General features: G+C 38.7%; 3 protein-coding genes across 3 annotated transcripts in view; 2 read left to right on the top strand and 1 right to left on the bottom strand.

Moving 5' to 3' along the window:
• Positions 1-11621, bottom strand: part of LOC132178155 (cleavage and polyadenylation specificity factor subunit 3-II) — a gene marked incomplete in the record, with an annotated part of 33451 nt that extends 21830 nt beyond the window's left edge. Inside the window, 8 exon segments of the mRNA XM_059590610.1 lie at positions 2283-2348; positions 3744-3807; positions 4674-4810; positions 7827-7900; positions 10618-10735; positions 11011-11083; positions 11198-11375; positions 11466-11621. Coding sequence (XP_059446593.1) covers positions 2283-2348; positions 3744-3807; positions 4674-4810; positions 7827-7900; positions 10618-10735; positions 11011-11083; positions 11198-11375; positions 11466-11490 — 735 coding nt within the window.
• A 12893-nt stretch (positions 11622-24514) lies between these two features.
• LOC132177663 (peptidyl-prolyl cis-trans isomerase CYP59-like) lies at positions 24515-61113 on the top strand. Its single transcript, XM_059590084.1, has 14 exons — positions 24515-25306; positions 25521-25625; positions 25886-26003; positions 26179-26229; positions 32064-32155; positions 32274-32373; positions 32925-33047; positions 33176-33253; positions 33416-33462; positions 33555-33610; positions 35473-35513; positions 55661-55766; positions 59957-60092; positions 60165-61113. Exons 1-14 carry the CDS (start codon positions 25209-25211, stop codon positions 60859-60861), a joined length of 1848 nt encoding a protein of 615 aa, XP_059446067.1. The 5' UTR covers positions 24515-25208; the 3' UTR covers positions 60862-61113.
• Positions 61114-65735: 4622 nt separating this feature from the next.
• Positions 65736-70012, top strand: LOC132177602 (farnesylcysteine lyase). The gene is made up of 5 exons (XM_059589989.1): positions 65736-66295; positions 66667-66840; positions 68459-68818; positions 68921-69096; positions 69616-70012. Exons 1-5 carry the CDS (start codon positions 65798-65800, stop codon positions 69878-69880), a joined length of 1473 nt encoding a protein of 490 aa, XP_059445972.1. The 5' UTR covers positions 65736-65797; the 3' UTR covers positions 69881-70012.
• The last annotated feature ends 2077 nt before the right edge of the window (positions 70013-72089 follow it).

Raw genomic sequence — 72089 nt, 5'->3', positions numbered from 1 at the left:
TTAGAATATTAAACATTTGTAAGAGGTAACTTGGTTACTTGGCATAACAAAAAACAAATTGTGTTTGCTAGATGGAGTGCAAAAGTTGAATTCAAAGCTATGGGCCATAGAATATGTGAAATACTATGGCTTTTTTTTTTTTTTTTTTTTTTTTTTTTGATAAGTAATATTATATATCAAAAAAAGCGCTATGCGCCTCTACGTACACAAGAAAGTATACATAGGAAGCCCAATTTAAACCCAAGACAAAACCCAAGAAGACCCGACCCAAAAAAACCCAACTAGTAACCACGGCCACACGGCAAACCAAAGAAAGAACCCAAAGACTAAATCTCACAATAGCCCACCTAGAAAAACATATATCTCATATAAGTCTAGCATGGACGAACCAAGCAAACGAAAAACACCTAGAAAAACATACTCTAACAATCCCCTTCAAGCTGAAACAGCTTGGAGCACACAATACAAAGATTGATAAAAATAACAAGCAAATTCGCTAAAAGCTTCAACCTCAGTCAAAAACTCATTGAAACTGCAACAAGCGGTCGGACCTCGCCGGGAAACAAGGACCGGTCGAAACCCACAACCCTGCAAAATACCTAGAGTAGATTGGATCTCACCGCAAAACACCAAGGCCAGTAGAATCTCATTAGAAAACAACAACCACCGGTCAGAAACCACTGCAAAACACCAAGGCCGATCGAATCTTGATAACAAACGACGATCACGTTTCCCATGATCAACCAACAACCTGGTTAAGGCACAGCACGAATGGAGCTAGGGATAGCCTTATCCCGGATAGGGGAAAAACTGCACCTGCAACCAAACAAGATTCGTCTTCTCCAACCAAATCACCAGGAACCTGCCAGAGACTACCAAAACTTGCCAGAAACACTTCAAAACACCACATAATCACCAGAGAACTCAAAAAACACCATTAAACGCCACAAATACGCCGGAAACTTGACAATACCACAACAGCCGCCGACAACCACAAAAACCACTATTAGTAGCCATACTTCGCAAGTAAGAAACATAGAAACCTTCGACTAACAAGAGAACTACCGAGAGGAACACCCCTAAAGCACCAAAACCATCACATAACACCAAAACAAACAAAGCCAGTATTTTCTGCCAGAGATTTTTTTTTTTTTTTCTCTGAGTCTCCAAGAACAACTCTAAAGCTTCATCAAGGCACTGCCCATGCGGGCATTGTGCCACACAGACAGTGCTGCCACCAAAGGGAGACTCACCAACAGCAGGACATGAGGTTCAACAAAAAAAAGAGCGAAAAAACAAATACTGCAATCAAAGGGCCAAGGATCTAGACCCTAAGGCTCTAATACCATGTTGTCATTTGCATGAACGATTTAGACATAAAAAGGTGGAGGCACATTACTCTTTTCTTTGTTACATAGCCTACCACACATCTTATTATATAGGGTTAGAGAAATATCACAATAACCAAAATACCCCCAAACCCTAATGACTCACAAACCCTAATAACTCTTCTAACAGTGATAACAAACCAAGTGCATTGAGATTGACAAACATTTTATTGAGGAGAAACTATGTGCAAGCTTAATTTGTACACCATATATAAAGATGAGAACAACTAGCAGATATTTAGACAAAGGAGGTTTCAAGTAGCATCTTTCACCCACGCCTTAACTTGAAGGGAAGTGTTAGGAAACACAATTAATTTCCTTTTACTCTCTGATTGTGTTCGCATTATTATTGTAGTTTGCAAATTAATCAATTTTCATAATAAATTGCACTCCTATTCTATTTAAACATGTAGATGTCGTATGGCTCATTAACCTAGAAAGAAAGCAGTTTCTTCTTTCTTCCCTTCTTTCTTTCTTCTCTTTTTTTTTTCTTGTCAACTCAACTCAATGCCACTAAGCATGTATTATTCCTTACTTTCCATATCTTCTACACCAGCCATGGGGGAACTACATTCCAAAGAAAACTACTTTTGTGCTCTCAAACAATCCTTTCCAACTAAAGTACACTTCAACATTTCCTATTGAACCCCAAAAGTAGTAAAGCAAAGGACCATAACTCTCTAGCGACCGAGTGATGAAGTAACAAATGATCTGATTCACCACTACACTTAAAATGGAGCACCAGTCCAACATAAATACATTCCTTGTAAGACATTTAACGCTTCATAGTTAGGTACAATTTCATCTAAAAATTTAAACCATATAATTAAACTCTAAGCTCAGAGAGATCATGTTCAAAAAAAGTGAAATTAATAGCTATACTGATGAGAAAACCTGAGCTCTTCCAAGTGCAAATGTCGGAATCAGCACCTTCCCTCCGCCCGCAACACAATTATGAACCTATATCCATTAGTTAAGAAAAAAAAATTAAAAAAAAAAAAAGGGGGGGAAGGGAGAACCAATGTAGGGCGCAAAGCCACAAACACAAGACTTTAAACTATAAGACGAAAAAAATGAACTCATGCAATATTATTAATCTAAAAGAGTGTTCACCTGAATTCAATAGTATAATTAGGTCAATAATATAAGAAACTAATAAAACATGAGCAGACCCATAGTACCATTGGTTAATTATGGGTTATCCCCTACCCATGCTCTTTCAATATTTAATGTGAAATATACTAGAAAGAACTTGGCAATTTATCAATCTCTACTCCTTTGGATCCCTTTTTTAATTAAAAAAAAAAATTGTTTACATAAAGTAGTAACATTTTTTTTTTTTTGATAAGTAAATTACATAAAGTAGTAACATATTATTGAACAATAATGGAGGGAAAAGAATGACAGATGTTTTGGGGATTGTGAATGGATTTTGGAGGAAATTAAGTCATTTTTCTTCAAAACTTTGTATCTTTGAACAGCTGCTTATCTCTTTTAACAATTAGTTATAGTGATTTTCTTGTTCTTTTTGCTCCTTCTAGTTAGGTGCTTCTTCATGTATACTTCCTGTGTATTTAGAAACGCCTTTGCCCTTTTAATGGCATTTGCCAATTACTCATATATATATATATATATATATATATATATATATATATATTATTGAACAATAATCAGTAAATACTCATCCATTGGTTCCGACCATTGTTTCTAAACCTTAAAAATTATCAATTGAATAAATCTAAGATTCTCAGTTAAATTCAGCATATCAAAGATGAGGAAATAGCTTACAAGATGAAAAGGTTGACACTAATTAATATGATTGATATTTTCAAACAAGTTTTGCCTAATTTGGAAAGCCACAAGTACCATACTATATGAGACTTTTTTATTATATACGTCAAAAATCACACTGAAAAATTGATTCTTCAATAAGAACTTTCATATCTTAGAAATGATATTTTGACTGCCTTGATTGTTTTCAACGTGTTAAAACTAAAAGTACTTAGCTGAAGGTACAAATAGAAACCTTTCAACAGCAAGAAGCTGGAAGAGTAAGTGCCATGACTTGTATTTCCCAAAATATTTAAAAATTGGAAAAATGGGACAAGAATTTTTTTTGATAAGTAATGATGATATAAAAAGCGCAAAGGGGCGTAACCCACATACACGGGAAGTATAAACAGAGAGCGCCTAGGAGGGAGAGAAATGAAAAAGAAAATCAGAGAAACTAATCACTAAAGGAGCTAGCCAAGCGGCCGTCCAAGAGTAAAGAGTAAAATGGGACAAGAATTGAAACAATAAAATCAGTAAAAACGCAAAACTTTATGACATCTGATGGAGCGATTATTTACATACAGCTTTAAGAAATTCTCTCTCCCTACTGTATTTTGAGTCACGTATAGTTGTTGCATATGTGGACCTGTAACAAGAATATTATCAAAAAGAGAACATAGTAGTTTGTCCAAATGAAACCTATCATTTAAGCAGGAGTATGCAATAACATCTAAGTAAGACAAGAGCTTCTTTTAGTACTTGGTTGTAATTTTTTCACCTAGAATAGCTAATAGGACTTCCCACAACGTAACCCTTTGGGTTGCCAACTGTAATTCCTGGGAGCCTATCCCCATCTCTTGTATCCCTACATGGGTGTTACCTGAAGAGAAGAGAAATGGTATGGTCCCCCAGTAGTCTTCTCACTAATAAAATTCAGATATTCTCAGCCAAAAAAAAAAAGACACGACCTATAGTGTTTTGACGTTTGATTATATACCAATGAGTAAATGGAACAACATAAGCAAACATGTTGATGTTTATAAAAATAAAAAGATACACTAATGTTGAATTCAAATATGTTCTTCTTCAGCTCATAGTGTGCCGATTTTGTTATGATTGTTCTAAATTTTATAATGACAGGAAAATTCCTGACAACACCACACGGTCCACACCTATTTAAACACACACAGATGAAGAGAGAGAGAGAGAGAGAGGTAAGAAACATCAGTTTCTAAACAAGTATACGATGGCCTAAGGAGAACCACTCCTACCTGTATGTCTGCTTTGATTTTGCTTAGCTCAAAGCATATGGGAGGGCCATTATTAAATTATGGAATGAGAGAGCTATAAGTTATTGGATAATGTAATGAGGATGACAACACCTAAGAGGCCAAAATCTATCACAAACCATTATTTGACTATCAATTCAGAAGTATAAATACAACACACATGTTATTCCTACCAAAACAAATACATTATCACATTAGCCATTTACACAAACATGTTCCATACTCTGTTATAAGAAGGTCCAGCTGTAGTCGATCAATTTGAGCGGCTCCAAGATGCCTATCCGGTGTCATATTATAGTCTCCTGTGTACACTATACCCATATCTCCCACCTTTGCATAAAACATTGCTGCTCCAAGAACCTTCGGCACATAATAAACAGTTATAGCTCAATTAACATGGGATGTAAAATGATTGAAAAAACAGACTACATTCTTGAAGTTATTTTGAGAAAACATTGAAAGCTACTTGCTGATGGAAATGACTACATTAAAGATCTTCTGATGGAAACCATGTCAGACTGGCACTTAAAAATTGTGTAAAGCACCCTTGTTAGACACACAGGTATGTGTCACCCCAATTAATACAATCTCTAGGGTTTTGTCTGAAAATTACTGTTCCTCTGCCATTTCAAGTAGGCAAGAGAGGCAAACGGTCAAGCTTTGAATCTGCACGCAACAGCAATCCTCTTTTCTTGGAACAACGTCCAGAGTATCTTGGTCCAGTGGAGATGGGCTTTGATTTCTATAGGGGCAGGGGGGCGAGCTCAACTGAAGCATGCTGCACTTGAAGCTACAATCTGGCTTCAAATGTGTAGATCTCTGATCAAAATATTTTCTCAGGAAAATCAACTGAAGTCTGCCAGAGTTTACATTTAACACAATCACCTCAAGCATAATTCTGGAAATGAGGTACTGTTATAGCATAGAGGCAGCAAACAAATGAAGCCAGCTGCTATTTTTCAGAAACCACAACTGAGCGTTTCTCTTGTAATCTATGGTGACCATATAGGTAAAATTAAAAAAATGTAAGTTAAAATATTTATAGGGAAGATTTTGGGATGGTGATGCTATGTCGGATATAAAGTTGCTTGATCCAAGATAATTACTAACTTATTTTAATATAATTAAGTGGTTAGTTGAAGGGGCTCAGGTGGAACCATCGATGACCTAGATATGCAACTTACAATGGACGAGGAAATTTTATCTGATGACCCTCACAATAGAAAACTCAACTGTATTTGTGCCTGAGAACCTGCTGAGTAACTCCTTATCCACCATCATGCACAACTGATTTTTTCAGTTGGTGCTACCTGTTAGTGCAGTGCACCTATAAGTTAGAGCTGCCTATTATTTAATTCCATCTCAGCCATCCAATGGCAGAGATATCTTTGGTTCAAATTAGATCTTATGAGATTATCATCTATAAACCAAAATCCACGATATGACTGTTACAATCAGAATGAGTGCCTTTGCAATCATATGGTAAGATCCTCCAAACGAATAAGATGATTGGTATGAGACATGAAGTTGGTAGCCTCTATTACTGCGACTTTATTTGGATCCATATGAGTGTCAACAAGATGAGCACCTAGCAATCCTGTCTCCTCGAGGATATCAAGTACATACTTCCTCTAAGACAAATTGATGCCTAGCTTAGATCTTGCAACTTCAATTCCCAAGAAGTACCAAATTTTACCAAGATCTTTGGTGTTATAGTGTTGCTGTAAGAATTGTTTCAATCTGGTGATGCCTCCAGAATCATCTCCAGTAATCACAATGTCATCCACATAAACAAATAGTACGTATCCAGCATCAATGTGTAAGTGGAAAACTAAATGATCCATCTGACAACAGTGGAGACCAAAATCCATGACAACGTCATAACATCAGAAAACTTCCCAAACCACACTCTTGGTGACTGCTTGAGACCATATAATGCTTTCTCCAACTTGTAGACACTGCTTGATACTCCCCCTTAGCAACAAACCTAGGTGGTTGCTCCATATAAACCTCATCAAGTAGGTCACCATGGGGAAATGCATTCTTGACATCCAACTAATATAAAGGCCAGTCAAGATTGGCCGTAAGTGACTGGCCTCCTCTTATGACTGGCCATAAGAGATCTTGGCCACAAGGGAGAATGTCTCATCATAGTCAATACCATAAATCTGGGTATAGCCCTTTGCAACCAACCAAGCCTTGAGGCGATCAACAGAACCGTCAGAATGGAACTTAACAGTATACACCCATTTCCAATCAACAATATGTTTCCTAGGTGGCAACAAGATCCCAAGTCCCCATTCTGATGTAAAGCAGCCATCTCCACCTCCATGGCCTACCTCCAACCCGAGTTAGAGAGTGCATTCTGAATTGTTTTAAGGATGGAAACACTTCAAAGTGTGGAGATGAAATAGGAAAGAGAAGGAGACAATGATTGATAAGAAACAAACCTAAAAATACTAAAGCCCCTCTTTGCCATTAGATCTTATCCTTTTTGAACCCCAACCAACCTACAAATACTAAAGCCCTTCTTCATCATCCCTAGGCCTAAAACCTCAGGTTTCAAAGCTCAGAGCCCATCATATAAGCATCCATAAGTAGGTTTCTTGATATGTCCTTCGTCTTTTTCTCTACTTTGCGCAGAATAAAGACACGGACTTGAGCACAAAATCAGTCTCAATTTACTAATCAACATTAATCCATCAGGACCTCTAATCTAAGCAGAAAGAAGATTTGGGCTTGAGACCACACTAAGGCACAAATTTACTCAAAAACCCAAATGACACCAAAAAAGAAAGTGACCAAGGGTCAAATACATTTGAGTTCCACCTGCTCTTTCTTTTTTTTCTTTTTTTTTTTCTTTTTGATAGGTAATACACAACTCACACACCCAGAATTCAACCCGTGACAATACTATCCACCCTAGCTCCTGGATGTAAAACCTCTAAGAATTCCGAAGCTGCTTGCTTTGGCATCTAGAATGTTGTGTGTGTTTTGCACTATATGTGTAAACTCGAATAAAACTAAGCCTTAATTCCAACATTTTTCCTTAATGTGTTAGATCCAGAGAGAGAACGGCCACAAAATTTAGCACCCAAATACCAATTAAGTCCTAAATGGGAAAGTGAGCTTGCATATAAACAGGTACGTTTAATCAATAGCGTTTGATGTGAAATTAAGGAGGTAAGTTCATAACTAGAAGAGAGCACAGGAGCATAACAATGACAATCTACGACAAGATAAGCAATACTAGAAAGACAATAAGAAATTTGTACAAGTTTGGATAAACTTGAAAGAGAAGCATAATAAGTCCATGTGCATGGAAACATTGCGGTCAACAGAGAATGTAATCATAGTTGAAGTTCAGAAGCTTTACATGTCCTGCATAGTACGCACGAATCTGAAGATCTTTATCAACCTGAACAGTTTGCTTCAAATCCACTGCTATAACTGCAATGAGGAATCAAATCAAAACAACAAAGTCAAAGACAAAATACGAGAAAAGTAGCAGATGCTGAATTTGGAGAGCACGCAATATGACCAAAAAAGAAGTATTTTTGTTTAAATGTCTAAATAGCCAAAAGTGGAGCATTAGAAGTAGGGCTGAGCATCAAGCTGGTCCAAACCAACTGACCCAACGATACTCGATCCAAACCAACTAGGTTCAGTCAGTTTTCCGACTCCCACAGTCAGTCAGTCGACAGGGAGGGGGAATTACCGACATGGTTGGGTTGGGTGTTGGGTTTTGGGTATTGGGAAACCCAACCTTACCAACTATAATATATATATATTTTATTTTTATATTTATAAATATACTTTTTTTTGTTAGCAACCCTTAGGGTTTCATAAGTTTAGGTTTGCCTTTTAGTCTTTCTCTCTTCATCTCTCACACAAATGGCACAGGTGCAAACACCTCACATCTCCTCTGTCTCCCTCAAATCATCAACCAATTCTAGGGTTTCAAAGCCTCAGTCCTCTTTCTCTCTCTCGCCCTCAAATCATCAACCGATTGGCCAAGTACTTTCTCCATTGTTTCCATCTTCAATTCTTCATAATCAAGTCGGTTAGACCACCGAAAGGGGCTGATTATCAATCAAAGCAGGTCTTGTACTCAGCCTAATTCTTTTTCTTCTTTTTTTTGTAAGTCTTGTACTTAGCCTAATTCTATGTAGAGAAAATTTGTTTTACCCTAATATTGACATGGTATCATAGCCACAAGATAGTATTTTATATTGTTTATTCCCTTTTTTTTTTTCTTTCTCAATTCTTTATACTTTTTCTCAGTTTTGGCTTTTTCTTTCCCTGACCATCATCAGGTTTTAGCCTGTACATGACGAACAGTGTCGGGCTTCATCATGCCAACTCTATTGATGAAGGGTTGCTGAATTGTTGTGGTTGTGCCCTTGATCGATGCGATTGAACCTTAAGTCATCGGCATGACTTGCGGTTGTGTGGTAGGCAATAGATCTGATTAAAAAAGACTGAATATGTTGCCATAGAATCATCAATTGTAAGAAACTAATACCTGGATAAGAACTTCAACAAAGATACTTGGGACAAATGGGATTCATGTTCTCTATCAAAGCAAACTACAAGATAACTCCCCATCAGGCCATGTCAGTGATCTAGATAGATCATAGACATCCAACCAGGCCTACCCAATTTCAATACAAAGTTATTCAATTGGCCTATATCTAAACTAAACAAAAATGACTGTCTCATACGCACATCACACCCCAAAAGAAAAAGTGCATATACCTTTTTTCATGCATTCCACAATATGCTCTGAGGTAAAATTGTTCCTCTTCACCTCTTTGCTCAACCATTATTATTTTTTTAAGAATAATAATAATATTATTGAAAGAAAAGGGCAAAGCCTTCATACACGAAGAGTATACAAAAGAGCCGAATACCCTAAAGACTACGACAATCTAAAAACAAATCAAATCTACCAAATTCTGAGTCAAAATTAGGAACATTTACAATGACCCAATCCAAAAGAGATCTTAGAAAGGAGAATTTTTAAAAAAGCACATTGGACTCACTATCATCAAAAAGGTGTCGATTCCTTTCTCTCCAAATGCTCCACATTAAGAGAGCATAAATAACTTTCCAAATTGCCTCTTTATGTGTCCCCTTCTCTTGAAATTTCCAATAATGAAGTAGCTTTGGGATGTTACTAGGCATCACCCAATAAACTCTAAATATGCTAAGAACCAAGTGCCAAAGATCAGTAGTATACTCGCAATGAATGAGAAGGTGATTAATTGTTTCCTCATTCATCTTGCATAGGCAACACCAGCTAGCTAGAGAGAAACCCTGCCTTCAAAGGTTATCCAAGAATCTCCACATTTCATGTGCGCAATTGGTGTGGTTAATGCTAGCAAAAGCCAACACCTTCAACCTTGAGAACATAAATTTCCCATGAATGCCCAGGCTAACTAATAAATAATTTAGGGTTCTTTGACCATTAGCATAAAAAAAAAAAAAGAGCCAAAGAATACTTTATCGTAGCATCTCTTTCTGATTGATCCTTTCTTTGAAGATATGGAAGCAGCCCATAGAGATGGGAGAACCAATGGAGGGTAAATGAGATAGTGCCCGACAATGAAAGTAAATACCTTTTCTTTTTCTCTATTTCATTCTTCTTCTTCTTTTATTTTTTTGGAGGGGAGTTGAGTTAGAAATATAATGGTAGTAACTATCTCAGCCACCTAGCAAATGTGTATAAATGCATATATATCCAGCTCTAGAACAGACACTATGGTATACAAATTGAACTAAGGTCGTTGGCCGAGGCACAGGGGACGGGGGGATTTTAATGTGTCCCGAAAAAAGCAAAATTGAAAAGAAAGTTCTTAAAATAGCAGTGTGAAAGACTGAATATGTTGGCATAGGATCATCAATTGTAAGAAACTAATATCTGGATAAGAGCTTCAACAAAGATACTTGGGACAAATGGGAATCATTCATGGTTCTCTATCAAAGCAAATCAGGTCATGTCAGTGATCTAGATAGATCATAGCCATCCAACCAGGCCTACCCAATTTCAATACAAAATTCTTGAATTGGCCTTCATCGAAACTAAACAAAAATGACTGGCACACACAGGAAACTACATCACATCCCAAAAGAAAAACTTGGGAAAAAAGAAAAAACGCATGTACCTTTTTTCATGCATTCCACAATATGCTCCGAGGTAAATTGTTCCTCTTCACCTCTTCGCTCAACCATAACTTTTCGATAATCCTCCAACATAGCAGGAGCTAATGCCTTTGTTGGATACTGCAGTACAATTAAGTTTCAACGTGAATATCCAATTCGAGTGACAATCATGAATTTCAAAACTCCACATGTGAAACATTTGATAAGTCATCTGAGACGTCAATGTACCTCTGTCACCCCAACTCAATCATTTAGTTATTAAAAAAACCAAGTGACCAGTCAGAAAACTAGGGGCACAGGAAGGGAAGGAATATATGATATACGATATTTAAAACAGGAGGAATTCAGTATCAAAATACTTCCTAAACATTTCATCAAACATGTGAAAGACTCACCGTCATGTATATCGGCCCCCGATACCCACAGACTTCCGTGAAGTAAGGAAGAGCACCAATGTGGTCCAAATGGCTAAACCGATTGCAAAATCAATGAAAATCGAGTAAACCAAGCCAGAAACTTCAATCAAGCTGAATAAATGAACAATGAAATGAGAATGACAAGGGGGTGGGTGGAAGCACACACAAGTGGGTGATGACAATGCAAGTGAGGGCGGTGTCGAAATCGCCGGACCGGGAGAGGCGAGAGAAATCTGGGTGGCGGCGGTGGTCGTGATAGGCCATGTCCATCCCGCAGTCGAACATTATCCGCTTCCCGTTCATCGACACTACCACGCAGCTCTTCCCGACCTCTTGCCCAGCGCCTGAAACAGGAACCGCAAACAAAAAGTTGGGTTTAAGAATGTTATTAGAGATCGTGAGAATAGTGAAGGAAAGGGGGGAAGCGGGAATACCGAGGACGAGACACTCGATCGCCATGGTGGGATTTTCTCTCTCTGGAAGAACAAGAAAGAACCCTAGCAACCCTCTTTGGCGCGCTTTTTGAAATATGGTTCTTGGTTTGGCTGGTGGGCTTTACGGCTTATGTGGGATGGATCCGGCTTCTGCAGTAAAAATAACCAATGGCTCAAGATTTTTTTTTAACCAAACGACTGCGTTTTATTCTCGTTTAAACTTCTGAAGCAAACGTTTGCTGCAGCTCTGACTTATCGCCGTTAGTTTTTGCACAGAAAGAAGATAAGTAACGAAAGAGAGGATGGAACCTCAGGATTTTGTGTAGAAATTGGCGTATCACCCATTGAACCACAAACGCTAGTTTATCATAATTCATAACGTGTCTGTGTGATTTTCTCCATTTCACTTGAATTGGAGAGGAGCTAAGATGTCATAAAAATAATCTAAGGCCTGGGCCACGTAATAAGCAGCTAGTTAATGAAAAAAAAAAAAAAAAAAACTAGGGCCGGCAATTTTAATCCACAACACGCGATTTTAGGGTTAAGATTTAGGTTAAACAAGTTTGGATCGTAAATAAGTCACTCGTTTATGACACGTTTAATAAACGTGTCGGGTCAGTTCGCGGGTTGACAAGTTTGACTCATATATATATATTATTTCAAATTTGCAAGATTGCTGGATTTAGGCTATAAAAATTAAAATGACTTTAAACGTGTTCACGAGTCGGGTCGTGTCGGGTTGGAACATATTAACATCTAAATTAAACGTATTCACAGGTTCTGTCATGTCAACTCGACACGCCACGTTTATCTAAACGAGTTACACATGTCGTGTTCGGGTTTAGGTGTTCGACACATTTAGTTAAACATGCCGTATTTAGGTTTGGCATAAACGGGTTCGTGTTATAAACAAATTGACACAAACCTAACACATGCCGGCCCTAAAAAAAAAAATATATACTAGAATCTAATAAAAACTCTATATTTTGCTCATAAAAGTCCATGTGGCAAGATGTCACATCATCTTCTTTTTGTTTTATTCTTTTTTCTCCACAAAAAATATAATGTGGCATCTTGCCACATGGACTTTTATGGCCAAAATGTGAAGTTTTTATTAAATTATAGCACTTAAATAAAAATTTAAAAAAAAAAAAAAAAAAACCCCTTCAAAAAACCGGAGTCGTTCCTCTCTCGATCACACCCCCAAAAGAGAGAATACCCCTTTCAACTCTCCAGAACTCTCCCATTAATCGCCCCTTTCAACGAGCTAACACTGCTCCAACTCTATAGCTGGCATTCAGAGAAGACAAGAATCAAAGAACCAATTTTTCTGTTCTTTATTCTGGCAGCTGATTCTTTGTTGTTTTTCTTTCTTTCACGATTTTGTCCCTTTCACGAAAATCACACACTAGTTGCATGTCTCAGAAAGAAATGAGAGTTTCTCTCAAATGTTTTCTCCTTCCTCCGTTAGTGATCATTGGATCCTCCAATCGGCAGCCACCAAGTGTGTATGGGGGGGGGGGGGTGGCAGCGCGCCACCCCCATGGACCCACTTGCAGCCAGCTCTTCTAAATCAGAACTGCCGGACGACCGGAGAGAGAGAGAGAAAGAGAATGTTTTCTCCTTCCTCCGTTAGTGATCATTGGATCCTCCAATCGGCAGCCACCAAGTGTGGGGGTGCGCCGCCACCCACATGGGCCCACTTGGGGTGGCTGCAAACCGGCAGCCAGCCCTTCTAAATCAGAACTACCGGACTACCGGAGAGAGAGAGAGAGATAGACTGAGAGAGAGGGAGAGAGATACCGGGCGGCAACGCGGTGGGGTTCAGCGGGCGGAGGCGACGCGGCGGGATTCAGCGGGCGGAGACGTCTGGCACGGCTGGCGGCGGCGGAGGGCGGTGGTTGTGTTGGTAGGGTTTTTTTTTTTTTTTTTAAGAATAAGAATGATGGGTTAAATCTTGTGTTTTGTTGGCATGTATTTATTATGTTCCAAACTGCGTGGCGACCTCTGTATGGTGAGCATAAAAATCCTTAAAAATCCTTGTTTTGTGCAATGACCCATTGAAGTTATTCTCATCTAAAATATTAGGGAAAAATCTACGTACCGGTAGGCAGAATTGTTCATAACTTTTTTCATTTAAAAAAATAAAAATCATTTGAAAAAATAAAAATTTTTGGTTTAAAAAAATTTAAAAATTTTCGTGTTTGAAAAAAATAAAATAAAAAGTCCTTTCTTATAAAAAAAATCATTTTTTTTTAAATTAAAATTTTCATTTTTTTCAAAAAAAAATTATATATTTTTTTAATTTATATTTTTGTCTTATTGATAAATATAAGAGCATTTTTATCTTTTTGCTATTTTTGGAAGATAATGACAATATTTTGATAATTTGAGAGATATTGTTACAACTAAAAATTTAGAGAAAATATTATCAATTAAACAGTAGTTTGATAGTTTGATGGGTAATTGCACTTTACCTAAAATATTAATACCAGTAGGCAGTAGAGCTTTTCAAAGAGAAAATATAACTTATTTTCAATAAAAGAAAGAAAATAAAATAAAATAAAAGGGATAAAAAAAAAATAACAATTAAAAAAAAAAAAAGTTTACAGATCGATCAACACCCAGGTGAGTTAGTCGACCAGAACAACGGCTGGACAAATAAAATCAGAAAGCGAATAGAAAGGAGAAGAGAAAAGAAAGCCAAACAAAAAGAAAGGGAACCAAAATGTTGTCGAACTAGAGGAGAGGTGCCCCAGGCAGCACCTTGTGCTTGGCTTCCAACACTTCTTCTCCATCCTGTGTGGCGCTTACGTCGCCACCGTATCCTCCGCCGCATCCATTCTCTTTTCCTCCTCCCTCCGCCGTCGCCACCTGTGCTTGGTTTTGCTTAGACTCCGTTAAACCTAACCTCCTTTATTTATTTTTATTTTTTTTGTAACTAGCTACGTATCACATTGCCCTTTTTAAGACTTATATTATTTTTTAAATCAAATGGAGAGATCCGATTCCCATCTGCCCTTGCACGAACTAACGGCCATAAGTCACTGTTGAAACATAAAAGAGCAAGAGGAGAGGAGTGGTTCTTTTTTTAAAAAACAAAAACAAAAAATTAAAATTTAGAAAATAAAACTATTTTTTTTCTCTATTTAAATACACTCTACAATAATTTTATGGCTAAATATATCTAAAGTCATTGAGTCAACACGCTAAATTTTTTTATCTCTAAGTTGTTTTTTTTTTTTTTTTTTACAATTTACTCCATGCGTCAATCAAAATGTCAAGAAAATTTCTACCGTCAAATTTTTTTAACTGCCGTTATATTGGTTGAAACGCACCGTTTTGCTACGTCACCATAATAATTTTTTATTAATTTAATTTAAAAAATTAAAAAAAAAAATTAAATCATCCCTAAACCCTAGGGGTGGCTTGGGTGGTTAGGAGTGGCCTGTGGGCCATCCAAAACAACCCCTAGGTTGGCTCCGAGCCAATCCTAACAACCGCGAGCCACCCCTAGGTGGTTTGGGGTGGCAGGATTTTTTTTATTTTTAAAAAATAATTTTTTTTTAATTTTTTAATTAAATTAATAAAAAATTATTATGCTAATGTGGTAAAATGATGCTTTTTAAATTGGAATTTCGATTGGGAAGTAAATTTCGATGTGATTTGACTCAAAAAGTCTTTAAATATATTTACCCTAATTTTTTTTTATATTATTAAAATATTATTTCTTTATATAATACAATTTTCCTATCTGTCCTCATGTTTTTTTTTATATAAAACTAGCCTGCAAGTCTGCAACCTGTGCGATCCACAGGTTGGTTTTAAAAATTTCAGAAATGAAAAATATATATATACCCTAATTTTTTTTTATATTATTAAAATATTATTTCTTTATATAATACAATTTTCCTATCTGTCCTCATGTTTTTTTTTTTATATATAAAACTAGCCTGCAAGTTTGCAACCTGTGCATTAAAAATTTCAGAAATGAAAAAAAATATATATATATATATATTAAGTAGGAAGCATGGGAAAAAAGTCTTCTATAATTGAAGAAAAAAACAATATAAATGCTCCATGAAAGAAAAAAAAAAAAAACGAAACATAATAATTAAATAAGGAAAATATAGCAAACTGATATTACATAGAGTTTCAGCAAAAACCTTTTATGGTAATTGAGTTATAGCTTCAACACCTACTGTTTTGCTATATTTATATGTAATTTGTACCAAAAACTATAAAAAAAATACTTGATGAAAAAGAAATAGATAAGTCTTCATAAATACATGTACATTTGTGAAATAAATAAAAAAATTTTAAAAAAAAATGTTTAATAAAGTTTAATCATGATATTTTCAATCGGCTGGAACCACGCCTAATGAAGCGGGTAATTAATTCAAATCTCCTCCCTCTCTTGTGCGTACATGTCAAAAAAAAAAAAAAAAAAAAAAAAAAAAACAGCATGAAGGAACATAATGGTAGAATACCAAAAAAAAATCACCATAAAACACATAGTTATTAGTTATCATTAAAGGATAATACGGATTAAAGTGAAACATGCAAATTGCAACTTTAAGTTGGATTCCATTATATAATTTTATATATATAATTTTGTTTTTTTTTTTCAATCCACCATAATTTTTCTCCACCCCCTTGCATGAACACAATAGCAATGGAGATTAAAGTTGAGATAGTCAAGAGAGAAACCCATGTCGAAACTGTAGAAAGATCCCAAATGAGTATTTAAAATTTTTTTTTTTTTAAAAAAAAAAGGGAATAGAATGATCAGTTTACGAAAATGGAAATGGTTTTGACGAACTTTTAACTCTTCAAGACCCTTTTTCATAGTGAGCCTCTTAAAAACATTAATGTAAATGACATTTTTAAAGACAAACGTTTCAGTTTTCACCAAAAATGAGAAAAGAAGTCTGGAAATTTCTCTTTAATCCAAAGCGCCATCTTTGCATTCAGAGTTTTATGTGTTTGAACAATATGAGTATTCTAACAACCAAGCGGACGAACATAGAGCTGGAATACAAAGGCACTCCTAAAAGCACTGTAAGTGGCAGTTTGAAAGGCATAATTGAAGCAACATATACCATATAGAAACATAGTAAACACAATATAAACTAAATTTTAAAAATATATATAATAAACTTACTCGGTGTAGATAGAGGGAAGTTTCAGAGGATAGTGAATTATATGAAGACTGAAATAATTGGAAAGAACAGCGGAATAGAGGAAGAAAGGAAGATCGTTATAAAACTGGAACTGTTTGTTGTAGAATGAGATATTTTCACTTTGTGGGTAAAAGAAAATGTACAAAAGTTATCTGTTTTTTACACTTGATGGTAGTTGAGCGTGAGGAGAGAGAGAGAGAGAGCAGTTTGATAAAAAAGTGCGAAAGATACTAATAAAGCCTAATGAAGCGATGTAATAACATGTGTTTTGATTTACAAACTTAAACGCACAATTTTATTTAGGATAAAAATATCTTAAATCCCTGAATCAACCTGTTAAAATTAAAAACTCTCTAAGTTTTTTTATCAACAATTTACTCTCGGAGTCAATCGAAATACTAATAAACTCTTTACCGTTAAATATTTTTAACAACCGTTAGACACCTTATTAAAATATTAATTTAATTTTAAAATTTAAATCTAAAAAAAAAAATTGAAGAGGTGACCAGGAGTGGCTTGTGAGCCACCCAAATCCCCCATGGGATGGCCGCAATTTCTAATTTCTATCATCATCGGAAAAATTTAAAAAAAAAAATGAAAAGTTTGTTATCTTTTAATCTCTATCATCATCTCCTTATTTTCCTTTTTCTTTTTGATGGGTTTGAGTTAACTACTTATTAGTGAAAAACGAAAAAGAAGAGTAGAACAGGGAGAAAATTGTGACGTTGTGGGTTGTGAAAAGAGGGCAAGATAGATGTGTTTTTTCCTTCTTGCGCTCTTGTTCCCTTAGTTCCCTCTCAAAACTTTGCTTTTCGGCTTCCAATTTGATTTCTCCCTTTGTATTTCTGTTTTTCAGGTCCCTTAACTCTGTTTGGATATACTGGGATTCTGATAAAGTTCCAGATATGCTAGTGTTTTCCATTAATCCATCATCCAGACAAATGGCTTCAATCCACGATTCAGGCTTTTCCCTTACGCCCTGGTCAGCCAAAACTCAGTCAACCTGCCGCCATTGCTGCTGTGCATAGCAGAGAATGACTTGGTGATAGACAGAGATGGAGTATTACGAAGCCATGAAGAAGGCTAACAAGGAAGTGGAGCTGTTGATTAGCCATGGAATGGGACATAGCTTCTATCTTAACAAAATTGCCGTAGATATGGACCCAAATACGGCTGCCCAAACGGATAATGTTATTGCAGGATAAAAGAATTCATCAAAAAGCACTAAATTAATGATTACTTGCATTTAATTACTAAGCAATTTTCTATTATCCCTGCAATAAGAAAATTTGTCCCTGCAATTTTCTATTATCCCTGAAAATCTGCCCAAACGGCCACCCCTACCACCCATGGGGTGGCCATGGGTGGCTGGGGTGTCCACCCCATAGGGGTTGGGGTGGTTGGCTACCCCTTCAATTTTTTTTAAAAAAAAAATTTTAAAATTAAATCAATAAAAAATTAATATTTTAATAAAGTATTTAACTGCTGTTAAAAAAAATTGACGGTAGAGAGTTTATTGGTATTTCGATTGACCCAGGGAGTAAATTGTCGAAAAAAAAAAACTAGAGAGTTTTTAATTTTGACGGATTGACTCAGGAACTTATGATATATTTACCCTTTCATTTAAAATAAACACTACTTGTCAGCAAAATAGAATACCACATGTCACAATATTAGTCTCTCCTTATGAAAACTCTCCTATTATATATACTAGCTTAGAACCCGTGCTATGTGCCGGATTATTCATTATAATTTGATTTTGAAACTTAAAACACATATCCAATGTATTTTTTATTATAGGTCAAAAAAATTGTGTAAAAAAATATATCATGCCTATTTCAATGGAAAAAAAAAATACAAAAGGTTATTCAAGAGTATATTGTTGAACATAGTGACACAATTACACATAAGTTTGCATGAATATATAAATCACATAAAAATATACTATCATAAGAACCATATATAATTTTAGTTTTAATCCATATAAATTAAAACATATTAAAAAATTTTCATATGTGTAATTTAAAACCAGTTGGAATGAGTTAAAACATAAGACCCTTAAATCATAAGACTCATAAAACATATTAAAATATTTATTCTCATATGAGTAGTTTTATTTCTTTCATAAAAGAAAGAGATAAAAAATCGTTGAAGGAATATTGGAACACAAAAAAAAAATAATGAACAACAAAGTCAATTAAATTTACAAAAGAACAATAAGAAATTTGAATGAAAATAATATATAAATTAGAACATAAAATAAGAAATGAGTAACCCTAAACCCTATAACAATATATTGAGAATGGTAGCAAAATTGAGAGCAACCCTAAACCCAATAGGTTTTTGTGTAATACCTATTATATTTCAATACAAATAAAACTCATAAAATTCTGGACATTTAAAAAATAATACAAAGCAAAATAACAAATCTTTTTTTTTTTTTATGGATACAAAAATAACAAAATCTTTCACTGATCAATATTTAATGCAATCAAATAAATCATTTCAATCTTCCTTTAATCTAAAAAATAAATTAAAACAACCTAAATTCATCCCCATATGTGTAGTTTAAAATGAAAAGCATAAAAAAAAAAAAATTTTAAAAAAAAGGCAAGAAAACATGAATTTTGATTATCAAAGCATTAATATAAAATTAGCATAAAATTTTAATATTTTTGGTGTAATACCTATTATATTTTAATACAAATAAAACTCATAATTTTGAACCTTCAAAAAAACAAATGAAAAAAAAAAAAAATGAAAAGCATTGTAAGCACTCTCAGATATTAAAAACATGGACACGTGTCGCAATTCTAAGCACTCTCAGATATTTAAAAAAATGAATACATGTCGCAATTCTAAGCACTCTCTACGTCAAAACTCAAAAAAAATTGTGATTTAGGGTGAGAGAGATAAATGTGAGTTAATAAAAACAAAGGTCAAAATGAATTAATTAAGGAAAAATCGTACACTTAATTCATTAAAAAAAAAATAGAAAAATGAAAAACCCCTTTTAATATTTGCACGGTTCAATTATTAATAATTATGAGTAAAAAAATTTAAAATTTAAAGAAAATATTGTTGGTGCGAAAAAAAAATGGTTATAATTTCATTTATATTATTTGTTTCCTTATTTGATTTGGACATTAATAATACTTAATTTATTGAATAATTTATGTATGGAAAACTCTTGAAATATAATCAACACAATTAATTACGCTAATTAATGACCAGAGGTAAAAATAAAAAAAAACGGTTCAGATACTAAAAACATGGACACATGTCGCAATTTTAAGTACTCTTAGATATTAAAAAAATGAACACGTGTTGCAATTCTAAACACTCTCTACGTCAAAACTCAAAAAAAAATCGTGATTTAGGGTGAGAGAGATAAACGTGAGTTAATGAAAATAAAGGTCAAAAGGAATTAATTAAGGAAAAATCGTACACATAATTCATTAAAAAAAATAGAAAAAGGAAAAACCCCTTTTAATATTTGCACGGTTCAATTATTAATAATTATGACTAAAAAAATTTAAAATTTAAAGAAAATATTGTTGGTGTGAAAAAAAATGGTTATAATTTCATTTATATTATTTGATTTGGACATTAATAATACTTAATTTATTGAATAATTTATGTATGTAAAACTCTTGAAATATAATCAACACAATTAATTATACTAATTAATGACCAGAGGTAAAAATAAAAAAACGGTTCAGATATTAAAAACATGGACACATGTCGCAATTCTAAGCACTCTTAGATATTAAAAAAATGAACATCTGTTGCAATTCTAAGCACTCTCTATTTAAACTCTCAGATATTAAAAAAAATGAACACCTGTTGCAATTCTAAGCACTCTCTATGTCAAAACTCGGCTTTTATTATATATATATAAGTCAAAAAGTCTTTAAAAGATTATCAACAACAAATTTTTTAAGGGTATAGTAAAATCACAGTTTAACGTATCAGTGCGAATTCGCTCTCAAGGTTCCTCCGTCGGCTGATGGAAATTCCGATTTCGCAGAAACTGATGGGGATAATGGGAAGGTGCAGCCTTTGAGGTGGCACTACCCATTGTCCGTCAAGGCCATTAGGGAGAAACCGGGATTTGGCTGGACGGAGGTTATACCAGGATCGACTTATTGATTTTATTTACATTTGTTTTTCCAATTAGTTTTCTCTCTAGGACCTTGCAATTTCCTGGGTAGAAGGAACGGTTTTCCACGCCAGTATAGGAGGTGGAAGGAGTACGAATGATGAATCAAGAACAGCAAATGGCAGAGGATTTGTCTCGAATGTGGGCAAGTTTGTCTCTTTAAGAAGTGGAGAATTCGGAGTTGGAGATCCAGAATCATGTATGGGAGGTAGGTGCTCAAAGGGGGAGGACGTGCGTGGTAGGAAAATTGATTGCAGACCACTTAGTGAGCAAAGAACTCATATGCTCCACACTAATGAGAGGATGGAAGCCATCGGGGACACCATCTTTTAAGGTGCTGGGGGATAATCTTTTCCTGGTGGAATTTGTCAATGACAGGGACAAAAAACGAGTATTGGAGGGGAGACCATGGGTCTTTGAAAGAAACCTATTTGCTGTGGAGGATTATGATGGTGTAACATCTCCAGCAAATTATAGTTTTGACAAAGCATCCTTCTGGGTTAGAATGTTAAACCTTCCCTTAGCCTATATGAGTGTGGCAGTGGGCCAACAAATTGGCTGAGTCAACAAATTGGTTCATCACTGAGTCAGGTGGAGGAGGTGGACGTGGATGAGGGAGGCATGGGTTGGGGTGCATTCTTACGAGTCAAGGTTACCATTGATCTCCACAAACCCTTGGCGAGAGGGAGAATGCTGAAAATCAATGGATCGTCAACATTGGTAGGTTTTCAATACAAAAGACTGCCAAAGTTTTGTAGTCGCTGTGGAGTACTTAAACATGGATCGACTGGTTGTTTAGCAAACACTAGCTCACGGAAGCAAAATGCTACTATTGAATACAAGGCCTGGCTTCTCGCACCATCGCCGAAGAGAGTTTTTTGAGGCAGATTTGGTCATAGGGCGGATCAATGTGAGCAACAAAGGCGAGAACATACCAGGGAGTATGGGGGATCGGGATATAGCAAATGGAGCTCCCCCAAACGGCCGCGCCCTGCATCGGAGGGGTAGGAATGGGGTGGAACTACTACTGATGCAGCGGAAGATGGGATGGGATCCCCTTTGGCAAGCGAATCTAGGAGCACTAAATGCTTTCCTATTGAAACATTACCCGTTAATCAGGATTTCGGCAAGAATAATGAGGATTTTGGCAAGAATAATGGGGAATTGCATCCAGGTGGGAATCGAGGAATTAATATCCCTGAGGAAACTGCAAGGAATATGGACACTGATATGGTGGAATTAGAAGGGAAAGATACATCACAGAAAAGAGAAAAATCCGGAAAGAATATTGTAGGTATTAACTCTGGTAATAAATTCCAGAGCTCCCAAAATACGAAGGTGACAGCTAGCGGCTATAGCATGGAAGACATACAAGCGGCAATGCATGGGACTGAAATTGGCATGCAAGGTAGTGAGGAGGCACGCAGCATTGAGAGCCACGTAAGGGCATCGGGCCCACAGGGAGTTGGGTTTGTTCTCACGCTCGCAGAGGTGGAACATTGTATCAAGAACACCTATACGGATCCTAGTGTTAGGAGAAGAGCCAGCGACCCTTCGTGGACATGGGAAACAAAGGAGGGGGGTGGAGTGAAATTTCAAGGAGAATCTGATGGTGGCAATGGGAAAAGGAAAGTGAGAGAGTTCTCGGGAGGAGGGAAGGAGTTGGCACAAAAAGGTCGAACAGTGGGGGGAAGAACTAGCAAGCCTAGTGGAGGGGCATCAAAAGACAACAAATATGGTTCGGGATTGGCGGTGGCTGTGCAACAGGCTCGCCAACCGCAATGAGTGTATTGAGTTTGAACTGCAGGGGGCTTGGGAACCTTTGGACAGTTTTGGAGCTTCGCTGTTTGGTGAAGGAAAAGAAACCCACGATAGTTTTCTTAATGGAAACTAAATTACGAACGGACCGCTTGGAAAGGGTAAGAATTCGGTTGGGCTTTGATTATATGTTTGCGGTAGACTGTGTAGAAAGGAGTGGAGGATTGGCACTGTTTTGGTTAGCCGAGATGGGAGTTGAAATTCGAAATTATAGCTGAAGGCACATTAGTGCAAACGTGCGCTTCTCTATCAAACTCTATTATTGGCCAATGAGATTTGTTCAATATGAAATTTATCTTTTATTTTCTGTTTTGTGGGAAAATCTTTTCCCGTACTGCATCAATTTTGGTATCGAAGCTTTATGCTCAATTGTTTTCTAAAACAATCAACAATCTGGGTGTTATATTCTATAAGCACATTGGTATTCGCTGACGAATGAAGTTTGTTGGGGCTTAGCTAACTAACTGTCAACGTCTTCAAATGAAGAAGGGCTGAACCGTATAAGAAGACCTTCAACAAACATTGCCCAGGTGGGCGTTCCATGGCTTGTTTCATACCAATCATACCATTGAACGACTTCCCCTTCAATATATCCAGATGCAATGTTAACTCTGGAAGTTTTTGGTGTTTCATAGAAACGAAAAAATCGTTATGCTTGGGACACCAAACCAGATGGATCATCTTCATTCAAACGAGAAAAGTACATCTTCATGCGCGATAAATTGTGTTCATAAATGTGATTACGTACTTTGTGCTCCTCCACGATGATTTGAAAAATAAGCTCATTGAACTGCTTAAAAAACCTTGAGAAATTCCTAACATTTGGCTTTTGGTGGCGTTTGTAGAGCATACAAATTTTATTTTTGCCCTTATACGGAATAGCCTATCCTCAGAATAACAGATTCGGGGCTAAAGTTATCTTAAATGCGTATCTATAGAGCGTAGTTCTACTAATAATCCAAAATAAACACTAGTTACTTAAATGCGTATCTATAGAGCGTAGTTCTACTAATAACCCAAAATAAACACCTGTTACTTAAACGAGCTTGTACCCCGTGCAATGCACGGGTTGTACGTTTTTAAAAATGACTGGACAGAAAAAAAAATAAAAATAATAATAACAATTAGTGGATGTATAAATGACCGAAGAAAAAAAAAAGGTTTCAAGCATGGGAAAAAAAAAAAAAACCCTTCTATAAAGCTTTAAAAGAAAAAGAAAAGCCCCATACTTTGGTCCGGATCCGGCTTAGGTGTGGTAGTGCAAAACTACCGCACCATGCGGTAGCCCAAAACGACCTAGTTTTGGGCAATAAAAAATATTTTTTTTAAAGTAAAATTAAAAGAAAAATAAAAATATTAAAAAACTAAAACCATTAAGTGCGATTTCAATAAGTGCGATTTTAAAAATTGCGTTTTTAAAATCGCATAGGCGTTTGGTAAAACATGCTAAAAAGTATTTTTTTTATTAATTGAGTGTTTGGATAACATTAGCATATAATTACGGTTTCATGACCAAATTACCAATAATGATGAATGAGACAAAGAGGATGAAGAAAAAAAAAAAGAGAGAAAATAAGGGTTTTAATATATTTTAGGTGGGTATTCTTGGTATTTTATTTATTTTCACTATAAAAAAGGTAACTATTGCGCCAAATATCTTTTTAATAGAAATCGTGATTTTGTTTTAAATTCACATTTTTTCAAATAAGCACCATCTAATCAGCTTATGAAAATCGCAAATTTTTTTGCGATTTTAAAATTTGTATTTTTAAAATCGCAATCCCAAACATCATAAAATTACGATTTAATTTAAAATCGCAAATTATTTTTTTAAAAACGCACTCCCAAACGCACCATAAAAAAATGACAATTAATACTCCTTCAAGTCCTGGAGACCCAGAAGCGCAGAATTCCTCCTCAAGCTCTCCAAAGTGATCACCCCCTTCTACTTGTCCATCAGCAACTGATACTCATTACAGAGCTCCCTTATAAGCCCATCGCCACCCAGTTTGTCAGCCATCATCGGCAGCATATCCTCAAAAACAGCCCCTTTGCCGATCCCTGCCATTGATGATGAAGACCCTTTTTGTTGCTTGTGAGTTCAGAGAAAAGAGAGGGAAATGAAAACAGAGTTGATCGCGGTTGTCAATGGTTGAGGCAAAGGGACTGAATGAACACACACACATAGCCCATAGGGAAGAGGGGATCAGAAGGAAGGGGTTCTTGGAAGGAACACGTAATGCCCAAAACAACCCCAAAAAATTATTTTTTTTATTGCCCAAAACGACCCAATTTGGGGTCGTTTTGGGCTACCGCATGGTGCGGTAGCTTTTCACTACCGCACCTAAGCCGGATCCCTCCGGTCCCTCTTTAGCTGGTAAGCCAGCCAACCAAAAGCCCCATACTCCCCAACCACCACACGGCGGCGCAAGAACAGCAACAGGAAGGAGAAACCGCAACAGTGGAGGAACAAAAAAGATTCAGCAATCAACGTAATCTCCCAAGAACGAATGCTCTGATACCAGAAATTTGAGAATCCTATCACAGCGTTTTATAGCTGAGAGTGTTGTAGCATAGAGGATGTCGGTGCTGATCGCGACGAGCTTAGGGGACATAGTGGTGGATTTGCACACTGATAAGTGCCCCTTGACCTCCAAGAACTTCTTGAAGCTTTGCAAGTGAGCCATTTATCTTGGAATTTGCTCGTTTTGACGAGTTTTGTAGATTCTATATCATTAATTTGAGCTTCCGTAATTATTTTGATGAATAATCTTTTTCTATCTTAGAAACTATGGCTATATGAAATTTATTTTCTGAGTAGGATGAACGATATATCTAAGAAACTATGGTTATACGATATCTCGTAATTTTTATTTGTTTCCGTCGTTGCAGGATCAAATACTATAATGGGTGCCTATTTCACACAGTTCAGAAGGATTTTACCGCACAGACAGGTGACCCGACTGGAACAGGGTCAGGTGGCGATTCAATCTACAAGTATGAACTTCTCTCTAAGTCTAGAAGTGATGTATATAACATTTTCCCATGCTATATACCAAAATTGTGCTGGAGATTCTCTATTCTGATGGCCGTGGCCGTGGCCTTCTACACTTCTTGCTTCTTTGCTTGTAATTTCATGTGACTGTGCTTTGTTGTTAGACAACTTGGGTAGTCTATTTCTTGGTATCTTCTTTGATAAGTAAACTTTAGTTCCTACATAACAGAACTTAATTGTTCCTCACTAATTCTCCTTTCAGATTTCTATATGGTGATCAAGCTCGCTTTTTCAGTGATGAGATTCATCTTGACTTAAAGCATTCTAGGACAGGCATTGTTGCCATGGCCAGTGCTGGAGAGAATCTTAATGCTTCTCAGGTATGAGAATATTTTAGTTGCTAAACAGTATTGAACACTCTTTTCCAATATATATCTTCACGACGATGAAGAAACAATCAGAGTAATCTTTGCAGCTTGTGGAGAATTATACATTACTAAGTTTTAATTCTAACCTATTTGTGTGCTTATAATTGCTTTTTTTTTTTTGGGTCAGTTCTATTTGACATTGCGTGATGATCTGGACTATCTAGATGGGAAGCACACTGTGAGTCTCTACCAATCCCACTGAACCGTTGGTTACATTTCCATTAGCAATAATTGCTGCTTTCTGAAAAGAAAAAAGGAATGTTTACTTTTATGATTGTTTCATTGGCTAGTCATCTACTTTTGTCGTATTGTATGCAATTTCAATCCCATTGGTTCAATTGAAGATGCAGATACAGTTTTCATGCTGAGAAAAACCATTGCAAGAATTGTTCCTTCTTTTTTGGTATAATCATTGAGGGGTATAATTGAGATTTCACATGCTTTCTTCGAGGGTAGAGTTTTGTTTGGTCGGCAGCTTAAGGGAAAAGATTGATGCTAGGTAAGTTGAGAGCGATGAATGTTGTGGTGGTGGAGTGGTGTTTCATGTCCAAGAAGAATAGGGAGTCCATTGATCACCTTTTAATTCATTGTGAAGTAGCAATAGATTTATGAGCTCTATCCTTAATCTGTTTGGTGTTGATTGGGTTGTTCCTAGAAGGGTGAGAGATTTGTTAGTGAGTTGGGTAGGTCAGGTAAGGCATGACAATATTATGGAAGTATGGAGGTTGGCCTTGTTGTGTTTAATGTGGTGCCCTTTGAGAGAGTGGAATGCTCAGAGTTTTGAAGATGTAGAGACTTCGGTGATCGAACTACGAAGGATTATGTTCAACACTTTATATACTTGATATCCGCACATCATAGGCTTGATTTTCTAGTTTTGTGGAATTTTTTTTTTTAGCTTTTGTTTATATTTTTCTCCTGGTTAAGGGTTTCCCTTGTATACGTATTGTGTACTAGGGTTGCGCCCCTCTACACTTTTTAATGCGATTGAATAAAAAAAAAATGTTTCTGATTGAAAAATAACTAAAACATAATATTATTTTTATTTTTTTATTTAAAAAATTAGAAACAGAGGGGGATTATTGAAAATCAAGTAAAATTCAAGGTAGTAGCTTTTTCTTTTTTTGTTTTTCCATAAAAAAAAAAAGCTTTTAAGAGGAAGTTTTAGCAAAAGAAAAAGAAAAAAAGCGAGAGATATCATGTTTCGAGGATTGAAGGAGGTGGTGATTTTATAAGATGCCTTCTTGTTTAGTTAATTTAGAGTACGCTTTTGAACATGAGATGCTTCTTTATTAGTTAGTATGGCTTTTTTGAGCATTTGGATAACAAGTAATGTGGGTAAAATTTTGAAGAAAATTGTTGTTGTTTGTCTCACTATCTGAATATGACGCAGCTTCTCTAATCGTGTGAAGTCCTGTTATGTCACTCTTTTTTGGTTTAGTTTCTCATTATAAACTAGTGCTTGAGTAGGGGCAGAACCACCTTAATGGGTTGGGGTTGGGGGGGGGTGGGGTCTTCAGCACCCCCAAAATTTTTAAAAAGCTCCAAAATATATTTTTTTTATGAGTATTCTCCTTGCAAAAATAATTTTTCACCCCCCAAATTTTGTTTTGTGAAAAATGCAAAATTAGTCCATGTGGTATACCTGATTTACAATAAGCTCTTTTTAGTATCAAAATGTTTTGAGAGATCCCTGAGGTATTCATAAATAACAAAATACTCCCTACTGTCAAATTCCGTCAAAAACTTAATGGATTTTTTTTTTTTTTTTTTGATAAGTAATAATGCATTAAAAGAGCGCAGAGGGGCGCAACCCAAGTACACAGGAAGTATACAAGAGAGCGACTAAGTAGGGGAGAAAGAAGAAGAGAACATAAGGAGAAAATCAGAAAAGTTGATCACTAAAGGAGCAAGCCAGCCTGAAGTCCAAGTGAATAAGGTGTACAAAAAGAAAAGAATAAGGTCCTCTAGATTCCTCGACGCATCTTCGAAGCATCTCGCATTCCTTTCCTTCCAGAGGCACCAAAGGAGACAAAGGGGAGCCATCTTCCAAACCACAGTGTGCCATTTTTTTTTTTTGATAAGTAATAATGCATTAAAGAGCGCAAAGGGGCGCAACCCAAGTACACAGGTAGTATACAAGAGAGCGACTAAGTAGGGGAGAAAGAAGAAGAGAACATAAAGAGAAAATCAGGAAAATTGATCACTAAAGGAGCAAGCCAGTCTGTAGTCCATGTGAATAAAGTGTACAAAAAGAAGTGAATAAGGTCCTCAAGATTCTTCGACACATCCTCGAAGCATCTCGCATTCCTTTCCTTCCAAAGACACCAAAGAAGACAAAGGGGAGCTATCTTCCATACCACAGCACTACTCGTTCTACCGCCCGCCCACCAACTGGCAAACATCTCCTTTATGCTTCTAGGCATAACCCAACACATGTTAAAGCGAGAGAAGATAACATCCCACAACTTGCGTGCGACCCCACAATGAAGAAAGAGATGATCCACAGACTCCCCATCCGCCTCACACATACAACATCGATTAATCACAACGATACCTCTCTTCCGAACATTATCCAACGTGAGAGGTTTCCCAAGGGCAGCCGACCATGCGAAAAACGCCACTCTCAAAGGAGCCTTGGTGCGCCAAATGCTTTTCCACGGGAAGTGGTTAGGCACCTTAAAGGCAAGCATCCTATAGAAAGAGCGTACCTCAAACTTCTCTTTTCTTGAAGGGATCCACACATCCGGTCCTCCCCTTCCCCCCGAATCGAAGACGAGTACAAGAGCGAGAAGAAAGAGGCTAAGGCCATCTCCTCCCAATCATGAATACTACGGGTGAAAGTAACATTCCAGTGAACCATCCCATTTACACACTCCCGGATATCCGCAATGGAAGCATCCTTATTGTGAGCAATATTAAAAAGACTCGGAAAGGCATCCTTGAGAGACGTCTCGCCACACCAACAATCCTCCCAAAATTTGACCTTCCCCCCCAAACCAGGAACTAATCTGAAGTGACACCGAAACGACCTCCAAACCCCACAAATGTGTTTCCATAACCCCACCCCATGCGTTCCACGAGGAACTTTAGAACGCCAACCACCCCAATCCACCCCATACTTTGCCACCAAAATACTTTTCCACCAAGCTTCTTCCTCATTAGCAAATCTCCATAACCATTTCCCCAAGAGAGCTTGATTAAAAAGACGCAAGCTCCGAATCCCTAGACCTCCCTCAGTAATCGGAGAACATACCTTGTGCCAACTAACCAAATGGAACTTAGTCTCATCCTTGAACCCCCCATAAAAAATCCCGTTGAATTTTCTCAATACGATTCGCCATGGAAATAAGAATGGGAAAGAGTGACAAAAGATAGGTGGAGAGATTGGATAGGGTGCTCTTGATGAGGGTGAGCCTCGCCCCCTTGGACAAATAAGAACGCTTCCAAGGGGCCAACCTTCTAGCAATTTTCTCCAACATGTCATCCCAAATAGCCAACTGCTTGAAGGATGCCCCTAGCGGAAGACCCATGTACTTCAAGGGCAAAGAACTAGTGCCACAACCCAAAACACCAACCAACTCATCCATCTCTACCGAATCTCCAACTGGGACCAAAACAGACTTGGCCCGATTAACTTTTAACCCTGAGACCGCCTCGAAGCCAATAATGAGAGCTTTCATAAATCTAACATGTTTAGATGCTGCCCCACAAAACACCAGCGTATCATTAGCAAAGAGAAGATGGAAGACAGAAACCCGCTCATGTTCACCGGCACCCACATAGAAACCATTGATGAAACCTCTACTGATAGAGACATTAATCATCCTGCTGAAAGCCTCCATGACCAAGATGAACAAAAAAGGCGAGAGGGGGTCACCTTGTCTAACCCCACTCGAACTCCCAAAGAAACCGGAAGGTGAACCATTGATCAACACCGAGAACCGCACCGACGAGATACAATGTTCAATCCAAGAGCACCATTTGTCACCAAAACCGCACCTTTTTAATAAGTAGAGTAAAACTTCCAATTCATGTGATCGTAAGCCTTCTCCATGTCCAACTTACACAAGAGACGGGATCCCCAGATCTGAGACGGCTGTCCAGGCATTCATTGGCAATAAGCACCGAATCCAAAATATGTCTACCTTTGACGAAAGCATTCTGCGGATTGGAGATGACCCGGTTCATGACTCCCCTCATTCTATTGGCTAAAACCTTCGCAATAATCTTATAAATCCCTCCCACAAGGCTAATAGGACGGAAGTCCTTCAGATCGGATGCCCCATGCGACTTCGGAATAAGAGCAATGAACGTAGCATTGAGACTTTTTTCGAACTTGCCTCGATCATAGAACTCCACAAAAACAGCCATGATGTCCTTTTTGATCACCTCCCAGCAATCCTGAAAGAAAGCCATAGAAAAACCATCCGGGCCTGGGGCCTTATCCCTATCCATTTTTTTGACCACCTCCCATACCTCCCTTTCCTCAAAAGGGACTTCCAGACTAGAAGACTCTTCCTCTTCCAACATATCGAATTGAAGATTATCCAACCTACGAAAGAAGAACATCATTATGACGGAATGGTGTTGTATGTGCAAGAAGAGTGGCGAATCTATTGATTACCTTTTAGTGCATTGTGAAACTACTGTTGAGGTATGGAACATGATTCTCCAACTATTTGGTATAACGTGGGTGATGCCGGGGAGTTTGAAGGAATGCTTGGGAAGTTGGAGAGGGCAAAGGGGAAAGCGGACAGTCATGCACATTTGGAGGATGGCTCCTTTGTGTGTAATGTGGTCATTATGGAGAGAAAGGAATGCGCGGAGCTTTGAGGATCGTGAAATGAGAATTATAGAATTGAAGAAAAGGGTGCTCCAAACACTCTACTCTTGGAGGGTCATGGGGTCTTCTTCGCAAGCTTCAACGCTTACGGAGTTTATAGATTTATGTGCGTCCTTTTCAGTTTAAAGCTCGTGTAGTGGGCTCTTTTGTATACTTCCTGTGTACTTGGGTTGCGCCCCTTGCGCTTTTTATACAATGATTTTTACTTATCAAAAAAAAAAAACTGGTCTTTGATGAGAATTTTAAGGGTGCTCTCATTTTATGTGAAAGATTTGTTACCCAAAATTAATTTGATATCGATATAGCCTGATCACTGCAGTGCAGTGTCTGTTGCACCTAATAAATACATTTTGAAGAGCTTTTGAATATTGAGTCCAACATGTAAGACTGTGTTTTGAGCTTTGATTTGGCAAACCTTTTTTGGTTATGACTATGTCATTCTGTACCAGCATTTGGAGACAAAAACCTTTCTATATATCTGGCGCTTCCTGCAGTAAAGTTGTCATAATCTGGATGCGATATAAGTGGAGTTTGGGTGCTCTTTGTGGTTCTAAGTTGCAGTGTCAAATTGGGCAATGAAGATTAATTTAGGCTTGTCATGCATCAGATTTCCTTGGCAGTCATCCAGCACAAATATTAGGTTCTTGCTTTAACATGTTTGGGATGCTTGACCTTCCTGAAGGCCTTTTGTATGGAAAGACTGAAGGGAAGTTCTTGTATTTACTATGCCGGTGTTGCAAATTAGAGGTGACAATTGATGATTGGAAAAATTTAGGTGGGATAACTGCATTTGCTTTTTTTCCCTTCCACTTGACTTTTTATGTTCCTTTGTGAATTTGACAAGGAACCTTTGAAGAATAAAGATTTGGTTACTTGGGAGTGGGGACCAAAACTTTTCTAGGAAATACTGATTAAGCCAGTGTGAGGTTGCAGAGAGTGCATTTTCATTCTAGACAGAAGTTTTTTTTTTTTTTCGATAAGTTATTTGATCCCAAGGGGAATGAGAGATTCAAACTAGTGATCTCTACTTCATTCTAGATAAAAAAATAATAATAATAAAAAAAAAATTATATTCGTATCTGAGAAGATTTTATGGTGTAGTATCTACCTGAATAGTATTGTTGGGTCAAAATACTATCTACTCAAAAAAGTATTCATTGTTGCAGGTTTTTGGGGAGGTAGCTGAAGGGCTTGATACATTGACTAGGATAAATGAAGCTTATGTGGATGAGAAGGGCAGGCCATATAAGAATATCCGGTTGATTCTTCTTCCCCCGCTTATATTTTTTTGATGACAATGCATTATGTTTATACAGTTAAATTTTCTTACCTCTCTCATCATACCATAATTTTTTGCATTTTCATTTATTGAACAGAATCAAACATACATACATTCTGGATGATCCTTTTGATGATCCTTCCCAGTTAGCTGAGTTGGTTCCTGAGGCTTCCCCAGAAGGAAAACCAAAGGATGAGGTAATGACAGTCTGCAGATATTAATTATTTATATTTGAGGAGGCACGAAGCCAAATTAAAATGAGCGATAAGTAATTTACATGGAACTTAGAGGCATAAGTTCCTTAGGTCAGATGGTTACTGATATCAGATTTATCAAAATGATGATACGATTGCTTTCCCTGTCTATCAAAATCCCTTACTTCTAATAATGTCAAGGAAAGCTTACTCATTTTCTTAATATTTGGGAGGAACTTAAATGCATCATATCAAGTGCTTTGAAAACCAAGTTGGAATTCTTGCATTTTGATGGCATGTTCCTTATCTAGGAATTCATACTCGGATTCTGAGTATTCTAGACTGCAGATATTCGGTTGTTAGTTTTAAAATTTCCTAAATAATGCAAAATATATTTCTGTTACTTGGTGCTATGCATTATATAAGGTGAATAGAAGACAAAACTGGGTGAACTTGGTTCAGTCAATTTTTTGATGGGTATTTGAGCATGTGGTGGTTACCTGGCTAGCATCTTTTCTTCATAGTCATGACTGATATGTCTGTGTTGTAACTAGGTTGATGATGATGTGAGGCTTGAAGATGATTGGGAGCCTATGGATGAGCAACTCGGTCCTGCAGAGCTTGAGGAGGTTCTCCACTCAAAAGAAGCACATTCAAGGGCAGTTGTACTTGAGAGTGTAAGCATTTGATACATATATTGATCACAAGTATTTGGTAACAAAAATTTTCAATTTGATTAAATAAGTCCTTGTTTCTGTTTTATTTGTTTATATGTTTTTCTTTTATTTGCATTATGTGCATACAGATCGGAGATATTCCTGATGCTGAGATGAAGCCTCCCGATAATGTGCTATTTGTTTGTAAACTGAATCCAGTTACTGAAGTGAGTGCTTTATTTCTCATTGTGATAGGGAATCTCTACCATTCCTATGATTATGAAGATGCTACTCTAGAATCCAATAATTAAATGATACCCTTATTGAGTTCTTTGTTAATGAATTTTTCATTTAAGGTCATATCTAATAGTTACTTGTTTTTACTGCAGGATGAAGACTTGCATACCATCTTTTCACGTTTTGGAACTGTATCATCGTAAGTGATGATGGAACTTGTTTTTTGGTATTAATTAATGCTTCTGGGGGTTGTAAGATGCATTTCTCATTATAAACAAATGCTGGTGACAGGGCTGAAATAATTCGTGACTTTAAGACTGGAGATAGTTTATGCTATGCATTCATAGGTGAGTGGAAATGTAATTTTTTTTTTTTGCCCATTTTCTACTAGGATATGTTTAATCTCTTATTTACATTACAGCACATGAAAAAGCATCTCCAGTCTCTGTTTTGTAAGGGTTTTTTCTGTGTTTTGATTTGAAAAGAGTTTTTGATGTGATAGAAAGTTGAGAAATGTTTTCGGTGGGATCCCCACTTAAAAAGTGGTCTGCGGGGTTCACAAAAAAATTGTGAAAAACTCGGCGGTGGCCTAGTGACCACCCCCTTTATTGTGTGGCCACCCTTCGATTTTTTTGAATTTTAAATTTTATTTATTTATTTATAATTAAGAGTGAACCTCTACACATGACAAAATAAGCACATGCTTTCTCAAAATATTTTTTTGATAAGTAATTGGCCGCAAGGGGAAAGAGGAGATGTTTTGAGAATTTCACTAGGACTATAGAGGAACTTACTCATCTTTTCTTCTTTACTCTTTACTCTTGGACGGCCACTTGGCTTGCTCCTTTAGTGATTAGTTTTTCTGACTTCCTCTTTTATTTCTCTCCCTCTTAGGCGCTCTCTTTTTATACTTCCCGTGTATGTGAGTTGCGCCCCTCTGCGCTTTTGCTTTATATCATTATTACTTATAAAAAAAAAAGGGGAAAGAAGAGATTCAAGCTAGTGATCTTCGTTTTATGAGATATGATTCTCAGCCATTGTAGGCCTTGTGGTTGTGCTTTCTCAAAATATTTCTGGGAAAGTTTTCTAAAATATGCTTTGTGTTTTATTTATTGAAAAGTATTTTGTGTTTTATTGATTGAAAAGTTTTTTTCTTTTTGTTGTTTAAAAATGAGTTTTCAGCACCTTTTTCTTCCCCTTCTGGTTTCCCTCTAGTGTTCCCTCTTAACATTTTCTTTAAATTCCATATGCAAATTGAATGGACTACCGTCATCACACTTTAATACGAATTTTCTAATTTTTATTTTTATGTTAGTGTTATTGTTATATGTTAAAATATTAATCAAATAACTAAATTCAACATTTCCTATCAGCTTAAACTTTTGGGATAAGTAGTGATTTAACATATTATCAGAGTAGTAGTCTTGAGTTAGAATTCTATTTTTGTAATCACCTCCCATTTAAATTAAATATTTCATGTGTTAAACCTCACATAGTAAAGAGGACTTTTGAGTCTGAGCATGAAGGAGAGTGCTAGGATATTAATTAAATGATTAAATTCATCATTTCCTATTTGTTTAACGTGCTATAAGAGTTTGAACTGTTTTTGTAATTCACCTCCCATTTAAAATAAATATTCAACCTCACTTGTTGAAGAGGAGTTTGAGCCCATGCTTGAGGGAGAGTATTAGAATATTAATTAAAATTTTAAATTCATTATTTCCTATCAGTTTAAGCTTTTAGGATAAATGATGATTAAAATTATCATGTAATTGTTATGACTCTTTCCAAATTGAAGAATTTGTTTTTTGGTTCTGTATAACTGTTCCCTACTTCTTTAGGTTGACACTTGACAGCTATCCTTAAGTTTTCACTTTCACATTTATGAACTCTGCGATGAACCCCTGTTTCCACTTCCAACCAACTGCAAAATGAACAAAGGAGGAAAGGAAAGCTGACAACAGCATTCACGATTATTCATCTTACTGATCTCAAAAAGATTTTCCACTAAATAATGGATGCATAACTTTCAATGGATATCAACATTTTTCTCTCTTTATGGTACTTATTTTGTGGTTCTTTTATGTGTGGTGGCTAAGTGATGTCCGTACCTTCATTTCCTTGGATAATAGTGTATTCCTACTTTCTAAATACTATCAAGTTTCTGATATATAATCTGGTTTTTATCGATTTTCTTTTCCCAAGCCAGAGTTTGAGACAAAAGAGGCTTGTGAACAAGCATATTTTAAGGTATGTTGAAGCGCTGAAATTATCTGTCCTTTAGTCAAATTGCTTATTTCTGTATGTACTGGCATATATAATGACCCTGATGTACTAGCTACATGCATCTAGTTCTTGTGATGGTATGGTAAGCACATTTTAACAACTCCGGTGAATATTGTTGTGTTGGGGAGAATCTTAAGGTTCTTAATTTCTATAATTTTATTTTGACTACATATGAAATATAGGACTGTACTTTTCTGCCCTACAATAGTGGATTATTGTTCTTCCCCATCCCTCTCTTCCCTTCTCACGCGCGCGCGCACACACACACACACTTATTTTTTACTACATATGAACTATAGGACTGTACTTTTCTTCCCTACAATAGTGGATTATTGTTCTTCCCCATCCCTCTCTTCCCTTCACACGCACACACACACACACACACACACGCACGAATAAGGCTAGCAATAATTGAGTGTCAAAGGGCAGCTAACAAAGTCCAACGTAACTTCCTAACATCCCAAAATACCAAATCCAGAAATATCATACACAAAATTTAGGTATAATGAAGCCCCTGACGCTAGGGTCCAGGAGCATTATTGGCCAACAGGTGATAAATGAAAAATGACTACTACTTCCCTTGACCTTGATACATTTATCCATGAGGCCCATTCTTTGCTTATTGGGCTGAATGGCAGAAAGGATTCCACTAAGTTGACTGCTTTTGTGAAAGAGATAGCCATGAAGTGGTTAATAGCATATCATATGTTAGGCAGTAACATATCTGTCACACATTTGAGCTTGCCACATTGCTGAAAATCCTTGCTAAGAAGAACCTAGTTTAATGAACTCCCCCGTTCACATTGAATAACACCCTTTGATGTCCCTTACGTAAATATTCTGTGGATTTTCCCTCTACTTCCAGAATCCACAAAGCTGCTAGCTACAAGCACTTTCACAATCACATTAACATTTGGAGAGGGGTAAGGAAGTGACTTTCTGGTTTGGAAAAACAATTTTGATCACTGTTTATGGAAAATCCTCAAGTCTTTTGTGGCGACACTCCTGTAGACTTTCTGCTCTATCTCTTTTAGGAAGGGGGCATTTAGTTGTGTCTACACACTAAATGGGTTTCGATTCATCGCTCTTTTGGAGCTTCTGGCTCTTTGTTTGATTTAATTGATTTCCTTAATTTCAGGATTTGAGCTTTAATTCACTTTTTCTGCTCTCTTTGTTGGATGCATTTTTTCGCATACTTTTTGTATACTTGGGTTGTGCCCCCCTTTGGCATCGTCTAAACATTCCTTTATTACTTGTTAAAAACTATTGAGGTGCCTTACTTATCTTCTGCTTCTGTCATCATCCAAGTATTTACCGGAGTGTTATCTTTAACTTGAAATTTGAAAAGATTTTAGAGGATAGAAAGAGAAACTTGTGTTTTTCCATTCATACTGATGCGGGACAATTCACAAAATAGAGAAAACCTAGAAAGAGAGAGATTAAGTAGAGAGGAAGAAGCAAGCAGAGAAGATAAAAGCCAAGAGAGGAGAAGAAGAAAGCTCGGGAGAGAGAATTATGGGGAAGAAGACGACAAATCCATGTCAATAATATTATTCATCAAAAACTGCCAATACAATTGAAAAATGTGTTTAAATAGGCGAGGGCTAAATCCTAACCCTAACCCTAGTAGTACTCGGGCTAACGGCCCACTAAAATAACATAAGGCCCAAATGTAAATAAGTGAAGTTCAAAATAACCCGTCTGAAAATTAATACTAAAACAATAATAAACGCCCACAATAGTATATATATTTTTTTGATAAGTAATAATCAAATTTTATTAAAAGCGTAAGACGCCCCTACGTACATTGGAAGTATACAAGCGGGAACACCTAATTACAAAAAGAAAAAGAAAGAGAAGAACCTGAAACTCACCTACAAAAGAACCCCAACAGACCCACCCAAAATCCCTCAAAGCAAACACCCAATAGACCCACTCAAAAACCTTCAAGAACAAACACCCAGAGAATCCCAAAAGCCCTCAAAACCCACACAAATCGGTAGAACACACAAGCCCCAAGATACAAGCCCTCCCACCCGAAACCCAAGACCCATAAAGAGGCTCAGTGTTGTCGCCCTTGCACCTTGCCTTTCCCTCGCCGATTGGAAGTAAAATGATCGCCATAGTTAACTGAGCTCTTCAAGTTGAGCAGCTCCCTAGTGCCTTTATACTTCGCCCGAGCGACTTTTACTTCCTTATGAAAATCCTCTTCAATGGTGTCCAACAGTGCCAAGGCCGGATCCTCCTCTTCGTCATATTCCCAATCAAGGGGGTCGGGAGAATAATCCCACTCATCCATCTCCTCAGATGGATGGCATATATCCAGAGGGACAGGAAAAACACATTCTCCACCATCCCCACCACCCTTTTCCCACACAACGATCCCCCCAAACTGACCGTCTCCTTGGGGTTTCGGCAGATCATGCGGCACCTTAGGCGAGCTAGGCTTCGATTTTGGATTAAGAAAACCTCGCCGTAGAAGGCTAGGCTTCGAAGCAGGAACAACCCCAAGAGAAGACACCGATTCAATCTTTGAATTGCTCGAAACCTGATTAATAAACCCAACAAAGGATTGGAACTGCACCGGAGGGTCACTGAGAGCCTCCATCGCCTCCAAAATTAAGGATTCTCTCACCGTTTTGCCTCTTGCTTCCCTAGCTCTCCAGTAATATTTCAGAAACTGCTTTGGCATCGGAGACCGGAGCCTCCCTTCGATATCACTGGACGCGACTGGAAAAGGCGTAGCAGAAGGGAGAACCGAGACAAGAGAAGAAGACGGCACCTGGTCAGTCCCCTTGGGGGACGGAGGCTCCATATTCGACGCAAGAGGCGAGTCGGGGTCCAAAACTTGACCAAAGATGTGATTTGAGCCCATACCTGATCCGGGTTCTAAAACGGGATCCAGATCTAGATTCGAACCAAAAAACAGAGCGAAAACCAACCTGGTATCTAACCTAGGATTCAACCCGGAAATCAACCCATAACCCAACCCGGTGTCCAACCTGGTGCCCAACCCGGTGCCCATGATAATATGTGTGGCCCTCATCAATGTCCATACGCACGTGTGATCAGCGGCCCGTGATGTCCCTATCAACTCTCTCGGGGTGGGAAAAACTCGACCTCGTCAAGTGTAACTCCATGCAACTCTGGTAGTACTCCAATTAGTCAAGATCAAGCTGCTACAATGTGTCCGCAAATATCCATAGACAATCTGAATCTGGTCAGCCCTTCCACTGGATTAGGAAGCATTGGACTCCTCCATCCCTAGCAAAAACAACCAGCTCATCTAAAACACCACCAACAGTTTCTTTATGTGCTGGTGCAAAAGGACATGTATAGCATTGGACTCCTCCATCCCTAGCAAAAACAACCAGCTCATCTAAAACACCATCAACAGTTTCTTTATGTGCTGATGAGAAAGGTATGTGTATAGAATATGGGTATGGGTATGGGACAGGGGGCGGTTCTTCCAAAGGATCATTCAGAAGAACAGAGCAAATTGTATGAGCAATTAGCTTCCCTAGATTAGTCCAGCCCACTGCAACACTTTGAAAGGCTTGGCACTATTATATTGCAATTGTCGAATGGGTCCAAGAGGAACCCATTCAAGTCTAATATGGGCTATGATATCATTTTTGTAGAAGGATGAGTTGGTGTGGTTGGCGCGGATTATAGAGGACTTGGTGGCAGTGGAAACTTCTGAGGCTTTTTGGGACCAATCTAGAGCAGGGTATCCACGGATAATTGCGCAGAAATGTTCCAACAGACATGGGCGGTTCCTGACGGTAGAAGAATATGATGGAAGGCAAAGGAGTGGCTTGATTATTATCCCAGAAGGTCGATATGGTCAAGGATGGGAACGTCTCATCTCGGAGGTGTGTCTGGCTAAGTCTTCTTTGTGTGAGTTTAGGGAGGTCAAGGAAGAAAAAAAGAATTACGAAGGGGCGAGAAGGAGGAGTTATGCGGAAGTTTTGGGGTTGTCGCTGCAATCGGTAGATGACTGTTTCAATGCGTATTCTGAGCCAATAGCCAGGGTGCCAAGGTGGCTGAAAGAGGCCTTTGCAGAGAAGGATAAGCAAGTCTAAGCTTCTATTGAACAGGTGGTGGGTTCGCACAAGACCACAATTCCGGTGAGGACGGTCGGTGGCTGTGTGGAGGGCCCAAAGAAGAACCAGCCCTTTGGTGTGGAGGGAACGTGTAACCCAAAGGTAGGGGAGCCACTAGGTGATCTCAGCAGGGCTCCGGCGAGCAAGTTTCCGTCTCCGACTAGTAGGTTGATCACCACGGCGAGGCTGACAGCATCAGAACTTGGTGCTGACCACGTGAAGGGATGGGAGGGGGTAGGTTGCCACGACGTGCAATCCTGGTTTTGTGTAAAAATTGATCTCATTAATGCAAAGGAGTTGTTGAGAAGGCTGAGAGGTGAGGTGGACGTGGGTCTAGATAGACTTGATTGTGCTATCAGATATTTGGAGGGCCTGAGCGTTTCTCCTAGGACAGGTGGGGTTTGCGACTGTGGGCTGGCATGAGGAGACAAACACAAGCAAGGTGCGGCCCAGCCCAAGAAGGTTAATATGGGACGGCCCAAGCAGCTTCATGGAAAGGGCTCTCGACTGGTCAAGATGTATTTTAGGAGAAAGATTGCTCGGCCCTTGGAGAAAGGGGAGGAATTGGACACAGGTCCGAAGACGGTTGGTGCGCCAGATTGTTCGACGGGAGGTCCTACTACTTCGGTGGGCATCGCCGGTAATTCTGTAAGCCCCGCTTCTAGGTCGTTGTCCTGTGCCAGGGAGGCCCATGATGTTTTTGTCTTGCCGATCGTCTCCACGTCTTCGGCAAAGGTGCCGACAAAGGAAGCTTCGTCTAATCAGGGGTCGACGAGGAAGATTTCGGCAAGGGTTGGTGCTCTGGGATACGTTTCGACGGTGGGCTCCACGAGCAAGGCTGCATCGACGATGGAGTTATGCGATCAAGCATCGGATTTTCTGGTTAAGTCGCAGGTGGTACTTCTCAGTCTTGCTGATCAGTGTTCTCCGAAGGGGGGCTCGAGCGTCTCTGCTCCGGAGATTCTGGGTAAGAAGCCTGGTAAGTGGGCGTCACCGGTTTTCTCTGGGTCTGCTGCCGATGGCTATGAGGAGTCCGGGAGGGAAGAACTTTTGGGGAGCAACCCCGTTGATCAGTCTCTAGGTGTTTTTGCGTTGGGTATTCTGGGTAAGGAGCCGGGGTTATGCGCGTCACAGGTGGAAAATTTGGGTGGAGTTTCTATCGCAGTGGAGGGTTCTACTTCCCAGGAGTCTTTTGTTCCAAACTCTCTACATGAGGAGCTGTTGGAGGAGCAGGAGAGGATCTTTATCACTAAGGCATGCAAGGAAGTTGGCCAATCTTGTGATGGAGAAGAAGGAAAGCTTGAGGAGACCATTGGGTTACTTATGGCTAACAACAAAGGCAATGAATTGGAAAGGGAAGAGTGTACTCCTGTAGTTAAAAACGGTAAGAGGGAGCTTTATAATTTGCAATCTTCTGTCAATTTTTTGGAGTATTCGTCAAGGGACAGGAACAAGGGGAGGGCCAGTTGAGTTAAATCATGAAGCTCAAGATTCTTTTGTGGAATGTGAGAGGGTTGAATGAGAGGGATAAGAGGTTGAGGGTTAGAAATTTGCTTAGAAGTTGGAAGGTAGATGTAGTTTGTTTCCAAGAGACGAAGATGGATTTTATTTCGTATAACTTAGTGAGGAGTTTATGGGGCTGCCCGTATATGGAGTGGTGCTATGTTCCTTCCATTGGGGCTTCAGGGGGTATTTTGCTCATGTGGGACAAGAGGTCTGTCGAGAAGGTAGATGTAGTGTTAGGGAGTTATGTGGCGGCTTGCTCTTTCAAGAATGTTGAGGATGGCTTTGCATGGGTGTTTGCGGGGGTGTATGGACCTAACAGAGTAAACTCTAGGCGTTTTCTTTGGGAGGAGCTGGCAGGGGTCATGAGCTGCTGGGACGTGCCGTGGTGTATCGGTGGGGATTTCAATGTCACCCTCTATCCAAGTGAAAGGTCGAGGGGAGCTCATTCTCAGTCGGCAATGAGGGATTTTGGTGAGTTCATCTCGGAGCAGGGTCTCATGGACCTTCCCTTAGTGGGGGGGATCTCTACCTGGTCAAATAATAGTTCTTGGTCTAGACTTGACCGCTTTCTTGTCTCCCCGGATTGGGAAGTCCGCCATCCGGACTTGCGTCAAAAGATGATGCTTCGGGTTTGTTCCGATCATTCACCTATTATTGTGGACTGCAATTCTTACTCGGGAGGCAAAAGGCCTTTCGAATTTGAGAATATGTGGCTCAAAGTGAAGGGTTTTGTAGATAAAGTGTGCAATTGGTGGGACTCGTACCACTTTCAGGGTACTTTTTTTTTTATAAGTAATAATGATATATATCAAAAGCGCAGAGGGGTGCAACCCATATACACGGGAAGTATAAATAAAGAGCGCTTAAGAGGGAGAGAAATGAAAAAGGAAGTCAGAAAAACTAATTATTAAAGGAGCTAGTCAAGCGGCCGTCCAAGAGTAAAGAGTAAAGAAGAAAAGATGAGTCAGTTTCACAAGGTTCCTCTTACACAGATTATCATGAGTCAAAATTTTGCCTAGGGCCGCGGTCCACCCGAAAAAAGCCACTTGCAAAGGCACCTTTGTGCGCCAAATACTCTTCCAAGGAAACGCCTCATGGTCAAAATTAGACAAGGCCTTGAAGAGCGACTTAACCTCGAACTTGCCTTTCTTAGACGAGGCCCAGCAAATACGATCCACTGTACCTATAGAGATCTTGCAAGAGTACAACCGATCAAAAAAAGGAGCAACCAAATCTATCTCCAAGTCCTGAACTGGCCGCACAAAAATGACATTCCACTCCACAACCCCATTCTGCCAAGTAAAATTATCCTTCACCCAAGCTTCCTTATGTCTAGTGATACTGAACAAGGATGGGAAATCCTGCTTCAAAGAATTTTTCTCACACCAAATATCATGCCAGAAACGAACTTTCGAACCCACCCCCACCTCAAACCGAATACCTTTGGCAAAGAAACTCCAACCTTGTCGAATATGCTTCCATAAGCCCATACCATGAGAACCCGAAACCTCTTTCATGCAACACCCACCTTCCTGGTCTTCATACTTAGCTTTGATAACCTTACACCAAAGAGCCTCACTCTCATTCGCATATCTCCAAAGCCATTTCCCCAAGAGAGCTTGATTAAATTGATGCAACTTTCGAATGCTAAGACCATCGCAGTGCAGGGGACGACAAACTTGGTTCCAATTTACAAGATGCAACTTAGGCTCATCTCCCATCCCTCCCCACAAGAAATCTCTTTGGACTTTCTCAAGCCTTTTAGCTACACTCATAGGAATCGGAAACAGAGACAAAAAGTAAGTCGGGAGATTAGTCAACGTACTCTTGATGAGAGTTAAATGGCCTCCTTTAGAGAGGTACATCCTCTTCCAACCTGCCATTTGACGCTTCATTTTCTCAATCACATCATTCCACATAACCGTATCCTTATACGGCACCCCAAGAGGGAGACCCAAATACTTCATAGGCAAATCGGCAACGCTACACCCAAGGATATTAGCTAGTACTCCAATGTTCTCCACCTCTCCAATAGCCACAATTTAGACTTTCCAAGATTAACTCTCAAACCCGAAACAACTTCAAAACATAAGAGAATGAGACGCACATACCGGATTTGCTCGAGAGAAGCTTCACAAAAAATCAAAGTATCATCAGCAAATAAAGAGTGAGAAACCACCAATTCCGAGAAGACCCTATCTCCCACCGAGAAACCTGTCAAAAGTCCTTGGTCAACCGTCGCATTCACCATCTTACTCAAGGCCTCCATAACAAGCACAAAAAGTAACGGAGAGAGGGGATCCCCTCGCCGAATTCCCCTCGAACTGTTAAAGAACCCTTTCGGAGAGCCATTCACTAGAATGGAAAATCTTACCGACGTAATACACCACTCTATCCAAGCCTTCCACCTCTCACCAAAACCACACCTATGCAGCAAATACAAAACAAAGTCCCAATTTACATGGTCATACGCCTTTTCCAGGTCCAACTTACAAATAACACCTGGCACCCCTGACTTCATGCGACTATCCACACATTCGTTTGCAATGAGAACCGAATCTAGGATTTGGCAACCCCCGATGAAAGCATTTTGAGAGTAGGAAATAACCTTACCCAAAACAGTTCTCATCCTATTGGCGAGAACCTTAGAAACAATTTTGTACACCCCTCCCACCAAGCTAATGGGCCGAAAGTCCATCTCCACCGCATCCGCCTTTTTCGGTATCAGGAAATGAAAGTTGCATTCAAGCTCTTCACCAACTGACGTCTATGATGGAACTCATCAAAAACCGCCATAACGTCTTGTTTAACTACACCCCAACAAGCTTGAAAAAAAGCCATGGAGAAACCGTCTAGACCCGGTGCCTTATCACCATCCATGCCTTTTATCACCTCCCAAACCTCCTTTTCCTCAAAATCTCTTTCTAACCACCTACTATCCTCCTCATCAATAGACAATAAAGGCTGGTTATCCATTCTAGGCCGCCATGAACTTTGCTCCGAGTATAAGCTTTGATAATACTGCACAATATGATCTTTTACCTCAACTGGATCATTGGATAAGATGCCATTAATACAAAGCACTTCCACACGATTGTACTTGCGATGAGAATTCGCCATCTTGTGGAAGAAACGAGTATTTCGGTCCCCCTCCTTGAGCCACAAAGTTCTCGATTTCTGGCGCTAGTGAATTTCTTCACACAACAAGGTATTCTCCAGAACTTTCAACATATTCACCTTTCGAATCTTTTCCTCCTGATCTAACCCTCTCGACTCTGCCAACTCATCCAGCTCCTGAATACCTCCCATCAACTCCTTTTTCCTCCCAATATCGCCAAACACCTCCTCATTCCATTTTTTCAAATCCATTTTGAGGGATTTCAGTTTATTAGCTAACACAAAACTAGGTAAGCCCTCGAACGAATAAGATCCCCACCAAGAGCTAACCTTGTCGACAAAACCTTCGGCTTTGAGCCACATGTTTTCAAATTTAAAATACTTATTACCTCCGCAAAAAGCCCTACAGTCCAGAAAAATAGGGAATGATCGGAGAACATGCGTTGAAGTCTTCTTTGTGACACTGCTGGGAAATGATCTTCCCAATCCGAGGATAGCAAAAACCGGTCAATTCTAGACCAGATCTCATTTTCTTGATTATTGGATCAAGTAAATTGTCCCCCCATCATCGGAATGTCCACCAAATTGTTCTCTGAAATGAAGTCTGAGAAATCCATCATGCCCGAAGAGTAATAAGAAGCACTAGAGCGCTCACTAGGGAACTGGACAATATTAAAATCCCCACCAAGGGACCTCCCACACATTCATCAAACCAGCCAGCTCTTCCCAAGGACCCTCCTCTCCACATCCTCATTCGAACCATACATCCCCCCAAACTCCCAAACCCAGTTGTCCTCCACATTTGAAAAGAGCACGCCAGGGTGAACTGCCCCATACACTCCTCCTTACTCTCCACCACCCTCCTATCCCACATCATTAACATCCCTCCCGACAAACCATTAGACCCTTTATACTTCCACCCCACATGTTGACCACCCCAAAGACTGTGGACCACCTCACGGGAAATAGTCTCCATCTTAGTCTCAATCAAACATACTATATCTGCTTTCCACTCTTTCAATAGACCCCTAAACGCAGCCTTTTTTTGAGGGCATTCAACCCTCTCACATTCCATACTACGATGTTAAGCTTCATGATCCACCAATTCAACCCCTCCCACGACCCCTACCTTGCACAGATATCGTCTGGCCCCTGTCAAAAAGAAGAGCACTATTTGACTCCTTAAATCCTTTGGGGGCAGGACCATAGGCAAAAAGGTCTCCCAAATCAGAGTCAAACTACATCCTGGAAGCTTCAATAGAATTGAACAAAGTTGCCAACTCCTCCTTCTTCCCCTCATCAGAAACACTAATTTTTGGGCAAAAATTGAGGCAGCTTTCAACTACCCAGCTGGAAGAAAAATCTCTTCTGATCCTAATTCCTCCAACCCGATTGATGCTGAGACACTGTCCTCGTCCCTACGTGACCCAGGCCTAAGTAACACCAACGCCGCTCACTTCCAATACCTTTTTGTCCACTTTGAAACGACTGAACCAGGTTCATTGCCTCCCCCCGACAGACCCCTGCAATCATCCCAGAATTCCGATGAGAATACCACCGGAACCTGATCTGAGGCAGAGCACGTGTCCTCATTAGCCTCGCTTGTCTGCACAAAGCACTCCGGCGAACCCTCACCAGCATCTCCGGTCTCCATTTGGCGCCCCGGCAAGCTCTGTGTGTTCTTCGGCAAAGAAAGCATATTCGGCACCCTCTAGTTGGATTCCGGCAACGACCCTAGAATCCCTTTTACCTGCCCAGAAACCAAAGAAGAAGCTTCTAACGAGCCCACCATTGCGGCGTTCCACCTTTGCGGCCCAAACTTCCTCCTCCTATAAGTCACCATGGCTTGCCCTTTCCGGTGGGCTGTGCCTCGATCGCCGGACTTAGTGGATCCTTGCCACCAGTGCCGACAACCGCCTTGGAAGCTTCTTCAGCCGCTGACCCAACCCTCCTGTCCACTGATAAGACCCTTGCGACCACCGACGATGGACTTGCTGACCTAGCCAAGTCAGGTCGCAAGCCATACGCAACCTTCTCATGCTTCTTCGTCGGAACCACCTCTTCTGAACTAACTGCTTCTATTGGTCCAGCATGCCTTGGGCCTTAGGAGCCCATCGTTCCTTTAGGCTTAAAAACAGATCTCTTCTTCACCCTCAACCATTTATTGGGTTTAGTGACTTTCCTTTTCAGCCCAGACTCCTTTATCCCCTTCGACGTTGACTTCCTCTGGCCAGCTGAATTTTTGTCTCCCTGCCCAAGCCCAAGACCACTACCCTCCATATGCTTGAACGCCATGTCAATCTGCGACAGCCCCACGTCACACTCCTGTTTCAGACGTTTCAACATCTCCCTGACTTTGAGGAGCTCGAGACTTACCTTAGAGTAGGTCTGCCCGGCATGGTGCCCCTTACCCCCCTGTCCAGTCATGCGATTAGAAGCAGTCATCGAGTCATGCGACATCGCCGGCGTTTGGGAACTACTTGCCGGAGCTCTAAACGAACACCCCTTGCGACCACCATCCTTCGAGCCATGCATTCCAACCTCTACAGGTGCTTGGACATACCTCGCCGGAAATAAAATCTTCGTCTGAACCACCCCGGGATCGCCGTGAGCCCTCTCCGATGCATGGGTCTTCGTCGAAACCAATGCTTTCCTGCCAAACTCATGGGTTTGCTGTTCCATATGACCAGAGGTAGTTTTCGGCCACCTTTGCACCCTTGCGAACTGTTCTTGGTCGGAGGTACAACCCTCTTCGGTTTGCTTCGACAACATTCTCACCGCCTCCACATAACTCCTGCGTCCCTTGACCTCCTTATCTCTCTTTTCTTCCCTGAACACGCGATGCTCACTGACCACTCGATGCTCATGTAAAGAAGAGTTTGCCACTAGCATTTCCTCACCGAAACTATCTCACCCTATCCCACGCTGTCCTTCTGGAATGATGATCGAGCCACACCTTCTTCTTCCATCAAATTCCTCCACCGTCAGAAAACGTCCATGCCTATTAGCACACTTTTGAGCTATTATTCTAGGATACCCAGCTCTAAACTGATCCCAAAAGACTTCTGAGTTATCCATTGCTACCAAATCCTCCACAATTCTCACCATCCAAGCTAGCTCATCCTTCTTCATGAAAATGGACCTATTGAGTCTTTTACTCCTCTCAAAAATCCTCACCCCTGATGCCCCTACCTTAATCAGCACCTCAAACTCCTTGGATTCCACCGACCACCTTCTCGAACTAGCCATGACACAGCCTAAAGCTAACACCAAACAGCTCTCACGCGCCACCCACGCGCCGACACAAGGCGGGAGTGGATGAGAGAGAGAGAGAGAGAGACACTATCAGGTTACTTCGAGTTTCATTCTTTCTAAAAAGATGCAAGCTCTAAAGTGGGATATTAAAAGATGGAATGCTCAAGATTTTGGCAACGTGGGGGTTTGTATTAAGGCTCGTATGGAAGATCTTAAAGCTCTGGATAGGGTGGAGGAAGAGAGAGGTTTATCTACGGAAGAGATTGAGAAGAAAAGGGTGCTTGAAAGTGAGCTAGAATCCTCCCTCCTTCAAGAAGAAATTAGTTGGAGGCAAAAATCTAGGATCTGTTGGTTGAAAAAGGGTGACAAGTGTACGAAATTCTTCCATCGGATTGCTAATGCCAACAGAAGACAGAATTATATTGAGTCTTTGAACATTCATGGCACTATCACTTCTGATCAAAAGGCTATTAGTAATCATATCACTCGTTTTTATGAGTCGCTTTTCACAAAGACTCTTAGTTGGAGATCGAGGTTGGATAATCTTCATTTCGATATGTTGGAGGTGGATGAGTCTTCTGGTCTGGAAGTTCCTTTCGAGGAAAGGGAGGTGTGGGAGGTGGTAAAAAAAAATGGATAGGGACAAGGCTCTAGGCCCGGATGGCTTTTCTATGGCTTTCTTCCAGAATTGCGGGGAGGTGATCAAAATGGACATCATGGCTGTTTTTGCGGAGTTCCATGATCGAGGTATATTCAAAAAAAGCCTCAATGCTACGTTTATTGCTCCTATTCCGAAGTCACATGGGGCTTTCGATCTGAAGCACTTTCGCCCAATCAGCCTTGTGGGGGGGATTTATAAGATTATTGCGAAGGTTTTAGCCAATAGAATGAGGAGAGTCATGAAACGGGTCATTTCCAACCCGCAGAACGCCTTCGTCAAAGGTAGACATATTTTGGATTTGGTGCTTATTGCCAATGAATGCCTGGACAGCCAAATCAGATCTGGGGATCCCGGCTTCTTGTGTAAGTTGGATATGGAGAAGGCTTATGATCACATGAACTGGAAGTTTTTACTCAACTTGTTAAGAAGGTGCGGTTTTGGTGAGAACTGGTGCTCATGGATTGAGCATTGTATCTTGTCGGTGCGGTTCTCGGTGTTGATCAATGGCTCTTCTTCCGGTTTCTTTGAGAGTTCGCGTGGGGTAAGACAAGGTGATCCCCTTTCGCCTTTTTTGTTCATTATGGTCATGGAGGCATTTAGCAAGATGATTAATGTTTCTATTAGTAGGGGTTTCATCAACGGCTTCTATGTGGGTGCCAGAGAGCCTGAGCGGGTAATTGTTTCTCACCTTCTTTTTGCTGATGATAGGCTAGTTTTTTGTGGGGCTGATCCTGAACAAGTTAGATTTATTAAAGCCCTTCTTATTGGCTTCGAGGTGGTCTCAGGGTTAAGAGTAAACCGGGCCAAATCTGTTTTGGTCCCAGTCGGAGATTCGGTCAAGACGGGTGAGTTGGTTGGTATTCTGGGTTGTAGCACTAGTTCTTTGCCCTTGAAGTATGTGGGTCTTTTGCTAGGGGCTTTGTTCAAGCTTTTGGCTATTTGGGATACATGTTGGAGAAGATTGCTAGAAGGTTGGCCCCTTGGAAGCGCTTGTATTTGTCCAAGGGGGCGAGGCTCACTCTCATCAAGAGCACCTTATCTAATCATTCCACCTATTTTCTGTCTCTTTTCCCCATCCCTGCTTCCATGGCGAATCGCATTGAGAAGATTCAACGAGATTTTTTGGGGGGTTCAACGATGAGCCTAAGTTTCACTTGGTTAGTTGGCACGAGGTTTGTTCTCTGATTGCTGAGGGTGGCCTAGGGATTCGGAGCTTGCGTCTTTTTAATCAAGCTCTTTTGGGGAAATGGTTATGGAGATTTGCAAATGAGGAAGAAGCTTGGTGGAGAAGTATATTGGTGGCAAAGAATGGGGTGTATTGGGGTGGTTGGCGTTCTAAAGTTCCTCGGGGAACGCATGAGGTGGGGATATGGAAACACATTTGTAGGGGTTGGAGGTCGTTTCAGTGCCACTTTAGATTGGATCCTGGTTCGGGGGGAAAAGTCAAATTTTGGGACGATATTTGGTGTGGCGAGAAGTCCCTCAAGGATGCTTTTCCAGGTCTTTTCAATATTGCTAGCAATAAGGATGCTTCCATTGCGGATATTCGGGAGTGTTTAAATGGTATGGTTCACTGGAATGTTACCTTTACTTGTAGAATTCATGATTGGGAGGAGATGGTCTTAGCCTCTCTCTTCTCGCTCTTGTATTCGTTATCAATTCGTGGGGAAGGGGAGGACCGGATGTGGTGGATCCCATCAAGAAAAGGGAAGTTTGAGGTACGCTCTTTTTATAGGATGCTTGTCTTTAAAGAGTCCAACCACTTCCCTTGGAAAAATATTTGGCGCACCAAGGCTACTTCGAGAGTAGCGTTTTTTGCTTGGTCGGCCACCTTTGGGAAATCTCTCACCTTGGATAATGTTCAGAAGAGAGGTATTGTTGTGATTAATCGTTGTATGTGTAAATCGGATGGGGAGTTTGTGGATCATCTTTTTCTTCATTGTGGGGTTGCGCGCAAGTTGTGGGATGTTATCTTCTCTCGTTTCAACATGTGTTGGGTTATGCCTAGAAGCGTTAAGGAGATGTTTGCTAGTTGGTGGTCAGGTGGAAGAACCCGTAGTGCCGTGGTGTGGAAGATGGCTCCCCTTTGTCTTTTATGGTGCCTTTGGAAGGAAAGGAATGCGAGATGCTTTGAGGATTTGTCGAGGAACCTTGAGGACCTTGTTCATTTCTTTTTGTACACGCTTTTCACTTGGACTGCAGGCTGGCTTGCTCCTTTAGTGATCAATTTTCCTGATTTTCTCTTTATGTTCTCTTCTTTCTCCCCAGTTTAGTCGCTCTCTTGTATACTCCCTGTGTATTTGGGTTGCTCCCCTCTGCACTCTTTATTGCATTATTACTTATTAAAAAAATATGTCAGCTTCAATTTTATATTGGGCATGAGTTGCTTGAGTATGCTCACTAGTCTCCTTATGCAAACCATGACCATGCATGGTTTATGATATCATTTTCTACATTCCAAGAGGAACCCATTCAAGTCCAATATGGGCTATGATATAATTTTCTACATTGAATACCTTGACATGCTTAAATATGTCGGCTTCAATTTTAACCATGACCATGAGGAAACCATTCAAGTCTAATATGGGCTATGATATCATTTTCTACAATGAATACCTTGACATGCTTACATATGTCAGCTTCAATTTTATATTGGGCACGAGTTGCTTGAGTATGCTCACTAGTCTCCTTATGCAAACCATGACCATGCCATGCAAATGGGTTGGCTGACTTAGACATTTTAGCAGGAAGGGACATCAAAATAATGTCTAAAGGTCTCCTAGGCTGATGACAATGCATAAATTCCAAGGGACTCACACTCACAGACCTATTGACATGATCAATTTCACTGCTACCCTCAGGTTGACCTATGTGAAGTGAAGTAACTTGAATGCATCCTAAATGGTTAGGATTGCCTGAGCATTCCTCATTTATGTCCTCAAACTCATCCGGGTCAGGCTCATAGATTAGCGTCTCAACACCACCCTCTTCCTTCACATGCTCCTTCCCATCAATGATATGGGCTTTGTTGGGACAATTGGCGGCAACATGACTGAAACCTAGACATCTCAAGCACCGAATCCTAGAACTCATCCTGTGGGTCTCATTGGCTATGCCCTTTCCTTTGTCATCCCTACCCACTAGTATCGGGATTCACAGGCGGAGGTCCTAACACAGAATTGCTCTCCGAAAGCAGAGACTTAGTGGTCGTGTTTTGTGTGTCCGTGTGCTTTGTAAATTGGGTTCGGGTGACTAACTCATAATCTTGGACTAGGGTATACGCTTGGTCAAGAGTATCAATACCACAAAGCACAAGTTCCTTCCAGGGATCATTTTTAAGACCTCTCCTGAATCTACTCAACGGCATAGCTTCATCTTCAACTACAACGCATCTCATCTTATACTCATCAAATTGTGCTACGTAGTCTATAACAGGCCTATTACCCTGTTTCAGATTATTCCATTGATCTGACAGGTTACCTCTATATGATCGAGGTAAATATTTTTCTTGAAGTTTAAGCTTCATTTCCACCCTATCAGTGATAGGAGGCTCATTCCTCCCAATGAGGAGGTCCTCAACACTCTTCCAGAGAAGTTGGACACTACCACTTAGTCTCATTTTAGCAAATCAGACTCCTAATTGGTTGAGCATCGGGGTCTACATAATCATGGTGACCTTGAGCAAGATGGTGGTAGTAACCACCTTGATCCGGAGGGATGCGTGCGATGGCCTCGCCCTCATTGTGACCCTCCACCCTATGGTGAGAACCCTCAATTGTTCCAACCCTCTCAGTGAGGCCACTAGTTGGCCTTGCAGGGCCTTGAATTGGTTGAGAAAAGTCTCAAATTGGGCGGGATCCATGACAGGTTGGGGTGTAGGACTAGACAAAAGGTGACCACTACGTAAATGCATGCAACAATAGTCTACGAATGCAACAAGACCAACAAAACTCGGCAACTAAAGACCAACGCAAAATTAAAGTCCTCAATTTTTTTTTGACAATCAAAACCCAAATAGACAAAATTGCAAACAACTAGTCCCAATTCTCCAAGTGTAAAAGATGACCAATGGAAAGTCACAACCTTCCACCGATTCAAGTAAGCTCCACAATTAATAAAAGACTAGCCAATGGGAATGGTTTATTTTTTTGGCACAATCTGCAATGAACAGTTAAAGGGCTGTATGGAAACAAAATATAGGGTACCGGGTGTTCACGACAAAAGAAAAGTTAATGTTAATTTTAAAGAGCGGGTATAATATATACTAAAGAAAAAGAAGAAACAACAAACTTAAACTTGAAAAGTCCACCAAACTCACACTCCTACTGTGCGGTGGGGGTACTACTGTCAGGGACATGTGGGTTTGCTCCTTTTACTTTTCAGTCTTAAAGCCAATCTCTTTCCTTCAAGAAACTTCACACACGCCCAAGCTCAAAGGAGACTTCACGTACAACAGAGATTCGAAAGACGCTAGACACGGTGCTGTTTGAGCTGTGGGCTGGTGGCGTGGAAGGCCGGAAGGTCGGTTCGGCGCTGTCTGGTGGTGGGATGACGGCGAGGAAGGCCGGCCGGGGAGAGGCGCGGCTGGGCGGTGCTGGGCTTGCGGAGAAGGCTGGCGGGTTAGAATGTGGTTGGAGTGCTGTTTTCTGGTGTGGGCTGCTGGAGGTGGTGGCATGGTTGTCTTGGACCGGTGGCACGCAGTGTTGGGTTTTTCTGTTTGGATTCTTAGATTTTCCAGTGGGGTGGCAGCGGTGGTTTACGGTGGGTTTTCTTTGACTGGCTATTTGGGTATTTCGGCAATGAAGTGCAACAGAGGATGGAATTGAACGTGGATCGCGATTGTTGTAGGAAACAATCCAAAAGCTACTCAATAAATAACGTTGATGGGGACATTAGACATGGGCCACGGATCACATGCGTGTATGGATGTCGATGAGGGCCACATATATTATCGTGGGCGTTTTATTATTGTTTTAGTATTAATTTTCAGACAAATTGTTTGAACTTTATTTATTTACATTTGGGCTTTATGTTATTTTTAGCGGACCGTTAGCCTAAGTACTGCTAGGGTTAGGGTTTAGCCCTCTCCTATCTAAACACATTTTTCAATTGTATTGGCAGTTTTGATGAATAATAGGATTATTGACATGGATTTATCATCTTCTTCCACCTAATTCTCTCTTTCCGAGCTTCTCTCTCTTCCTTTCTCTGGCTTTTCTGCTTCTTCTTTCTACTTCTCTTCTTTCTTTTTCAAGCTGTGTATTGTCTTGCATCAACTTTGGTATCAGAGCTCAATTTTGATTGTTTCCTACAACAATCATTATCCCAAGCCTTAGTCATGGATGCCACCCAATTCGACACTTTTATGAAGATCATGGAAGGCATGAGCAACCAAATAAGCAACATCAACAACCAACTAACCACCTATAGTGATTGGCGGCTTAAGAGTAACTGACTAATGACCTATGGTGATTGGCTTAAGAGTCGGAATCACCAAGGCCAAATGCAAGATCGCTTTAAGGTCGTCCAAAATCAAGTGGACGAACTCATCACTAACAACACGCCATCAGAAGCCACAAACACCCAATCTCCACTGCTGCCACTAGTACACCCAAGCACGAAGTCGGAAAATCCCACAAACATAGCCACTGACACCAACAACCCAGTGGAGCCCAACCCCTAATTTCTTCTGTTTTCTCCCCACCCTTTCTAAAGCTTTCCTACAGGCTTCTTCCCTCTCTTGGCTTTATTCTCTTTGTTCTCTAAGCTTTATTCTTAAATTACTTTTGCACTCGGCATGGTCAATGGGTGGGATTTTCATTGTGGGCGAGGCCGTGAGTCTGGTGGGGCTGTCACGTTGGTGGGTTGCGGTGGTGCCCTGGGTTTGGGTATTGCCGGTGATATGGTTCGGTGCCTTTGGTTTGGTTGATGGTTTACTTTTCTTGGTTTGTGTTTTCTTCTCGTCAGGTTTTTGGCTGGATAGAGTTTCAGGTATCTTTGGGTGGATGGGTTTTTCGGTTGGCGTGTTTTTGGCGACAGTTTAAGGGCATGTGGCTGTCAAGTTTTCGATGAGTTCGTCCACTTGATTTTGGATGATCTTGAAGCAGTCTTGCGTTTGGCATTGGTGATTCCGACTCTTAAGCCAATCACCATAGGTCATTAGTCTATTACTCTTAAGCCGTCATTCACTATAGGTGGTTAGTTGGCTGTTGATGTTGCTTATTTGGTTGCTCATGCCTTCTATGATCTTCATAAAAGCGTCGAATTGGGTGGCGTCCATGACTAAGGCTTGGGATCGTGATTGTTGTAGGAAACAATCAAAATGGAGCTTTGATACCAAAGATGATGTAGAACAATTCACGAAATAGAGAAACCCTAGAAAGAGAGAGATTAGGTAGAGAGGAAGAACCAATCAAAGATAAAAGCCAAGAGAGAAGAAGAAGAAGAAAGCTCGGAAGAGAGAATTAGGGGAAAGAAGACGACAAATCCATGTCAATAATATTATTCATAAAAAACTGCAAATACAATTGAAAAATGTGTTTAAATAGGCAAGGGCTAAACCCTAACCCTAACCGTAGTAGTACTTGGGCTAACGGCCCGCTAAAATAACATAAAGCCCAAATGTAAATAAATAAAGTTCAAAACAACCCGCTTGAAAGTTAATAAAACAATAATAAACGCCATACGCGCCTGTGATCAGTGGCCCATGATGTCCGCATCACATACCCTTGACATTGTCTTCTGAAGTCTCTGGAGATAATTAATTTGTGATGCTTTGGAGTGTGCTTTGAAAGGCATGAAAAATATTGAGTTAGTGCTTTTAACCTAATGGTTATCAGGAAACCTGGTGGCAAATTGAAATAATAAACTTCTAAAACACTCTGAAGAATCCAACTACTTTATCAAAATAAATAAATAGGTAGATTTTAATGTACCTTACTGTCATTTGGCCTAATTATGCTTTACCTTTTTTGCTTTTAGAAAATTACACTAAACTTCCTTATAATTTGAATTAAATTGATATATTTTGGTGAACCAATCAAGTAATGCCACACCATCATTTAATTAACATCCTATACACTTTCTTTTTTCTCTCTCCTAATCACCAAGTTGTCCTTGTGGAGTAGATTAATAAATTAATAAGTTTTGGACCAAGTGTTTGAGAAAATTGAATCAGGAAAAAGTTTGCATGTATTCAATGTGTCACATAGATTTATGTGGCATTACTTTATTGGTTCATCTAAATTTATCAATTTGATCCAAGCTGTAAGGAGTTTTAGTGTAAGTTTTTAGTTAGGGACCTTAAGTGTAATCAGGTCTAACCATGCGGAGCTAGATGAATTGGTAAATAAATAAATAAAAATATATGATTATGAAGAATCCAAATACCTTTTTTTTTAGCTGCAAAATTCTTATTTATATATTTATCATTTTTTCAAACTCGGTGTTTCTAATCTTGATGTCAGATGGATAATGCTCTGATTGATGATCGACGGATACATGTGGATTTTAGTCAAAGTGTTGCAAAACTGTGGTCCCAGTACAGACGCAAAGATCACAAAATGGGTAAAGGTAAAGATTGCAATGTTTTAAGGATTCTTGTTTCTTCTTTTTTTCTAGTTCATTTATGTATGTTTCCATGTGGTTTGTCATTTGACTGTACTAATTTTGAACTTATCTTTTCCGTACATATACCTTTTTTTTTTTTTTTTTTTTTTCAATAAGTAATTAACAAATATCATTAAAGGCGTAAAGGCACCTCTAAATACACATGAAGTATACAAGAGGAAGCATTTACCTAGAAAGAGCAAAAAGAACAAGGAAACTACTATAACTAATTGTCAAAGAAGAAACAAAAGCAATTGTCCGAAGAAACAAAGTTTTGAAGGACTTAATCTCCTCAAAAGTCCTTTTACGGTCCTCAAAATTTTTTATCATTCATTTCCTTCCATAAACACCATAAAAAGCACGTAGGCACCATCTTCCACATAGCAGCACTCCACGTAGTGCCGATAGTCCACCAACAAGCATACAAGTCAACTATACGTCTAGGCATAACCCAAGACAACCTAAAACAACTGAAAAATGTAATCCAAATGCCATAAGGCACATCACGCTGAAGAAGAAAAAGGTCTATGGACTCTCCATTCCTCTTACACATACAACATTTGTCCAACACAATGACGTGCCACCTCCAAAGGTTGGTTATCCATGAGAAGGATCTTACCTAGAACCGTCGACCAAGCAAAAAGACTGCCCTCACGGGAGCTTTAGTCTGCCAAACACTCTTCCAAGGGAAGTGACAGCCTTCACTACAACAAACCAAGAAACAATAGAAGGAACTAACCTTAAACAACCCTCTTTTGGAAGGGAACTACCACAGCTTATCTTTACTTCCTCGTCTCACTTGAATACAACACCCTGAAGAATGAAAGTAAAGACATCAACCTCCCAATCATGAGCCGCTCTAGCAAACCTCACGTTTCAATGATTGGAGCCACCATAAAACTCCAAATGACCCGCAACAGAGGCATCATTTGCCCCCACATCCCCATACCACTGATCACACCAAAATCTAATCTTGGAGCCATCTTCCATCTCAAATTTGGTGATACGAAAATTCTCCATAATCCTTCCAAATATTCTTCCATAACCTCACCTCAAACTTTTCAAAAGGCTCAATAGAATAGCACCCACTCCACGAGTTGCCAAAGTTAGAGACCACCGCCCATCTCCACCAAGCCTCTCTCTCATGAACATTGTGCCAAAGCCATTTACCTAAGAGAACACTATTGAACATAGGTAAGTTCCGAATTCCCAAACCTCACTCAAGGAGTGGCAAACAAACCTTGGACCAGCTAACCATGTGATATTTGAACTCTTTTCCTTGCCACCACATTAGAGCTTCTCAATTCAGTTTGCAACACTCACAGGAGAGGAAAGAGGGACATGAAATACGTAGGCAAATTGGAGCCACCCTCCACCAGGCCTATCTCTCATGTACACAGCGCCAAAACCATTTACCTAAGAGAGCATGATTGAACACCCGCACGTTTTGAATTCCTAAACCTCCCTCAGAGAGCGGCAAACAAACCTTGGACCAACTAACTAGGTGACATTTAAACTCTTTGCCTACCCCACCCTATAAGGGTAACCTGCCACCGTTGAACTAGTACATCATTTTTAAATTTAGCCAACCATCGCTCTACCTTATTAGTAACACCTTCCCAAATTTGTAGGGCCTTATAGGAGGCCCCCAATGGTAGGCCAAGATACTTAACTGGCTAAGAGGTGACCCCACAACCTAGAATACTAGTCAACCCTTCCACATAATCAACATTTCCACAAGAATCCGTTCTGACTTAGCCAAGCTAATCTTCAAGCCCAAAGCTGCTTCAAAGCATAGGAATAAGCAACGCAGATGATTTGGATTAACACCACAAAAGATCAAAGTATCATTAGCAAACAGAAGTTAAGAGAAATCAAACCCACCAACATTACTCACACAGAAACTAGACAACTGCCCCCCACTCACAACAGCAAAAATCATTCCATCCAACTCTCCATCACAGGGCCAGACAACGAAGAGAACAAAGGTCCCTTTGTCTCAAGCCACGGGAATTATTGAAAATACCTATTGGAGTGTTGTTCACCAAAACCGAGAAACGAATCAAAGAAATGCAATGGGCTATCCAAGAGCATCATTTTCCCTCCAAAGACACCTCCTCAGCATATACAACAAATAGTCCCAATTAACATGATCATAAGCGTTTTCTAGGTCTATTTTGTAGATAACACCCGGCTCACCATATCTTAATCTACTATCAAGACATTCATTGACGATAAGAACAAGATCTAGGATTTGCCTACCTCTTATGAATGCATTCTGTAACTTAAAGATAATTTTCTCCAACACCTTCTTAAGTCTATCTTAGCAATAGCTTTGCAATAGCCTTAAGAAGTCTCAAAATTCTGTTTTCTTTTCCTATTTTGCCAGCTTTCTAAGAAACCAAACGGCAGCTAAATTACAAAATAAGGAAAAATGAAAACACACCAAATTAGAAAAATGTGTATGAATTTAAATAATAAAATGAATAAAAAGCAAAACCTTTTTCACTTGGAACCATCTGAGCCCTGATCATCTATTACTTCTCCACTGTTCTCCATCCCCACTTGATCAAACACCCAAAATTTTCTTTCACTCCAAAAAAAAAAAAAATACTAATTACAACAATAAAAAAAGAATCAAACATTCCACCAAAACCCAAATGTTACAAACCCAAAAAAGCACAAGGACTCTCCTTTAATTTATACAACAAAATGCCAAACTCCCTGATGATAGACGCTCATAATTATTGAAATCGAACTGGTTCTTCCATAAATCAGTGATCAGATGAGGTAAATAGAGAAAAGTATGGAATTCGATTATAAAGAATTGGGGGGAAAAGTTTGTTGCGGAATTTCTGGGAAATGACAACTGAGAGGGAAAAAGAAGTCTCAGAGAATTGAATTCCACAGGAATCTAAAGGAAGTGCGAGGAATTTAGAATGAGAGAGTGGAATTTGAGCTGGGAGTGATGAAGGTTTTCCTAGGGTTTTTTGATTTGGGGGGAAATAGGAGGGAAAGAGGGAGGTCAGAGAGGGAGTGAGTTAAATAGATGAGAGAGAAAGAAGAAGATGGTAACAGAGTGAATGATTTACAAATTTGTCCTTGATTTTTTACTCATATGACTCTTGGGCCCAGTTTGGATTAGGATCTAGGGATGGGTGGGTTTGGGTCGGATTGCCCATGGATCCACCCATTCATCTCAACTTTTTCTCTTCTTCTTTTTCCCCCTCAAATGCAATCCCAAACAGACCCTAAGAAAAACAAAATTTTCTTTTAAACTGAGTTTGAAGAATTTCTTTTAATTTAGTTTCTTAAAATGACATCGGTTCAAAATACATGTAATTTTTATTTGTGTTTTTAATAGACATATCAACTTAATAAATAATTCCTCTGACTTAATTTAGAGAAAAGCTATCTTTTCTAGCACCATTAGCTTAAAATGGGAAATGAGATAACCATACACCCCACCCCACCCCACACACACCCCCACCCACCCCAAGCCCACACAAGACAAAAGGTGAAAGAGTGAAGATGTTAATTATCAATCGTATTAAACATACTGTGGAATGACAAGATACTGGTCAGTGTCACCTATCTTCATCTGGATTATTCATTGAAAAACTTATGGGAACTACATTTTCCCCTCTTCAATTTACTATCCAATTTGCAATGTCCCTCACCAATCTTTCAATTTAGTTAATGTACTGTACTAAGCTCCCATTGGAATTGCAATGCCCCCCTTCCGCGACCCAAAATGGCAATTTGTTTTGTTTTTTTGGTATTTTTATGTAGAGTATTTTTGTCGGAAGGAAGACATTGCAACTTCCATGGTAGCTTGGTAGGATACATGAAATAAATTGAAAGATTGAGGGGAACATTGCAAATTGATTGTGGGGGTAAGTTTAGTTTCCCAAAAACTTAAAATAAATTACTTGGCACATACCTTGATATGAAGTTCTATTAAAGCAATTATTATATGGTCATTAATGTGAGACAGTAGTTGGAAGGCAACAGAAAGCCGAGTGAATCTTTGTCATCCCTTTTTACATATAATTAAATTCTCACCCTAGGATTGTATCCTGAGTTTGATATTCATTTTGAAATCTCAGTATTTTCTAAAATCCTCTGAAATTAATCTTTCCATATGGCTCTAGAAAGAGGTTGCTTTAAATGTGGTGCTCTTGACCACATTGCCAAGGATTGCACTGGGGGCACAGCCGTCAAACAGCAAACTCAAAAGTATATTTTAAAGGATGATAACAGACAGCGAGGTGGAGATAACAATTCTAGGTTTGTAATCTTGCGTTTGATTGTGGATCTCTCTCTCTCTCTCTCTCTCTCTCATACTGGTAATTTTTGCAGCTATGAAATGGTATTTGATGGAGAAACTCAAGAAAGTCCAAAAGAAGAAAAGAGTCATCAAGGAGGCCATGATCCAGATGACCGAGGTGAGAAGCAAAAGATGTTAAGGCGATGTTCCGAAGACCCAAGGCATAGAGATCAAGAAACTAAAGAGTGGAGTGATAGGCACAGGCACAGGCACAATGATAGAAGTCGAGGATACACAGAGGATGAAATGAACCGTGATAGTAAATCAAGGTTATATGGTGGAAGTAAAAGAGATGGGGATTATTTTGAAGAGAAAAGGGATAGAGAAAAGTACAAACGTAGAGATGTAGATGATATCGACAAAGATGAGCGGGTTTATAGAAAGAGAACTCCAGATAATGATGGCCATGTAGAAAGGAGGGATGATGGAGATTATAGGAAGAGAAATAAAGATAATAGTTCTAGTCATGTGGATGTGGGAAGTAGGAATCAGAAAGAGTATAGAAAGAGAGGCGAAGAAAATAATAGCAGTATAGGAAGGAGCAATGGTAGAGATTATAGAAATGATGATAGGCACAGGGAATGGAGGGATGACAGAGATTATAGGAAGAAAAAAGCAGAGAGTGAGAGGCGAGAAACGACAGATGAGGCAAGTGAGAGAAAAAGAAATGCAAATGGTGATAGCTATAGCCATAAAGGGAGGAGGGAGAATGCGAAACACTCGAGGTGAGAGGAGGAGATGATGAGGCTTTGTGAGCAATGAAACTTGGGTTATTTTGGAATTAATTTATCTACTCTTCTAATCTAAATTTTTTACTTGTCTCATGAAATACCCTACTTAATATTCAAGTTAGGGGAAGTAATACAAATTCACAAGTAAAAATTGATATAGCGCATGAGACCTGCAATATGCGGTACATGTATCCTGCTGGATCTGATTTTGTTTAGCATTTTGTTTATATATATCTGTGTTTTAATTCTAGTTCTTCATTTTGCATATTCACATATACAAAAAAGCTCAGGGAAAAAAATAATAATTTTATTATGCCAGGGAGAGAGCGAGGGCTTGGAATTATGCAACACAACTTCTTTAAAACCTGTAAGTGAGATTGGCTTAGTTTTTTCTAGCCAAAGTTTAAAAAGAGGAATAAATGGGTAGAGTCAAATTAAATTTGAGAGCCGGACCTGGTTGCGGAGAAAGCCAGTTGAATTACCAGTGATTTTTAAAAAATAGTTTTACAAACTTATAGATGTGACACTTGGATATATTAAACTACCATTTTATTGCAAAAGGCAACTCTGTTAAAGTGAATGGAAAAAATAAATTTATCTTTCATAATTATTAATTAGTAAAAAAGTGAATTAAAAAAAATATAATAATAATAATAATAATAACCATCTAAGGCAGCCGAACCACCCCAAGAAGAGTGATGTCAGCCAACCAAATGAGAAGGGTTTGGGGAGGGGGAGCTGGACGGTTGCAAGCCAATGTTCCTCTCTGATTTTGCTCTCATGGCGTAGTTCGGTCACCTTTGGGTTGTGTTGACTTTTTCTTAAAAAATTTCGTTTCATTTTATTTTATTATTTTGGTTTTTAAGAAAATAAAAGTATTATACGAAGAGAGACAGAAAAGTATTCACGTGCAAGGCATGTAACTACTTTTCCATCTAACTTAACGGTTGAGGGTAACAAAGCATCATATTTGTCACAAAATGGTTAATTTGATGTATCCAAATATCGCACTTGCCAATTTATGAAGCTTTATTTTGAAAATATTTGATAGTTCATAGAGCGGTATATTTAACCCTGGTAAGTACTACTAAGATCATTTGAAGGCACGCATTTATAGGATTTTTTTTTAAGGTACACATATCCTCAAAGTATAGCCTCATTGTCAATTCCTCCCACCCCCAAACTATAGATTGTGTCAATGTCTTGCACAAATTACCAAAATCTGTTAATACCTCTTATGTCTTACAAAAATGTTTGGGAATAAGATTGCAAATTAGATATTTGCGCACCGGAAGGTATTGAATTCTCATGCCGAAATCATTTATGAAGAACATGTGAAAAACAATTGTTATTTAAAATTAAATTTCAAGAACAAAGAACACTTACTTAGATATTAACGGTCACTCCTGGCTTTGAACAAAAATCTTTTTGCTTTTCCAAGAACATGTTCTTTCTTGTTCAAGAACACGAAGAACAATTTCTTCTTTTTCAAGAACACAAAGAATAAATTATTCTTTCTTCAAGAATACGACATATCTCAAGGATGTAGAGACCTATAGATCTTCTCACCAATGACTGATAATAACCAAAAGAGTGTAGGCTCTTACTTGGTTATTCAAATTTTAAAATTTTGTTCTTCGTGAGTTAACACAAAGAACTATTAATTCTCAGAGAGTTTTTGAGAATTAGTTATCAAGAGAACTTAATAGAATTGAATGAGTGATTTGAGAGCCTAGGCTCTTCTTTATTTATGAGCTTAACAGGGAGGCAGAGAATTAGATTTAAGCAATGTGGGATAAGGAGCATTAGAAGACCTAGTTCAATAAGAACTATCAAAGGGAGTGGACGGCTAGGGCTAGGAAAACCCTAGCCTCCACTCCTCTAGTGGCCGCATAGGGCCAAGGATTATTTCCCTAGCCCATGCGTCTTCGCCATAGCTTTGGGCTTGGGTTTTTATTCCAAGTCCTAATGCTTTTACCCAACTGAAGAGCAAAGGGCCTAGAAAATATATTTCCTTGGTCTAATACATTCCACTATGCTCATTAGGCCTCTAAGTTTTATCGTAAGCCCAATTACACTATATCTCTCTAGCCCATGTTTTAAATAAATAAAACACTTAGCTCTATAAATAAGAAAGTCTTACTATGGTTAAATAACATTAGCTTGGTGATGGACCTAAACGAAAAAAAATATTATTGGTTTAAATATGTTCATAACCATGTCTCCTTGACATTTATTACGAAACAATACTTTAATAACAATTAATTCCACTAAATAATTGTGGTTGAACTTCAATAAATAATTTTAATTAAACTATTAATCCATTTGACTTTGATTTATGATTCTTCCATGAAATATTCCGTAGCAGAATTAAGATTAGGAGACTACCACTTAATTCTCTACCTCTTTATCATTGAGTCATTGATTTTACGTTATTCTCATACATGTGAAAAACACATCTATATATTTTGGTATGCCAACTAAAATGCTTCGATCGAAGGCTCTCAGAATAATATCCATAAATCTAAAACAATGAGAAATTTCTTATCTCTTTGTTTACTAACAAAGGATTTGGTGATCAAGATAGATTACCAAGATTCAATATATAACAGTCTTACTCAAAATGAAATGCCAATTCTATTTACCGACTGTGAACTTTATACATTTAAGAATACAAAGGATTATGGACTAAGACTTGTGTGATAACTACGTTACTCGCACCTATAACCATATTCAATGTAATCCTATGACCTTTCACATGCATAACAAATATGATAAACTTGGTAATAAGCATGTAAAAGACATTTTATATGCTATATGCTCAAATCATTTTAATCAGTAAATATAACATATATATATTCATTACAAACATTTGAATGTCAACATAGATATAAAATCATTGGGATTCAGGGAATAATCCCAACAAAAAAGAAGAAGCAAAAATGCCTCCAACAATTTTTTAAGAAGATAAAAATACCTCTATAGATTTGAGATAAAAAAAAAAAGGTGAAGACCCATGATGCTGCCGTGAAGTTTGGGCCTTGTTTGTTAAACAACAGTGCTTTTCCAAGATACTGCTCACACTAAAAAAAAAAAAAAATTAAAAAAGAAAATAATGATTGGTATAAAAAAGTGGAAAAAATTTGTTTTGTAGTTATTTTTTATTTTTTTTATTTGGATAGTAGTAAAAAGTAAATGATGTGATATAAAAGTGAAAATGTTTTGATGTTGATTTTTTTTTTTTTGAAAAAAATGAAGTGAATAGTGTGTGGGGGTGTTGTGTTGTTTATCAAACACCCCCTTGATGTTTGGATCAAGCGGGGGTGAACAACTATTTGGGTCACACTAGTGAGAGATGTTTTGTAGTCCAAGCATCACTCTCTGACATGACATAGTGCTTGAGTTTCCAAATGTTAAAATTGGGTCTAAACATGTGTGTTTGCCAAAGGACTTGAGAAATGAAGTGGACTGAAACTATAGCAGATTTGATTGATATGAAAAAAAAAGTAAGAATGTTTTACATAAAAAAGTGAAAAAAAAATTTGTTTTGTAGTAATTTTTTTTATTTGAAAAGTAATTGATGTAATGTAAAAAGTAAGAATGTTGGGGTTGATTTTGAGAGGAATAGTAATTTTTTTTTTTTTTTGAATCCTTTGGCAAACACACCCCATGGTAAGTGAGCAACTGCACACTCCAGGCAATTCATTCATACTCTATGTTTTTTTGGGATATATAATTTTCAGAAGTAAAGGTATTTTAGAAAATTTTGGTTGAAATATGATTGTATTTCAATTATAAAATTTTGGTAATTCATGTGTCCAAACGATCATGCATGTATGATCATTCTATTCCACCTTCTTGTATTCTTGGTAATATTTATTCATACTCTTAGGTAATCATCATTCCAAGTGTATTAAACATACCCTAACTCTCTCTAGCTTGCCTACAATATAAATACCTTGGGTATATTTGTTAATATATTTTGAGGGTGTTGTTTTGTTTTTGATTTGAAAAAGTGTCAAAGTAAAATCTGTTATTGTGCTTTGAGGAATACTTTGTGTTTGTTAATGTTTTTACTTTCAAATACTACACTTACAACTTTTTTACAACTTGCTGATCCGTATCAACAAATTGTTAAAAAAATTTGTAGGTTAAAAATTTTCCAAGAGAAGAAAAAGGCACAAACAAATTTAACCCTTGTTTGGAATAAAACACATCGATCACTTTATTGTTATAAGCATAAGCAGATTTAATTAAGAGCATTCTAATAGCTAATTATCTAAAACTCTTATATTGTCTGCCAAATTAAAATTCATCTCCAACAGATTATGCATCGATTATCTAAACCATAATTTTGTGAGGCATAGCATTAATGATTTATGGATGGTAAAAATCTATATTCTGGTGTTTGATGAAACAACAAATTTATTGAACACGGTAACTCGACAAATAATGCATTAAAAAAATAGATATGGTGTTATCGATCTCCTCTAATATACAAACTTGGTTATGGACACGTACATGCATATGATTGCATCCATATATATATATCACGTTCCCAGTTGCTTCCATATATATATATATATATATATTCTAAACCTACTTATCCGGCATTATCTTATCTGTCAACAATATTGTTTTAATTTGTTTATGAGCTACGGATCGGAAGAAACAAGTCTTGGGTGTTTATAATTTAGAGAAATAATTTGAAATTAATTTTGAGTGTTGACCAATCCTTATATAATATTATAACAATAAAAGCTTGAGACAAGCTCAAGCTGTCAGGCGTCAGGCGTCGATCAAGTGAATTTTAATCTAATAATGATTTTTGGAAAGAGGCTCCTAAAAAATGACGATAGAGAGCCCATCATCGTTATTCAAGAAAAGGAAAAAGACAATACAGAAAGAAGAAAGTTGACACGTGCAGGCACACCATGCTCTCACCACTCTCCCTCTTCCTTTACAGCTTCCTCATCCTCCTCCGTCCCACACTCTCACGCCCAAATGACCCACCCACGGTCTGCATCATCGGCAGCGGCATCGGCGGGTCCTCCGTCGCCCACTTCCTCCGCCGCTACTCCTCCGACCCCTTCTCCATCCATATCTTCGAGCGAAACGGCGTCGTCGGGGGCCGCATGGCCACGGTCAACGTCTCCGGCGATATCTTCGAGGCCGGCGCCTCCGTTCTCCACCCCAAGAACTTTTACGCCTTGAACTACACCCAATCCCTCGGTTTGAAATTCAAGACGCCCTCCTCCTCTTCTTCCAACTCTCTCTCTCTCGGCATTTGGGACGGCAAGAAGTTCGCCTTCAAAACCCTACTTGTTCGCTCCGACCTCCCGTTTCTCGACAAGATCGTCTCGCTCGCCAATTCCCTGCTCATGTTCTTGCGCTACGGCTTCTCGCTCCTCAGAATGGAAACCTTCGTCGAGGTCTCTCTTCTTTTGCTCCGCTTTCTGATTCTGACTTCTTTTTTTTTTTTTTTTTTTTTGTTTGCTGGGAAATAAAATGAAGGAAAAGCTGGAAATTCCTTTTTTGCAAAGATTTGAAATTTCGGTGATTTTTCAGTATCTGCTCAAGCTTTCTCCTTTTTCTCTCAAATTGCTACTAGTACTCAGACAATACTTTGCTCTAGCTCTACTATGTCGTTTTTGGTTTCCTTAAAATGAATATATAAGAAGAAAACCTTAGTAGCTGAAGCTGACCCTCCCATCTTTTCGGTCTAATTTCATTGTTTTCTCTTTATCTCTTTCACTCTCAGAGTTGTTAAGCTGAATTCATGTGATGTGTGTTTGTGATATAGACTACTGTGGATAGGTTCTTGAAGTACTATGGAAGCCTTGAATCCAGACCCGTTTTTGAGACCGTGGATGGGATGCTTCAATGGGCGGGTTTGTACAATCTCACCACCCGTACTCTTCAAGAGGAACTGGTTGATGCCCAGTTGTCTCCCTTATTGATTCAAGAGCTTGTCACTGTAAGAACGTCTAGCAATTTAATTCAATGTTTCTTGCCTTATTATTTTCTACACGTTGGTTGAGTGCAATTACAATTTACAAACACTTATTTATTTATTTATTTATTTTTTAATTTTTGATTTGTCTTGGAGAATGTACTGTCTTTCAAATAGATGTAGGTTGAGTCTGGTTCTACTCCTGGGATGTGTTATGGGCTCGTCACGTCACACGCTCGCTTTCAGATCTGTTGTAGGGTGACAACCATTAAATGATGATAAAAAGATTTGTTTGTTATATATTCATCCAAAGTAAAAAGATTTTTTTATGATGAATGTGACATATATGGACCGCGACTGGACATATTTACAGTTTAGTATAGTTGAGATGAAGATTTTGGGATGAATAACTTAAAGAAACCATAAATTCTAAGATCATGAATGAGTGAATTTGGTAAAAACTATAATATATCCTGTAAAGATACTTAAATGGGTCAGCTGTGGTAATATAGACATACTTGATGAAAACTAGCACCTTTGAGATATTGTAGTTGTTGAGAAGATGCCACGGGGGTTTCAAAATATTGTAGTTGAAGTGGAACTTACACTTGCACCTTCAAGTTATTAAAAAGGTCAGAAGCAAAACCATCACCAACACTGAAGATCTACCTGTAGAAATTCATATATTTGTGCATTCACTTCCTCATGTAGGGCATGAACATATAGAAGGTCACTTGCCCTATTTGAAATGGCCTAGCTTCAAGTTTAGACATCATTTCCTTTTCTTTGGCTTTTGCTGTCTCTGAAGAACATTCTAGTCTGGTGGGTGATTGATGGTGAGACGATCGTCTACTATTGCATTTGGTTTGAGTTAAAAATAAGTGGTATTTACTTTCCTTAATTGCTGCTATACCAATTCTTTAAGTTAACAGTAGTTTTCTTGAACCTCATGTGTCTGGGATTCTTCTCAACTGATTTATATCAAGGTTGTAGCATCCTTTAGTATATTTTGCAAGCAGGATTCTTACTTATTCTCAATTTAATGAAAGATGTTGGCTTTGGCTATAATTTTGATATGTTGAAATACATAATTTAGTTTAAGGGAAAAATGCAAAATCAATCCTTGTGGTTATACTGATTTGTAGTAATCAGCATGTGGTATAACAATTTGTTGAGAGCTAAATGCCATGTGAGCACCAATCAAATTATGACACGTCACCAATAATAAAAAAAATAAAAAAAATAAAAAAATATATATATAAAAAAAAAGGTAAAAAGAAGAAGAAGCTAGAAGTCATGGGTGGTTCGGTCACTCCCTCTTCCAGCCTTTTTTTCTATTTATTTATTTTTTTTAATTCATAAAAAATATATATTTGTAGTTTTTATATATATTTTGTTTTATTATGGGTGACATGTGTCATAATTTAATTAGTAATAAAGTGACATTTAAACAGTTTCCGTAAAAAAATTGGACTTCATTGGATGCAAAGACTTATTTGTTATTTTTGTATACCACAGTGAGCTTATTGCAAATTAGTGTAACCACATTGACTGATTTTGTATTTCTTCCTTACTTTAAACTTGAGCAGTATAGATATTTCAAGATTCATCAGCATTTTGATTCTGTTAATTTATTATGCAGGTTATCACAAGAATCAATTATGGGCAAAGTGTCTTTATCAGTGGACTTGCTGGTGCAGTTTCATTGGCAGGATCTGGGGGAGGATTGTGGGCTGTTGAAGGAGGTAATTGGCAGATGGCTGCTGGACTCATTAATCGTTCAGATGCTGCATTGCACCTCCATGAAAAAATAGAATCGATCTCTTATCTTGGAGACTATTATGAGCTTAACTCTACGTTAGGAAATAGTTACACATGTGATGTTGCGGCGGTTGCCACTCCTCTGGATGAGTCGAATATTCAATTTACCCCACAAATTTCAATTCCTAAGAGAAAATTGCAGCACACACATGCAACTTTTGTGAGGGGCCTTTTAAATCCTGTGAGTTGCAGTTGCTAATACACTTTGTCGGTCTCTTTTCATGCATGGTCCATAATTTATATATACTTTTTCCTAAATCCGTATGTATTGTTTTGGCAAAAGGGATATTTTGGCCTAGATGCTGTATCAGAAATCCCAGAACTGGTGGGCACAATAGAGGATCCTGATCTTCCATTCTCAAGCATTTCAGTTCTCAAGCAACATGGTGAGAAAGATATGACTTACAAGATATTTTCCCGTAAACCCATGGCAGATGTCTTACTGGATAGCATCTTCAGGTAATATTTTACACATAGTATTTTGTAGCATACGTTTTTGTGTTTTTCTTAACTTTCTTTGTTTCTATTTTGTTGTTTCTTTCCTCCTTCTGTTTTTATTCTCTCTTTTGGAGAACATTTGCAATATGGGAAGTTGATTTGTGTCAATTTTAGCCCGAGTGATTCACTACAGAAGTTACCCACTTGCATTTAACCAAGTAGCTAAAAATTGTAGTGGTTACAGGAGGATCTGGGTTCATTTCTTGATACCTAATAGCTAAAATTATGTGGGAAGTTGATTTCTGTCAATTTGCTTAGCTCAGTTGGCAAAGTAGCTAATCAGTAATTCAGGAAGGATCTTGGCTCTGTTCTTGATGCCTGGTTAAAGATCTTAAGTTACCAATGTGATTTTCTCTAGTTAATCTTTATAATTTTTGGTAGAGGTTTTTGCTTACGACTATCCAAATACTAATCCTCCCTTCAAATGATGAAGTAAACCATGAATCTTTATAATTAATGTTTATTTTGCTTGTATGTTAGCGTGAGGCGGGAGACAATTCGAATTAATTGGGGTGCTTACCCGCACTACAATGCTCCTGAAGTATTTGCATCATTTATCTTGGATGGTCGGCATTTGTACTATGTGAATGCTTTTGAGAATGCAGCTAGCACCATGGAGACAAGTGCTGTTGCAGCGGAGAATATAGCACGCCTAATCCTATCAAGATTTTTTAACCAACTACCCTTGACCTCAGCTAACATGAGCTCAGATTCTGATGAACAGATTTTGCATTTGGATCTGTAAATTGTAATTTAACATGGCAAACAATATATACAACTCAAACTGATATGAAGTAATAATATCTTGTTTGGACACCGCCATGTAGAAACCCAAATTTGTGTTATAAAAGGGCCACTCCTGCTTCAGTTTTCTTCATCTCTCATACTAGTTCTCACGAACAAAATTTCAGAGTCCGAGGAGAGTTGAGATATCAGAACCAAGGCCTTGCTTATGTTGATACAACAAGCTTCTTGTGTTATTGAGCCAAGAGTGGTGTTCGTTTGTTGAAGGCTCTTGAAGTGGAGATCATGCTTGGAATTTATCATATTAATTTATCATATTTCTCAAGACCCGTGAAATGTGAAAATTAAGAAGAAATCAAAAATTAATCACATGATATCAAGATTTAAGTTGTTAGGCTTAACTAGCTTACATCTACTGTCGAAATGACCCGGAAAAAATTTACTATTAAAAGATGGAGTACAAACAGTAGTAAGGAGAATATCACTCAAGAACCCAAAGCTCTACAAATAGTAGTAAGGAGAATATCACTTAGAACCCAGAGCCCTAATACATTGTTGAGAAGAAAGCAAATGAAGTGATACTTCAAATGTATGTGCTTCATTTTTGAATGATAAGATGGGTTTTTTGGCAAGAAAAATGGCGCCTTGACTACCACCGTGTAGAATGCCATTCTCATTCTTCTTCCTTAACTTATCCAAAAAACCTTGTAGCCAAACCATATCATTTCCAACTTATGTCATAGCTACATACTTAGCCTCTGTAGTGGAAATGACTACAATTTTTTACAATTTTGAGGTCCAACACACAGCTGTACTACCCAGAGTATATACAAACCTTAATGTACTTTTTATGCTATCAACATAACCCGCTAGATCAGCGTCTACATAACCTTGCAACTTCAAATGCACTTATGAAGAAAAGGGATGTATCTGACATACCTCTCAAATACCTCAAGATCAAATACCTCAAGATCCACTTGACAGCCTCTTAATGTTGCTTCTCTATATTACACATGTACTTGCTCACAACTCCCATTGCATGTGCAATATTCGGTCTAGTACATACTATTGTGTACATCAACTTCCGATAGTTGAGGCGTAGGATACCTTACTCATGTATGTCTTCTCTTGATCTGTCTTTGGTGACTCATCCTTGGTTAGTTTGAAATGACTTCCAAAGGGTGCTAACTGATTTAGCTCCATCTATGCTAAAATCTGTTGAGAATTTTCTTCACATACTTTGTTTGTGAGATCTTCAGTGTACCATTGGCACCGTCTTGGATGATTATCATCCCAAGGATTTGTTTAGTAGCTCCCAAATCCTTCATTGCAAACTACTTTGACAACTGGTTCTTCAACTTGTTGATCTCTTCCATACTAGACCCTACCACAATCATATCATCTACGTACAACAATAAATTGATATAAGAGTTCTTAAAACTCTTGATATAACAAAAATGATTTGCATTGCACCTTGTAAATCCAGTAGTACACATGAAGCTATCGAACTTCTTGTGCCATTGTCTTAGAGCTTATTTCAGGCTATATGAACTTCTTCTCAGTTTGCACACTGGACTCTCCTTTCCTTGCATTGTGAATCCCCATGGTTGCCGCATGTAAATGTCTTCTTCCAACTTACCATGAAGGAATGTTGTCTTCACATCTAACTGCTTAAGATGTAAATTCTCTGCCGCCACAATACTTAGTACAATTCTGATTGTTGTCATCACAATTGGAGATGTCTGTGTAGTGAATGCGTTCCTTTTGTTGGAATCTCTTGACTACCAATCTCGCCTTCTAGCACTTGCTACCATCATATTCACCATTTATTTTATACGCCCATTTATTGAGTAAAGCCTTCTTACTTGCTGGCAATTTTGTCAGCTCTCAGGTCTGGTTAGTCATCAATGAGTTGTTGAATTTTCAACCTACAAGGTTTCATCAAATGTCTTTGGTTCACCGCGATCTGTTAATAGAATATGGAACAGGGAGGGTGAAACCCACTGTGGAGGTATAATGGTTCTGGTAGACCTTCAAACAATTGTTGTAGGTGTTCCTTGTTCAACTTGTGAATCTGCACTTTCCTCATCTTGTTGATCATTGTTTGGAACTACATCTTCAGAAATCTCATCTAAGTGTACACACTCAGACTCTTTCGGTTCCTACTATGTAACATTTCTGCACTTGATCAATTCTTATACACAACACAC

This window comes from Corylus avellana, chromosome ca4 (genome assembly GCF_901000735.1).
Source record: "Corylus avellana chromosome ca4, CavTom2PMs-1.0".
NCBI lineage: Eukaryota > Viridiplantae > Streptophyta > Magnoliopsida > Fagales > Betulaceae > Corylus > Corylus avellana.
The sequence above is the reverse complement of the archived record's forward strand: the minus strand, read 5'-3'. Positions and strand labels throughout refer to the sequence as shown.

Coding starts and splice junctions, on each gene's coding strand:
- LOC132177663 (XM_059590084.1), top strand. CDS start 25,209: ATGTCGGTGCTGATCGCGACGAGCTTAGGGGACATAGTGGTGGATTTG. Junction 32,156..32,273: donor AGGCCATATAAGAATATCCG/GTTGATTCTTCT, acceptor TTTATTGAACAG/AATCAAACATACATACATTC. Junction 32,374..32,924: donor AAGGAAAACCAAAGGATGAG/GTAATGACAGTC, acceptor TGTTGTAACTAG/GTTGATGATGATGTGAGGCT.
- LOC132177602 (XM_059589989.1), top strand. CDS start 65,798: ATGCTCTCACCACTCTCCCTCTTCCTTTACAGCTTCCTCATCCTCCTC. Junction 66,841..68,458: donor TGATTCAAGAGCTTGTCACT/GTAAGAACGTCT, acceptor TTTATTATGCAG/GTTATCACAAGAATCAATTA. Junction 68,819..68,920: donor TGAGGGGCCTTTTAAATCCT/GTGAGTTGCAGT, acceptor TTTTGGCAAAAG/GGATATTTTGGCCTAGATGC.